General features: G+C 38.2%; 4 protein-coding genes across 4 annotated transcripts; all 4 read right to left on the reverse strand.

The window, feature by feature from the left end:
- Positions 1–5,209: 5,209 nt before the first annotated feature.
- LOC139724043 (uncharacterized) lies at positions 5,210–8,807 on the reverse strand. Its single transcript, XM_071635241.1, has 4 exons — positions 8,535–8,807; positions 6,514–6,810; positions 5,922–6,185; positions 5,210–5,298 (listed from the first exon to the last, which is right to left on the reverse strand). Exons 2-4 carry the CDS (start codon positions 6,767–6,769, stop codon positions 5,210–5,212), a joined length of 609 nt encoding a protein of 202 aa, XP_071491342.1. The 5' UTR covers positions 6,770–6,810; positions 8,535–8,807.
- Positions 8,808–11,693: 2,886 nt separating this feature from the next.
- On the reverse strand, positions 11,694–18,407 carry LOC139724054 (uncharacterized). The gene is made up of 3 exons (XM_071635259.1): positions 18,110–18,407; positions 14,967–15,295; positions 11,694–14,219 (listed from the first exon to the last, which is right to left on the reverse strand). The coding sequence occupies exons 2-3, from the start codon at positions 15,220–15,222 to the stop codon at positions 13,465–13,467; spliced, it is 1,011 nt and encodes a 336-aa protein (XP_071491360.1). The 5' UTR covers positions 15,223–15,295; positions 18,110–18,407; the 3' UTR covers positions 11,694–13,464.
- Positions 18,408–29,164: 10,757 nt separating this feature from the next.
- Positions 29,165–34,792, reverse strand: LOC139724011 (uncharacterized). The gene is made up of 3 exons (XM_071635210.1): positions 34,635–34,792; positions 30,776–31,072; positions 29,165–30,058 (listed from the first exon to the last, which is right to left on the reverse strand). Exons 2-3 carry the CDS (start codon positions 31,029–31,031, stop codon positions 29,166–29,168), a joined length of 1,149 nt encoding a protein of 382 aa, XP_071491311.1. The 5' UTR covers positions 31,032–31,072; positions 34,635–34,792; the 3' UTR covers position 29,165.
- Positions 34,793–53,011: 18,219 nt separating this feature from the next.
- On the reverse strand, positions 53,012–55,827 carry LOC139724012 (uncharacterized). Its single transcript, XM_071635211.1, has 2 exons — positions 55,082–55,827; positions 53,012–54,376 (listed from the first exon to the last, which is right to left on the reverse strand). The coding sequence occupies exons 1-2, from the start codon at positions 55,335–55,337 to the stop codon at positions 53,769–53,771; spliced, it is 864 nt and encodes a 287-aa protein (XP_071491312.1). The 5' UTR covers positions 55,338–55,827; the 3' UTR covers positions 53,012–53,768.
- Positions 55,828–72,089: the final 16,262 nt, after the last annotated feature.

Below are 72,089 nucleotides of genomic sequence, written 5' to 3' on the forward strand. Positions count from 1 at the left end.
CTCTAATTGTGTATTCGTGAACACATGCAGGTGAACTTGGATCAAATTCAAGTTATGAAATGAGAAATATAAGGTCAAAAGACTACGTTTTAACTCCAAGGTTTAATATTTCTCTTATACGTGTCTCAAAAATAATTTTCTGAAATCGTTTCAAGTTGGTGCGACTAATTGCTACAAGATGATTAAAGGTTCAATTTTGTGGGCAGATCGGGTAACGTCCAACTACAAAGTCCTTGGTAACCTCTGAATAGATATACATAAAAATCAATCTACTTGACGTTGATTATATGGGTGCACGTCACGAGACCAACACCCACGAGTCATAAAGCCCACGAGTCATACGGCCCACAAGTCATACAGCCCATGAGTTATACAGCTCACGAGTCATACAGCCAATGAGTTCGACACTAAGCTAACAAGGCCCACGAGACCGACACATTAAGCGTCGTGTTGTAGCTGTCGAACTCGTGGGGTGTTTTTAGTTAGTGTCGGTCTCATGGGCTTTATTTGCCTAGTGTCGAACTCATGGGCTGTATGACTCGTGAGCTGTATGACTCATGGACCTGTCTTTAATGTCGAACTCGTGGGCTGTATGACTCGTGGGTGTCGGTCTAGTGGGATGACCCCGATTATGTACAGTTGCTAGTTGTGATATAATCGGTATGAAACGAAACTGTGACCAGCAACAACTTCATTATGAAGTTGTTGCTGGTCACAGTTAAATTAAGAGTAAAGTTCAAACCTGTATATATTATAATGACTTTTTGATAAAATGCTTTTAAAATGTTTTATAGGGCGCATGAAGATTCATGTGACAAAGTTAAGTAATCGGGGTAGAGACTCTTCCCCTATTACTCACATAATCTTGTGATATACTCTCCTTCTCTCTGTCTTTCCCTCTCTTTATTCTCTTCCTATTTCTATCAATCTCTCATCAGTTGTGTTATATAGGCTACCATTATGGAAACCTAAGACAACTGGAAAAACACTTTTCAAGACAAGTTGATAAGTGCGTGCTGAGCAGTTATCCTATGAAATTTACACTGGAGAATTGTTTTGTACTTTGTTTATGCATAACATTCCTCCCCAATATATATATAATGTATCATATATATATATATATATATATATATACACATATATCCCATCTCTCCCTGTCTACCTATAGATCTCTCTCTGTCTCTCTCTTACTTCGTCTATCTCTCTAGATAATCTTTATGTTTCTCTCCTCTTTTTCAAATCACATGATATGCCTAGTCACACTTTCAACCGTATTCATTGATATCACCGTTATGATCAACTTAAAACAAGTATAAACCTTATAGTGAATTATGCTTTATTAGACTATGTCAGATATTAATGTCAGATTCATTGAGCCTTGATTAAACACTAAATGTACAGTATCATATTTACTTCCACGGTGAACCTTTCAACCAATGACTAACGACTGTCGTTGCGAAAGCAGGCATAGTACAGTAACAATAGCTCTACCAGTGACAGTTACTAAAGCACGCCAGTAGTACTCACCAAAGCTAGGAATTTCGATAACCCGAAGAGCACAGATCAACAATCCAATCTTGCTCTTTGAAATGTTACAAGATGCAATCCTCTCGAGGTGTATATAAGACACAGGGATGATTTTGCTTTCCTGTCATTTAATTGCGATTAAGCACACTGACTACACTCCTCATAATGCAGGACATATTATTCAGAATACTGCACATGTTCAGAAGGCATATCCCATAATGCTCTACAATAATAAAAAATCCCAGCTTCCATCCACTGTATATCACTTGACGAGCGAGAAGTCATGGCGGCAAGAAATCATTAGGAATACCCGTGAACGTGTAGTCTTATCTCTGATGTCAATGAAATTGTGTCGTTGTTAAGATGTTGTGAGCCAGGGACAGAATATTTTCTGCGATGATGCTACACAACATTATTCGGATGACTGACTTTTTAGCATTTTATTGTTAAATCAGGATTGTAGACCCCTCTGCAGGGAATCAAAATAAACTCTCCCACTTGTCTAGCCGTGCCAAAGTTATATCTTGTTGAGGTCGAATCGATAATTTGCGATGAATGTTGACTTATTTTATATATACCAGTGGCCAAAATTGAGGGGTGAATGTCACTACATTCTAAGCTTTAGAAAATGAAATATAGATAATTGACATATCATAGAACATGTAAATGACAAGAATTGTTGTTGGTGGTGTCAGACTTATTCATCACGTGGAAATTAGTTTTGAGAGCATAATTACATTTCGACAAAAAACGAGAAATGAGGATCTGGATCGTGCGGCCATGTCGGTGAGAACGAGCATGACGAGTGACTTTCCTTCACTCCAAAGACATTAAAAGGGAGAAAACATAATTTCATTTGCAACTGATTAACATATTGCCCTTCACATCGACGTTAACCAGTTGCAATAAAAACAACTGGACGAAAGAATTTCATGACTTTGTATAATTTTCGTTTTACATATTTCTTTTGATTGACTGAAACAAATCTTTCTTGGACAAACGTGGGCATTTGCATGAAAAACATGGGCTTCGTTCAACATACTCTTATAATACTGATTCAGATCAATCCATTCAAATTTTGATAAGAATGTTTAGATTGCATTCCCCTTTGACGAATGGCACACCCTGATCTTATAAGGAAAGGACTACCACGAACTTGTTTTGCATTATCATGTATCAGTAGGCCTACACCATCAACATCACATACCATATATCAAAAGAAAATGACATTGTCAACAGAATATCCACTGATAAACACTTGAATAGAGCTCAAATAAATCCATATAAGTGCATGCATGTAGTCTGTAATTTTCAAACAACGCAATATACAAGCAATTCCCTTCCAAAATTTACATGAATAAACATTAATTACTCGTTATTAGAACGAAACTCATTTTACCAAAGATTCTATATATGATACAGATACACGCTAATTCAATTACATTTATTATACAGATGTATTACATAGCCTCAACTCCGACTAAACAATCATAAAACAGTTATGTTGTTACACTTACATTTCTATTTCTTTTTTTTTAAGAGCAAGGTAACATATTATGGTTGTACAGATCAGTGTTGTTGTTTTTTTCAGTAAACATTGCTTCTCGGATTTCTATAATAAATATTGGGAAGACAGTCCATCACAGGATTGTTCCTGATCACAGATAAAATCAATTCATCAGGAAAAAAAACCCGCATGATTTAATTCACCATCATAAGTAGTTCACTGTAATACGAAGTACATGTACTTATATTTCTAAATGCACTTAGATAGAAGATAATTTTGTCTTTGTAACACTTGTATCGACGAACCTTCCAGTTTTCATCCAAAACAAGAAAAGGGAATGCATCAATTTACTTATCTATTTGTATACAGCAATAAAGAGCTAGCCAGTTTAACACTAGGTCCTATAGTTGCTCCTTTTTTGTGTATTATATTATGAATGCACTGAGCATGACCTTATCAATTATGTCAGTAGTGCGAAGTAAATGAAAATGAGCATAAAATAATTGAAAAAACAATGGAAAAATGTAATTATCAGTCCCACCCCTGTTCATGTTACACATCTCATTTGTTGTTGTTTTTAACTGAAATTTCATGTTTCCTTTCTCAAATCATAATCATCTCGATCTACACCCTTATATTGTTTCAGGAAACACATTTCAGCAACTGCTCACTATTCTAGCACCATGAAAAAAAAACATTGCTTGGCAATCCCTTCAACATCAAACATTAAAAATTGATTCATGAAAGTTCCAAAAAAAAAACAAACCCAGAGTGCATGTATAGAAGGTCATAACCCTGATTGCTTCTGTGATCTGACCACCAAACTGACCACCACAAACTCCCTCCCCCCACCTACTCAGGCGGTCAGCCATACACATATGCTTGTTCCATATTCTAGATAGGGAAGGGGTTAGGATTTTGTCCCTCTATCACTAGCTTTTGGAAGGGAAGCCAGCAAAATAACCCCCTTTCGAAGTTTTTCGAAGGGAATCTAGCAAAGCTGCATGACGTATAAGCAGCGCATGTGGCCGAAATGTCCTGCGAAGGAAAGGCCTGCCCGGTATGCTTTGTATCAAAACATGTTGTCAGTACAAATGTATAAGCACATTCGGGAGATCGGGCAAACACCAAGGAGCTCCACTATACCCCTATTTCTGATTTGATTGATTTGATTTGATTTATTCTCTGTATGCCTTTTTCTTAATTACATCAATTTTCTGCAATTTCATTAATACAGTGTACAAATTAGTAGTATGAATATTTCGGGGGTTTGAAACTAATCCTGTTCGGAAACTCTATTTCAGGATTATTCGGGAAAGATTTGAAAATTACCCCTGATTAAAAATATTTCAGGGGAAAATAGTAAAACACCCCCTATTTCAACGATTCCCCCCCCCCCCCCCCGACTTGGGCCCCTGATGTACCCCTTTCGCGAAGAATCGGGAACGCGCATGCGGCACAGATGACCACCTTAGTGTGTGGGTGTTAAGGGGGGGGGGGGGAGTCACCAATACCAGAATCATGGTATAATTACACTTTTCATAAAATAATTCTTCATTCAATACATAATATGTATCAAAGAATTGAAAAGTTTTAGTATATTTATTTGAAAAATGCTTTGTATCCCAAGACATTGGGAGGTTGAATAGGATTCCACAGAACGGACCAGCAAGGCTTATCACAAAGGATTAAATTGTGATGGCTAAGACGCCTGAAATGTGCATACATTATAATGACTGATTATTGTAAGGTCATAAGGCCATGTCAAAAGAGAAAATGCACATAGATTTATTTCACTGATTTCATTCTTAGCCATGTCTTTGTGTTTTTTTTTTTCAGTCACATCAATATCACAGAAACATGCAAATTATACTGAGTCGAGGGGAAGGTGCATTCCCATGTCTTTTGTTAAACATATCAGTACTTAAACAATGATTGACAGATGAGGTCACAACAGCAATATTGGATTGGAGGGATTTTTTGTGGGTGTGTCCAAGTAATCTGAAGAAAAAAAGAAGAAAAATTAGTTTAAGATATATGGAATGTTTCTAGATGTTCGTTCACCGCAAAAGTGATGTTGTGGGTATCATAAATCAACACAAATCAACATGCATTTGTATTTCAGGGAATCTTTAAGGATTTATATGCCACTAATTATAGCTTTTCAGGAAACCCTTAGCATAGTTCATCCACTGTTGTATCGACGAGCGACTCACATTCTTCTGCCAGTAATGACACTGAGTTTTGAAGCTCATATTCAATTTCTGCCACAGAAAGTACACGATTGGTAATAGAATCAAGCAAACAAAAATTACAGTTTTTGCCACGTTGTAAATCAAAGACACAATTCGCTTAATGCAGCTATTCAGTAAGCACATTGCAAGCAGAAATAATATGATGGCTACCACAATTTTGACACCAGTAGAGGCGTTGGCTAGAAATGATCTTAACTTATGAAGCAGTTTCTGCCTCAGAAAGGGCAGAAGTTTTCTCCAAAACAAGTAAACAAGAACTAAAGGTAATACTATGCTGCCAATAACAAATGATGCGATTCCTATGAGAAGACCTGTCAGTGAGTATATTGCAAGCAGAAGAATTAAGATGGCTAAAATGGCTAACACGATCTTCAGTCCATGAGAGAGGTTGGCCAGGAAGGCATGCAGGAAGGATCTTACCTTTTGAAGTACATTTGCAAATTTCTCCCACAGAAAGGAAAAGATTTGTTCCGAAAACAAGCAGACAAGAACTACAGTTATTATGCTGAGAACCAGTATCATAGTTCGTTTAACGAGCTTGTACAGAAAGTACATTGCAAGTAAGAAAAGGAATATGACTATCATCAGCTGGGGAGTTATGTCTAGGTCTTGCATCCACCTAATTTTATCACCTCCAGAGGCGCTGGATATCGGTTTCACTTTGTGAACACAAGTGGCAAAAGTTTCAAGTTGTGTCCAGTCCTCTTCATCCATCTCAAGTTCTTCATCCAGTCGGCCACAGATCATAGCGAGGGAGGAGCTCTTGAAAACCGTCGGCTGCTGGATGCGAAACTTGGCCATCTGAGCCCCCTTGAGTTGAGAGTGTCTGGAATGCTGATCATGTGATTTGAATGGCCACTGGAAATCATGGGCAATCACTACAATGTTGGATTTCCCTGCAAAGATTATGCAGAAACAAAGGGAAAAAGTGGCAAAGCAGAATTCTCCAAAATAATTATGATGTAGCAACTAAAGTGCAAAAGATGATGGTATTGCTTTTATGATAATGATCGAAGCTAACGAAAAGTACAAAGTACAAAGTAGTTTCAGAAAGTATGTAAACATTATGTGAATATTAGCCCAAAAGATTGCAATTGTAGAACATACATTAACATCAGAGACTTGGCTACTTTTAATCTTAGTCTCTTGAATTGTAAGATTAAAAATTATGTCATCATTACGTAAAGTGCAGAATCTAAATGTGAAAAAAAAGGAAAACCCTACCAAATGTCGCAGCTGCATGACGTAAGAATTCATTGTAGAGGGCATCCATAACATCTGTGATGGCAAAGCGGCGATTGTGGATGGAGTGACAGAGAATTACCCCATCGATCTCATCAGCTGGTAGTCGGTAGTTCTTCAAATCATTGTAAGGCAGCTGGATGAACTTCACTTTCACATCAGTGATTTTTTCCAGCTCTGAAAGGAGACCTTTGATGCTAGATTCCCGCGCTGATGTACATACTCCTATTGTCGGCATGATTTCATCTGTTTTGGGTTTTTTTTTTGGCAACTTGACAACTGTGAGGAAATCAAGATCAAGATTTTGCGCATGTATTTATAATTTGGCCTGACAGGACTTTGAAATGGAATTAAAATTTGTTCCATCACATTAAAGCATACTTTAAAACAAAAATCAAAATGTAAGGATGCCAAATATTCTTAGATGGAAATAGAAATGAAAATGATCATTCACACTTAGACTCTTTCCCAAGTTGTTCTCCCAACTGAAATAAAGTATTATCATGTTTTAAATATAATGTAACTGAATTCGCTCACATAATGTCAATAACATTTGGTTTACATTACTTTTTGCACGACTTAGCTATGACGGTATTAACATCTATATCAACTATTCAAAATATGTTTTGCTTTGACATTCTTTAAAATATGTAAATTATAGATTTTGCTTTGGTTTAATTATGATAAATGTAAGGCGCTTTAAAACTTTGCATTAAGCGCTGTCAAAACATCAATTATTATTAATATTATCATTATTATTATTATTATTATTATCATTATCATTATTATCATCATCATCATTATAGATTCATTCATCGCTTAAGACGCTCATCACAGTCACGTATTGAAATTGCCATGTTTGCGATTATCTTTAAAACAAGAAAGGATGTTTTTTTAAAAGATTCTGATAACCCTTTGATTTGATTTATACTAGTATTTAACTTTTGATATGTCTGAAGACATGTTTCTAGGTTTATTCAAAGAGTCAATTGTTTTACTGAAACCTGAATCATAATAAGAATATTTGTGAAACTATGGCAAATAACAAAGAAGAGCAGCGCTGTGATCTTCGTATGCATTGATTGTAAGAAGTACTTTCTTTATCAGTAAGTGTATCATGCGTAATAACTCCAATGGACAAAGAATTAACGTGTGAAGAAGAAACAGTTACATACTTAGCTCTGCGACTTAAGGTACTAGTACATGTACGTGAATTACTGAATCTACTCAAAATAGAAATTTTATACTTTTTGTAATTACGATTAGGCCTACAGTTCTTCTTTACATCATATGTGTACACACCCTGTATAGTTTTATTCACAATCCTGTGAAATCGTGTGTGATAATCTACATGTGTAGCCGGTATACGCATTACGTGGGCCCCCATTTTTTTTTCTATCCTATCATGGAAACCTAAGACAACTAGAAAGATATATTTTCAAGGGAAGTTTGTGTGTTGAGCGTGTATAAATTCTACGTGTGAAATTACATTGGAGATTGTAATGTGGTGTCTTTTTATTTCCCCTCCAAAATTCCCAGGAACTTTCTCTCTCTCTCTCTCTCTCTCTACCCCTGGATATTATTTCTATTTCTCACCTCTTTTTCAACTCACATTATATGCCTAGTCACCCTTTATACCGTACAGTGCACAGTAGAGTGCACCCCCAAAAATGAAATGGTGAAACAATAACCACACACACACACACACAAACACACATTTTAAATGCCATTCCTCCAAATTCAATAGTCAATGTCAAATTCCATGAAGAAATCAAAACAAGGTGCATTATATACCTTGCAACTCCTGCTATATTAGACCACGTCAGATATTTTTGTCACATTCATATACCTCACTCAGATACTAATGTCTATGTATCATATTAATCTATTTACCTTTACCGTGAACCTTTCAACCAGTGCCCAATCACTGTCGTAATTAAGGCAGGTATAGTACAGTAACTCTACACCAATGACAGTTATTAAAGCTTATGAGTAGTACTTACCTAGGATAGGAAGTTTGAAGCGTGTTTCCTAGAGCACTCGGATCAATAGTTCAGTCTTGCTCTTTAAAGTGTCGAGATAGAGTCGTCTCTGATAGGTGATTGCAAGACAAAGGAATAAGTGCCGCGTGCTTTATGTCCCGATCACTTGCGAGTAACCACAGTGACTATCCTACCAGCATCCCACTCCTCATAAAGAACGACCTACGGAATAATGCAAGTGATCATGCAGACAGCATCCCATCATGCTCTCAGGAAAAGTCCCACACTCCATCTTCTTGCATCATTTCTGAGAGCGAAGACATGACAGGAAATCAACATCATGATTTTGCGGGGAATACCCGTGAATGTAGTCCTGTCTTGAGTGTCGATCGTATCGCTGCAGAGATGCTGTGAGCAATTGGCAGACCGTTTGTATGTGTGTGTGTGTGTGTGTGTGTGTGTGTGTGTGTGTGTGTGTGTGTGTGTGTGTGTGATACTTAACATAGCACTCTCGCATCTACTTTATCATTCTTTAGTTTTTAGATCAGGGTGGTAAAACCTCCGGGAAGAAGTGATGCACTCTCCCACTTGTCCACCCGTGCCAAGGTTATACATTTATTTTGTTATGAGAATTTTAAGGACTTGATGTATATTCGCTATGAATCTTGACTTATGGTCTTATGGTAAACTATTGAGGGATGAAGGTCAGCCCATTTATACAAGTTGTAGGAAAATGAAATGTGGAAGAGATGTTGCAACATCATAAGCCTACATTGTAATGACAAGAGTTGTTGCTAGGGATGTCAAACTTGTTCATCACGTGAAAAATAGTTCTGAGAGCATAATCGCATTTGAGATGAGAATCGGGGTCTAAAATCTTCGTCCGGCCAGATCAGTAAGAATCAGTAAGTGACTTTTTTTTCTATTTTTTACTCTTAGGACGGCAAAGGGAAAAGGACATGGTTTTCTTTTGATAAATTTGTTTTTAGGGACAAATTACCAATTCTTGCACAATCACTGAGATTTGGATGAAAAATAGAAGTTTCTCTCCAGCATGGGCATCTCGTTAATCACACAGGGCAACCGGTCTAACTTGCATATTATACAAGTGAATGGGGACATTAAAGGATGGGAAGCAACACAGAAATAATTATACGGAAGCGAAAGTTTAATGCTGAAATTAAAAAACATATTGCGGTTATGATAGTAGGCATACAAAGGGCTATATTGCTCTGAATTTGCAATACGAACTCATTGTTTCATGCTATTTGCTTTTGTTTAGTGACGACAAAATAGAGAAATGAGAGAGTGGGAGAGTGACAGGAGACAGAAAATAATAGTATCTCACATAATACTATAGCCTTGCTTTTTACCGGACCATTCTTTTCTATACTTACTTTTCGGTTAACTATACTATACTATATATACTACTATACTATACTTTTCAGTTTTCTATACTTCTTTTCAGTTTCAAAACATGCATTAATTGGTGTTTGTAGCTATTCTACTTAAATGTGCACACCACATCTTCTTATATACTCTACGCTTCACATTGCGATATTTTTTTTCAATAATATTCATTATGATCAAACAATATGAGTTGTTCAATGAAAGCTTTGTATTTTGTTTCACTCTTTGTTTGATGGAAATGAAATTGAATTGAACTGAATTGGATTTCCTAAACATCAGTAGATTAGAGCAAGGAATATTTTTACTGTACAAGAATTTTGTATATCTTCAAGACTTACAACATTCTTAATCAATGATAAGCTAACGTGAAATGAGATATATTTTCACAATAATTTTCAAAATTAACAAAAGTTAGCCCATTGTACCAGTATTATCAGAATGATTTCCTACTTAATATGAGTGGAGAACTGAGCTGATTGGCTTTATTTGTACTATTGATAGACAGTAATTAACAATGATTTTCTGATACAATGTAAAACAACAGTCTTTATGCTCTCTACTATTTGTGCACCAGAGCTATTATTGGATTAATTTCCTACTAGAATGAAAACGAATACTGCCTTCATGATATGACTTATTATGTATGAACACAAGAGTTGTCGGCTACTTATGTTGTTCCTACGCAATTCAAGATTGTTCATGGTCACTTACATTATTTTCGTCCCTCTCAATTAGACCTACATGTGTACATTTCCAATTTTCTAAAACAAAAAAAAGGGCTAATGTTTGCCGGCAGTCAAAACAATTTGCAATAAAATTTAGATCTTATTTTTACAATTTGACGTAAATATCAGTTCATTGCACTCCTTGTCTTTAGATGTGTTGGGCTTCTTATGATTTTTCCATCTCGTACACATTAAGGATGGCGATCATGTCCGCAAAAAAAGAAAAAAAAAATCTCCAAAGGCGTTATACAGCAAGTTGTCATATTCCTCGCCATGTTCCACTGTGACACTCATTAAAAAAACAAAACAAAACAAAACAACAACCAAATAAAGAGCAGGCGTCCATTTTCAGCTCAAAGTATACAATGTACTCCCGGATTCAGTCGTAATAATGAACTCGCAATTGGGGACTAAACCCTATACTTGTCAGCAGGAGTACCCACTGTGGAAGTGACCTTGTTTTTCTGTGATGCCTCACATAAACTTTGACTGGCCATACTCTGGTTATCATTCTCATGTTCTGTCAAGAACTTCCTTTATATACAGAGACAGAGATGCAAAAATAACATAGAACAAAAAAAAATGCAAATTTTTCGAAAAAATTTAGCGTGTCCCATGTGTCATAATATGCATTGCCCCAACTCAATTCATGTCGATCTTTTGGGCTCCACAAAATGTTTCCAGCTTAACTCTCTTCAATTGTTCTCGAAAGCATAGAAAATTTTTACCAATCAAATACAATGATGATATTGTCAGTATTTAGTAAAATTTCTCTTACATTCCATGACTAATCGGTTCTATCAAGCTTGCAACACCAAATCTTGAATGAACACCTTCCAAATGTAGTATGTACACGGTAGAGTGATATGTTCATGTTTGCATTGTTATTGTCGTTGTTGTTGCGGTAGTAGTTGTGGTAGTTTTATTGTTGTTGTGGTTGCTACAAGTATGACACCTCATGGGTTTTGGTTTCAAAAAGCTCCAATCTAAAACGTGATGGTCCTCACAGCAAGTAAGCTACACGCCGACAGATACAGATATACACTAAGTAACTATGGCAGATTGAGAATATTCTCACCCCAGACAACTGTAGGCCTATACAGACTAACACGCGTTATACAAGCTGGAAAACAAAAACCCTATATATAACGTGCAATTGCAATTGACCATCACTACCTCTGGATTTGTACAAAGCAACAATCTAGAATATTGACATGATTTTGACAGAATATGAAACGGACATATGGATATGAAAACATAAGAGAGCTTTACTTTCGATAGTAATTACGAAGGGGGAATGATAATGTAGGTCTTTAGATGCCACAAATATTACTAATGAGTTAACAGTTAAAGGTTAAACACGACCAAATTGACGAACATCTAATTGACTGTCATTCACAGTATAAACATTAACAAATTACGACTTTTGGAAGCATATCTCCCTACAAAAAGAAGGACGCACAATCCTTTTCAAAACGCAGGTTGTTTATCGTTCTTACAAAATTATTCAACTGATATCTACGAACTGAAATGTATGAAAACAGCGAACTTAATTAATTCAGTCTATTGCTTTCTTGAAGAATAATAAATTTCGCAGTTATTTGTCTTTACCCTCTTCTTCCCCTGCTTCTCCTTTTCCCTCTTCCTCAGCTCCCTTCCTTCTCCTTCTCCTTCTTCTTCTTGCCCCTCCTCCTCTTTCTTAATCTCCTCCTTCTTCTTTATCTTCCCCTTCTTCTCCTCCTCCTCCCCGTCCCTCTTCTACTCTTCTTCTTCATCGTCTTCATCATTATCGTCTTCTTTTTGTCCTCTTTTCCCTTCATTTGGTATGATTCGACAGGCAAAGGCGCGTTCCATAGACAGGTCCATCACCTTGGACAAAGCACAAGAGGTCAATGACCTTCACCGGCTTTCCAAAGTGAGTGTTGGAGTGAACACCTTCAGAAGCAGTGACTTACAAAGGAAAGTCTCAATGCAGTTCCTGTTGAAATCCTTATACATACATTGTACTTGCTGTCGACTATCACTGTCGTATTGTGAAAAGTCGTTGTAAAACTTTTGATGACATGTTAGGGAAAAAAGAGCCGGCTCCATAAGCATCCAAATCAATGTGTTTTTCACAAAATTGCAACAAGTTAAGTCCTCAAAAAACAAGCAAACAAAAAACAACTTCAACATGCGTCATAATGGAAGAGTTGAATGATTATCAAAACGCATGAGGAAAGCTAACACTAATTGTCCTTTCTTCATGGTAATCATCACTAAAAACCATGATGACGCGTTATGAAATCTGCACTCGTCTTGTTTCGTTTTGATCAACGAGAAATGGGGAAAATAACATTATAATCAGATACAGCAATATCTGAAGTCCATTTAAAGCTAGGAGCCAAATGCCTTCAAACGTTCCTGCTAGTGTATATATGTAAAACTTTTTTCAGTATCATTAACATAATGGAACACTTTTCTTTTACTCAATTGTCGATTTACCTTTCAGTGTTATAAATGTCATTATCATCCTTGGTGTTATAGTAATCATTAATTATTACGTTTCACTCATAACAAATGTTTCATGTTATGATCAGAATCAAATAACACGCTACAGCTCGTGGACTCTCGTTTTAACGAACACGGATAGAACGGAATTTCGAATACAACAATGTAAAGTTCAGTTCCTTAAGATGTTGATTAGATATCCTTAAACGTTTTATTTGTTCGCATATAACGAAATTTTGATACAACGAAAGTGCCGGTCCCGCAAGGACTTCGTTATATAATGGGAGTTTTCGGTACTTGGTAAAGGTCGAGCTGGTGACGACGCTCTAGGGATTTTGTCTTCCCCCAGACAAGGAGCTAAGACTGACGACCCAGAATCGATAGTGAATTTGCCACAGCGGGTAAGATGACCAGTCACGGGGACCGAGTATATCTCCGAAATTCTTACGCTCCTTGTGGGCTGATCGCTGAATTATGGCAATCTGACAGGTCAAAGCAAGCAGTGGCAGTGTATATACAATGAGGACGACGATTAGCAAGCAGACCTGAAGATACGTCAGCTCAGGTTTGAGAACAACAATCACCAGGTAATCACCTTGGACTAGAACGATTACTCTCGATACAACCAGGAAAATGTTCTCTTGGCCTTTTACACCATTATTCCGGATTTCAACACACTGCCACGAGACGAAGAGCAAATAGAGACCTGTAAAAAAGCAATCCAGAAATAAAGGCAGATATGGGAACACCCAAATCTGAATTGTCCACACAAGGAATATTTGGAACCATTTGCCTAGAACTACAGCAATATCGTCGCTGCCAGGTGACTTTTCTCTGGGACGGACTTTCAAGCCAAACTCTATCAGCATGTCCTGGTCTTCCTTGTCCATGTGCAGCCCTGTCGAGTCAAGCTTGCCGCACACCAAGGTGAGCGAGGAGCACTCGAATGCTGTTGGCTGTGTGACCCGGAAGCTGTTCATGAGTGCCTTCTTCTGGGCTGAGTGATCGCCTTTCCCACGAGTTTCTTTTGATGTGAGTGGCCATGCGAAATCATGGCCAATCACAGCCACATTCTGCTTGCCTGTCGAAATGAGAAAAAACAGACATTATGAGTCAAAATATGAGTATCAAAACTTCAAGAAACTTTTTCAATAGATACTGTCTATGCCTCAGTGAAACCAATGCATGTGTACATTAAAACGACTTTTAAGCCTCTGTAGATCCGTTTGGTTAAAAATGTGGGAGTGTGTTAGACATAGTTTGACAAAATTTCGCACATAGAGGAACGGTGGCTTCAGGAGTGATGATGATGTCGAATGTAAATGTATGTATTCAATTGCACTCATTATTTTGTATTCTTGGTATTTGTTAAGGGAAAACAAAACGTTTGAATTGATTTTGAATTGAAGATACCACACTGTAATCTTCCAAACAGAACATCTCTACAGCGTTATGAGTGTCCCTATACACAGTCTTGCCAAAGGACGAAGATTTTGATTTGCTGTGTAGGTACATCGACTATTGATATAGGGAAAAATATCTTTTATCGTGTTATCTATTATCTTATGTCATTTGCAATAAATAAAGTAATTCAAATCAATGGTTTGCGTGTTGAGGTTTTGTTTGTTTGTTTGTTTTGTTTTGGTTTGGTTTTTCAAGTAAGAGATTCTAAGCCAGAGTTGCGTATGGATTTTTTGTGCTAGTACCCATCATATATCAATTTGAATAGGACAAGAATGATTAATCGGTGGTCACGTACCGATTGCACACACACACACACACACACATGACATAGATGCATTATACCCATACATGTACAAGTATTCACCTAAGACATCTCTGGCATGAGGCAAAAACTTGTTATAGTGTGCGTCAAGCACATCTGTGATGGAAAAGCGTCGGTTGTGTATCGAATGGCAAAGAATAATGCCATCAACACTTCCAGCGGTCAACCGGAAATTGTCCAAATCGTTGTACGGGAGCTTGATGAACTTGACTTCGACTCCCTTCAGCTTCCTGAGCAGCGACAGAACGGATCCGACGTTGGCCTCAAGAGCTGAAGAGCACACCCCGATGACAGGCATAATGGGGAATTGTCTGTACAAGTAGTACTTCCGAAAGCAAGGTTGAGCAGGTCACGAAGCAGAGTATTTGTAACTGCAGGACAAGACATGTATTTGAGCATTATTACATGTCCTTATTACTGGCTGGAAAATGCATTAGAATACAGTACTAGTAATTTATAGCATCTCTCATCCTAACTATCATCCGACTTTCCTTCTCTTTTTTTTTTTATTTAGGCCTATAGTAATAAAGTATCTAAGGCCGTGCATTTCGTGTATTGGAACTTTTAATCCCTTTTCACACACACACCTTCGTTTTTTTTTTTTAAATGTTACTATAAACAATAGGCCCGTGATAAATTATACTGAAAATGCATGATTTTCCGAAAAATCCCGTCCTAATTTCCACCGGGAAAGGGGGATGCTTTTGGAACCCTTTGTATTATCCTTGAATGTAATAACAACGCTAAATGTAATATCGACCCTAAATGTATTACTCCTTAACCTTAAATGTAATCATTTTTACCCTTAACGTAATAACCGCGGAGAAAACCCTATAATGTCAACCCTAAATGTAAATACAACCCTAAATGTGATACATGTCAACCCTAAATGTAACATCCACCCTAAATATAATACATCTTAACTCTAAATGTAATATCTACCCTAAATGTACTAACAACCCTAACTTTAATGTAATGTACATTTAACGCTAAATGTAATAACCGTAAAATAACAATAACAAAACTGTAAACAATCATGAACACGGAATGATGGTTGAAATGCAAAATGTCTGTGTGAGTGTATAATAAAGGTAAGAGAATTAAAAACTATGTCACATGGACCTAATTAACTTTGAGTATATCTAATCAAAGGAAAAAATGAGACTTTGTGTGATTTTTCCTGGGTAAACAACAAAACCAAATCTAAGCAACTATTGTTGGTCTTAAAAGATGCAGACTGGATGTGCCGCATACATGAAATCAAGGGGGGGGGGGGGGGTAAAGAAGAAGGAAACTATAGCAGACAGCATTAAGAAAACATTATATTACACAAGTTTAACTACAACAGAAATAGTGGGACATGAGTAGCCGAAAATGCTACGGGCCAGTCACGAAGAGGCAATTTGCGTATATGAGTGAATCAACTATAGTGATATATTCTCATATGGTAACACACGGCGCGGTGATACAGGGCATTTACGTAGGGCCTACAGTTCGCCATTGACGCGCCCGATTATATGAAAACAACGAATGCTGTTATTTTTGCACAACTACAGGATGCTATGCAGCTCAGGTACGTCATTGAGTTTACTCCCAGGTCGGGTACCATTGTACTCAGACTGTATAGGACGGCTAAATGAGTCAGATGATATTTGGAAATAACCTATTAGAGGAATGTTTTTATTGTCTGTCATTTCTATGCTAATATTTGATTTTTTTTTATACTTTGTTCAAGTAGAATTTGATCTAAATACGATGCGTGTTTCCCACGGATGTATCCCACTCCTTATTCACGTAGAAGTGAATTATAATTTAGCAATAATGGTGAACGTGTAGGTAAAATAGTTTCATTGAAATTTCATTGATAATATTCGAACAAAAAGTTCAAGATAGTACTATCTTGAATTCGCTTTGCAGGAGCGTCTAAAATTAAACTGAGAAGTTTACCTTTTGTATAATTGCGTGCCCAGACAAATCATGTGACATTATTGAGAAACATTTAGTGATAAGAAGTATCACGTGACATTTAGGGGGATATTACATTTAGGGTCGTTATTAGGGTTAAAATGGATTACATTTTGGGTTAAAAATTATTAAATCATGGTCGGTATATTACATTTAGGGTTGACATGTACACTTTTTACATTTAAAGGCATAATTTACCACTTGCAGATGAAACAAAAACCCAGCTTTAGTGCTTTAAAATAGTTCTAACATGTGAGTTAGGGATAAAAACAACCACTGAAAAATTTGAATCAGTATTATTGATGTTAAGTATTGTTAAATACACAAAATGTGAACAATAGTTATAATAAAAATGTTCCCAGACTAAACCGTCTACAGTTACAGTTTATTACAACAACAAATATACTGATATCTCCTAATAATTTAGGCTTTATTGCAAAAATTTTATATGGTAGGATGTTTTGTGACACAACAGACCTATACATATGCAGCAAATGTGATATCTTGAAAAACTGGACCTTTAATAGGGCAGAATTATATCTTTTAGGGTTGACATGCATTACATTTAGGGTTGTCTCCGGTTGATACGTGTAGGTTTAAAATGTATTACATTTAGCTTAAAAATGTATCATATTTTTAAGTTAAAGCCACAAGGATTGTTATTACATTTAGGGTTAAGGTATATTATATGTAGGGTCGATATTACATATAGCGTTGCTATTACATTAAGGGGTGATACACCTCCCCCCCCCCCCCCCCTCCCATTAGAAGCAGCAGAAATTATCAACGGGGTCTCATAAACCATTCAATGGGGTGCAGCTCCTGGCCTTAACGAAAAATCAAAGGTTGATCAGACAATTGAAATGTGAGTACAGAGAAAATTTGCTTAATGCCACAACGGTCATCCTGCATGCAAGCATAAATTACTGTAATTCCGAAAACTTCACGCACGTAACATAATTCTACGTGTAAAAGGATTGATTTTTTTTTTTTTTTTTTGGGGGGGGGGGGGGGGGAGCAAGGGGCAATGTGCCTTTAGGCGAGAGTTATATGTACAACTACATTGTATACAGTCATCATGTCTGGTGATATTAGTCATTTCTACCATACCCTGGACATGGTACACGACAGTGATGAAAATTTGTATCTTGAAAATACATTGTATATTCAATGCATCATGTGCTAACGAAACACGACGAAGATTATTGTAATATTCTTACCTCCTACAGGGTCAAAGGTGAGCGCCAGCAAGCCCTCTCCAACTCTCAAAATCACAATCTTCCTTGTCTGGGGGTTCTATACAATATTGTACGCATAGAAACTTGTCGAAGCAATCTCCTAGTGAGATATCCGCAAGCGTAGCATCAAAATCTTCCATCCTTCACTGCACGTCTGTGACAGTGCGCCAAGAAAACGCGACGCGCACTAGCCGGGGAATCCCCGCCGTTGCCAATTCGGTTTAGACTTAGCAGTCAGTCGCTTCATGGTTACCTTTTATGTGATTGACTGCGTTGTTGTAGAAGCCATTGATCTTATGGCTATATGATTTCATGACATGAAACATGGTACATGACATGGTACATGATTTCTGCTTTTAACCCGAATACGAAGAAGTAGGAAACAGGGAAATAGATCGCATGTTGGCAGTGATTTCATTGTTTAGAAGGTCCAATGATCATGAACTTTGTATTTTTTTTTTTACTAAAGAGTGTAGGAGAAAAAGCAGTTCTCATCTTTTAACCGATTTTTCTCTCCTCTTATCATCATCAAATACTAAAGGTCAGGTTCTGACAACAAGCCGTTACTGATGTGTACTCATCAGCTTCAAGTGATTGGATATTGGCCAGACGTCAGAGGAACCGACTTGTGTGATTCGGCAAACGCAAAGTTTAAAGTGTGATACACATAATCTCCATAATATAATATTGTAATGTATTACAACTCTTAATATATTATTGTGTGTGTGTGTGTGTGTGTGTGTGTGTGTGTTTCACATACATACATAATACAGAGAGAGGGGAAAAAAAACAATGGTGAATGAAACTCCGCGTTTTAATAATTAAGACAGATAAACGAAAGTTATGCAACAATACACACATTCAGTCATAAACTTATTAACCCGGCTTCCCCCCACCCCCTTGCTTTATCGTTTCTTCTTGGTCGTATAGATTTATTGAAAGTAACAAGAGCGCAACTACATAAGTAGGACCTAATTGCATATATCCACCCTTGGCCTCTTTCGTGCAGATTTAGAACACATTCAACTTGTACAAAGTGCCTCAAGCATGCACACACACACACATGCACACAACATAAAGACATTCGCAGTCGCTATGCAACAGGCAGGAACATCCGTTTATTATAGCACAAAGCCGAGATCAAGGTCCATTTAGTATGTAAATTTACATAGTATCATGATGTATTCAGAGTTTCAACTGGAACAACTGCGGTGTAGACAAACATACGGACAAGAAGCTATAGAGTTATAGTAATACCACACAGTCATGATGACGATCAGACTATAGGTGTCTAAGGGGCTGTTATAATGAACTACTAGTTGTGTGATTTTCAAGGAATAGCGGGCCAAACAGTGCCAATTCAAGCGACGTTCTAGATATTTTTTTTTTCGTGCATGCTAAATGGCTGTTGATTAGTAGGCTGTTTTCCAAGATTTTCATATCTGATTGTGTTTAATCAATCAAAATATAGCACATCCTCACTCATTTTAGTTCCTCTTCGTTGTCTTTAATCATAACGAAGCTTATTAGATGAGAGAAAAAAATAATGGAGGGATTAAGGTTATTGTCAATTACCACAGTAAGAGAAGGTACAATATTTAGTAGCCCGTGTGCCTGATAAAACTCTACATCGTATACAATTCGAGCAGGAAGTATACAAAATCAAGAATTCGGCTGTCTATTCTGAATTTTGCAAAGATGCTTACTGCAGGCTGATCGACCAAACTATACGTACACTGTTGACCCTTTTCTTGATAACACTTTTATCAACTTGGGGAAGGACAGGGACATTTGATAATAATGATAATGATAATGATAATGATAATGATAATAACAATAATAACAACAACAATCTACAATTACTATTACAATTGCATTACTATGTAAGAAATATTACATTACTGACATTGTAAATTACAGTGCTTGCGTAATCATTATGATAATATTATTTACATCTCTATCTTGATTTGATTTCTGTTTGTTGTCCAAAATTACTCAACAGGCTGTAGCGCAACGTAAATTTCAAAATAATGCAAACTTGCTTAAAATTTCGAACTCGAACATTTTGGTATTCTTACAAATGGCATATGGCTATACTCAGTTTGTGAAAAAGTTCATGAAATTCAACATATGAAGACTATTATTTTCATAACAACATTTTTTACAACAACTATAATCACAACGTTTTAGAAAATTCAATTGAGAATTACGTGGCATGAAAAAGTAGTTTGAAAGAAGACGCTTATCATCTACGTTGGAATGAACGCTCTTACAATAATTTCAAGTCCTTCGAAAATCCAGAGAATAAACAAAACACAAGATCTGAACGATTCCAGAATTAGGGTGAAAACGTTGCGAACGGTCCACTTTATACAGGTAGTGTAGAATACATCCTCAGAAACAAAGGAGACAAAATCAAGGAAATTCCCAAAGATCCATGAGATACCATTATAACACATCCCTTTTACGGATACAATCATCCACGTCAGGACAAGCTGTACAAAGCCCAGTGTTTCCTCCATGGAGTCAAAGGATGAAAAAATGGTGGCCAACGCCCTTCCACAAATCCCGGCGGAGATGCCAGCAGACATTTTCCTGATGCCTTGCCTCATCGGAGGATCTAGGAACCCCTGGATGAGCTGCCAGTCGCTTTCTTCCATCTCCATCACGGTATCCAGCCTGCCGCACATCGTCGTCAGAGTGGAACACTTGCCGACGGAAGGGTGCCTCTTGTGAAGGCCATCGATGTATGCTTGCTTGGTGTCGACATGATCTGCTTCAGGAGATACTTCTTGACGGAAGGGAGATTGGCCTGGCTTCAGCGGCCAGGCTAAGTCATAAATGACAACAGCTATGTTTTCCTTGCCTATATAGTATGGCATTTTCGAAAGAGAAAACAGCAAACAAAATTAGATTTCACACAAATTAATGTCATATGATTTCCTTGAATATGCATTTCAAACAGCCTTTATGAATACCGCTTTTTAGTACGATCACATTCCGTATGATATGTTCAAATTTTGCTACGCTTAGAACAATATTTCTATTATGATAGTATTCAGATACTGTAATGATGTGTGCCTATAATTGCATATAATAGTAAATAAATGTAAGATGAAATATTTTCCAGTTACAATCTTTGATTCTTATACATGTACTACATAGTGCTTTGCAGTCGAGTGTCGCCTCAACCCCTCCCCCCAACAAAAAAACCACACACACACACACACACACACGCAAGGAAGACAGCCTACTACAAAGTCATGAAGTATACAATAAGAGAAAGGTATATACACTGCATGCAAGTTTTGCAAATCATATGATTTAATTACCAATGACCCTCTCTGCACGCGGTAAAAACTTCTCGAACAGAACATTCAGTCTATCACTTCCATCATCTTGGCCATCTACTATAGAGTGGCACACGACCAACTGATCGATACTATCACGTGACAGGTTGACCGTGTCCAAATTGTCCAATGAGAGAAGAGTATGCTTGATTGTGGCGCCACCTGTACATTCTTCAAGCTTTGTCAGGAAGGTGGCGATGTTGGACTCTGGAGAAGTAGAGCACACTCTGATGGTTGGCATGATGGGAATTTTGTGTCAATATTATCTGCAAAAAAAAAAAAAAAAATACCAGGGGAGTCACCGTATAATTATAATTACTGCCTACCTCATCCCACACCCTCATTCGACTATCATACTACACTCTCTATTTGGCTATACTGCTATCAAAATATGACTGTCCAAACAGTGAGGTGGAAACTGGTATAAAAAATGTCTTCACCCAGATGTACTGTAATTGTATAATGTCTAGTTAAACTGTTTAGAATTAGTCTGACAGAGTTATAAGGACAACGGTAAAAATTTGATCGGAATCGGATAAAAGTTGGGGAAAGTGGGGAAGGTATAAACTTGTTAAGTTTCGATAATGTTGCAAAACAGCTCTCGAACAGTTGATATTAATATGCAAATGACTGGTCTGATGATGTCATCAGCAATCAATTTCAAATTCAATCAATTAGGCGATCAATCAGCATATGACGAAAGTTTAATATCCTGCTACAGAAAGGTAAAGCACAAGACATATGTATTATTCCTGGCCGAATAATCTCAAGACTATGATTAGTCAGACGAATTAAGATTTGAGACTGGCAGTCACTGATTGGGACATTGAAATTACACCCCACCCAAAAATTACACATAAAAAAAATCTTGACATTTGAATATTTTTGTGTAAAAAACTACATGGAAAGTTGTAAGGTGATGACATCACCTTACAACTTGACAATGAGCTCACTCATTTTCATTTTCAAATTGACTGTTCAAGAACTGTTAAATGAAAACTATAGCGAACTTCACCATGCATCTGACAACTTCTTTGGTCTTTATCCGATATTGATCATTTTACCGTTGTTCTGATGAAATTGTATCTTTTTTTTCTTTGTTGATTGTTTATCGGATTTGTTTCTCCATTTCTCATCCAAAATACAAAGAACAGTACATAAATCACCACATGAATCAAAGAAAGATTACAAAATGGATGGATTGTAGATTCATTATTATAACAATTCTGTTCTTCCATGGGGTCCAATTAGCTTTGAACATGGCGTGTCCACAATCCCCCTTTGATTAATTATACCATATAACATGCTCTCGAAGGTTTCAATGAAGTCCATGTTAGAATATACATGACATGCGGTGGTGATGTGTTGGGCGTCAACGAAGGCCACTGTCAGTGGCATATTGTGTCTGAGGGACGGATGTATGGTTACAGTTCGTTATTACGAAGATTCGTTATTCGGCCCGTTAACGATCGCCCCGTCACTATACAGGCATACTAACCTGGAAACATCAAACTGCATATTACTTGAATGTAAGACCATTCTGAAGCAAATAATTTTCACACAACAATAGATATGACCGTATATAATGTACTCTTATTTTAATCCCACAAGGATTGGAACAACCATCCCCCAGCATTCCCACTGATTCCCACTGATCAGTTACTAGCCATCCCCTTTGAACCCTATGACAACCCTAACCCTAAGTCCTTGGAGAAAACAATAACTGTCTTCAGAAGCACACTTACTTACTTAAAATGTCCGACAACTGTCAAGCCAAGCTCCTACTGTGGCTTTCTTTATTAGCAGTCAGTCAGTTGTTTCAATCATGATCTTCATTGTTCATAGTCTTCTTTCTAACTGCCAGTAATCAGATTTTAGTTGTCACTATTATTTGGACTCTAGACCCGTGAATGTTTATTATATGCAAATACCATTGACCTCTAACATTGGCTCTATCAGCTGCGTAAATGTATAGTGTGGTTAAAGTGATATGATATTACTGAGAATGAAAAAACAAACAAAAGACGACTACTTTAAGTACACTATGATTATGCACACTGTTGTGTATTAATGATAACCTTTGAAGTTAGAGGGACTGATTTCTTTCCATGTGCAAGTATACATCTAGCTAGATACAGTACATGTACCAATAAGTGGATCCGATAGGAATGATATGGTGACGTAATTGGATACGTCTTTGTAAGCCGACTTGTTACCATTTCTACGCACGTCTAATCATGATTCTCCAAGTTTACTGAATGATTGAAAGAAAGTTTAAGTGTTGATAAAAACCTCAACAACAACAAAAAACAAAACACACGCCAAACCAAAAAAAAAAAAAAAATCTACGCAAATAGGCAAAATAGAGTTATTATGAAGGCGAGAAATTTTGTGTTACGGTTTTCTTTATTGAACACCGAAAAATTATGCGAAGCCACATAGTGTCATAAGAAAGCTGTATGTATTTCATTTTGTTTGAATAGATTGCGTATACTCCAAAGTCCCAATAGTACGTGCAGTGTAACAAACGAACAGACAAACAAAAACAAAACACACAGTAACCTCTGTGCGTTCGTCCTTTTCGCATAGGTCTGATCAGTATGAAAAAAAAAAATTCAAAGGCAGCGCATTTCTACTCCAGCAAAGAACGCTCTTAAAATGTAATTTGGATTATACAACTGTACTTCACACGACCATTACAACCACATTGTATGCATTTTAATGTTTGCGTTGAATATGAACAGCTTACATAAATTATTATGTAATGTGCACTTCACGTCTTGTGAAGAGACCCATACCATTCCAGGACACTGCTGCCGTACATTTCCGAAGGAAGGTTTTGAGGCGATCACTCCTATTATTATACATAATCATTTCAAAAATCAGATAACGTCTGCTGCTGTAATTGTGAAAATCGATAACTATCTCTTATTCCAGTGGCGAAACAAATAGTAACAGAAGTTAGAGCTAGTAAATCTGCGGAGGTGTATAATCACGCAGAATGAATATTCTTCCAAGAAAGAATGCAGGAAACTGCATTAGCACTGTACAAATACATCGACCACACGTACATTGTCCGTAGCAGTAATAACGGTTTAGAGACAGAGTGACAATTTCATATTACATTGTATCTTAAGAATTTCTTTAAGGGGGAAAATACAGTCTAAAATAACTTAGTCTGATAAAAAAGAGTAAAATCTTAAGAGAGTTTAACGGTAAAAAATTGACTGAAATCGGATGAAAAATAAGGAATTTATGAAATTTGGAGGTTTTGCTAATTTCTGTAAAACAGTTCTGGTAAAGTGGATATCAATATGCAAATGAGTGAGCTGACATAACCTCACAATTTTCCATTGATCGTGTACAAAAAAAAAATGAATAACATTCAATGTTTCTGTCATTGAAGTCTGAAACATGATGTTATTCCTGTTTGAATAACTACAAAATAGTGATCAGTTAGATATATCGAGATTTTAGCCACGGGCATAATTGCGATTGAATGAAAAACTGGAAATTTCACAATTTTATGTACAAACTATATGGCAAGTTGTGAGGGTATGACATGCTCACTTTGACATTTGCATATTCATGTTGACCGTTCACGAACTGTTTCCTCAAAAATTAGCGAAACTTCAAAATATCATATCTTCCTTATTTTTCATCCGATTTTGATCAAAATTTTACCGTTGAACTTGTGATACTTGTACTGGATTTCCCTTTAAAGAACTCAGTACATGTATGAAGATATACTTGTATTCTTACAGATAAAATGGAAATGACTCTAAAATGAAATGTACAAAGATATGAAATGATAACAAACCTTATGTACACTGAGAAAGGTTTCAGAAGTATGTAAAGCACCACGCATCATTAGATATCCATTGTATAGATGATATAGCTTCAATGTAATTTAGACCACCATAAACCTACTTTGTAATGAAGCTTTCATCCTTGCTAGAAGTTCAGATATACTTCTAGAGAATTCAAATCCAATTCCATTCAAATTCTGACTGGGAAAAAAAAAGTCAGAAATTTATAGCAATTATTACACTACTTGCAAAACTCCCAGAAAGCACGACATTCTCTATAACCACTGTGCAAAAAAAAAAATATATATATATATATATATCGAACTTATACTTTTAGACACTTTTTCTGCATACACCACTATTTGGCCTACATGTAAAAAGCACTGTTTGCGTTTAGTGGGGATGAAAATATCCGTTGTAAAATATCATTCTAACGTTACGACATTCAAAAGCTAAACATATCACTCATGATTAATTTATATCAATTGATTATCAAACATTTCTGAGCATGGTTCAATGAAAGTATTATTCTGGTAATAGTGAAATGCCTCATCACTTAGGCCTACGTATATCTTGTTTGACAAAGAAATATTTGTATGTATATCATACAAACATAAAAGAAAACAAATAAAATTTGAGAATATGTACTAAAGTGTCTTACCCACATTATTGCAATTTGATTAGTCAAGATGTATATCCAAGAGTAAAAATGATTATTAGTTACTATACTTTGTATGTTAAGATTTTAATGCATTTGATTTATTGTTTTCCACTGTCTCGACACACTGGGGTCACTTCACACATGAATGCCTTTACTGTAAAGGTCATGTCCACACTTTCTGTACGTCTAAATGTGTATTGTAGTCAAATTTACGTTGTATTCTTCTCCGAAATGGTTTGATTGTTACGAATTAAGTATTCTCATATTTAAGTCTTAATGCTCAGATCCTGAGCTCAAATTTGACGGCTGTGTCACTTCATTGGAGCAATTAGCTTAGTAATCATCATTATTGGCGAAATCATACCATTTGTACCCACACAAGATAGACAATAGATTCTCTACTTTTTGTGGTAAACACTACTATTCTGATAAGTGTCTAAATAAACATTACATATAACTTATTTACTAATTAAAACACTCGTCAGATTTTTCATCTCACTGTTGTATTGTAGTTTTGGAAAAAGCAGATCACTGATACTCGACGATGTACAATTCATTGCCGTTAACATATCTTACTGCAGCCACATTATGTTGTGACATTGTTAGAAGATAGTTTTGATAAGATTAATGAATAAACCATGTCAGCCAGCATTCAGCGTTCTTATATTTGGGAAAGTGTGCACAAGGATACATTGAAAAATGTGTGTTTGTATATCTCTAGGGATGGTTTTGAACAGTCTGATACAAATTAGGCATAGACTGAGTTACTTAAGTTTGTTGTATTACAATGCAACCATGCATACATTGTAATAGGCGGGTCACTTAGTTCATGTTCCCTCTGGCGTATTTGATGGCTCAGTATGCAAACTTGCGTACTTAATTCTGTAAGGTATAAAACAGTGGCGTACCGTGGGTCAAGACATGGGGGGGGGGGCACCTCGTGGAAAAGTAATTTTGAGGGGTGCGTGCATTGTCAGTCTGTAAACTTAATGTGGACTGCAATACATAACGGAATGTGATACATTCCACAGCGCAGTCATTAAGTTTTCCTTACATGACATGGATTATGGAATGACGGTGTGAAACGACAAATCATTGGCAGTAACATCAGGAGAATGGCATAACGATTAAATGCGAGCGAGCGAAGCGAGCGAGCTTGAAAATTTTGACATCTTACAGTCCCCAAACTGCCGTTTGTAGCTTTATTTTTTCGCTTTGGAAATTAAGGGGGAGCACCGGGCGGCAACTGCTGATAATTACTGGGAGCAACATCAGGACAATGGCATAACGATTAAATGCGAGCGAGCTTGAAAATTTTGACATTTTACAATCCCCAAACTGCCATTTGTATAGCTATATTTTTTCGCTTTGGAAATTAAGGGGGGGGGGCGCACCGGGCGCAACTGCTGGCAATTACTGGCAGCAACATCAGGATATAACTATAATGGCATAACGATTAAATGCGAGCGAGCGAAGCGAGCGAGCTTGAACATTTTGACATTTTACAGTCCAAAAACTGCTGTTTGTGGCTATATTTTTCCGCTTTGGAAATTAAAAGGGGGAGGGGGCACCCCCCTGGATCCGCCACTGGTAGTCAAGGGTGTCGGTTTATGTTCATGATTGGGGGAGGTATGACCAGCGAGGGGGCGTCGAAGTGACCAAACGGTGGAAAGATGTCCAAAATCTGCACTTTAGAGCATCCCCTAATTGTTTGTGTGTTTGTGTGTGTGTGTTTTATATAGGCAGTGGCGTATCTAGGGGGGGGGGGCAAGGGGGCACGTGCCCCGGGCGCCACTCCTTGGGGGCGCAAAAAACGAAAAAACGAAAAAGAAAAAAAAAACGAAGAAGAAGATGAAGAAGAGGAAGAAAAGAAAATAAAACTCACCCGGACGGGCAGACGGGGGAGGCACAATTGGGGGGGGGGGGGGGGGGGGGGGGGGGGGGCAGAAAACCAAATCAAACAAGATGAAAACAAAACATGATAATGACGCGGACAAAATGACAATGTTTATTGTGTTCACACAGGAATTTCATGTTTTTGTAAGCTGAAATACAAAAATTTATTTTTTTTAAATTTATATAAAAAGAGAAGATAAGAACAAAACGTGATGATGAGGTGGACAAATTTAATGACAAAGTCTATAGTGTTCACCCATGTCATTTTATATTTAGCAGGCAAAATGTTACACGGAGCAGCGGCTGCAATTTCTTTCGTTCTGAAGCGATCGCCGATTGGATCAAAAGATACGGGGGGGGGGGCGCAAAAAAATCACATCAAATAAGATAAGAACAAAACGTAATGATGACGCGGAAATATACAAATTTCGGCTCACTCGCGCGTACTAATTTAGAGTATTTTTTTCAAGTCTTCAGTTTGTTGGTATAAATCGTTATCTATAAGGCCGTCACTATATCTTGATTAGAATTGTAAGATTTAATAAGCAAAAAATGACAAGAATTCCATGTTTTGTAAAATGAAATACAACAATTTTCGGCTCGCTCGCTGCGCTCGCTCGCCAGAATTTATCAAAATTTAGTACATTTAAATCACCCTCAAAAGACCCCTTTTAAGTGCTTTAAAAAGCATATCATGTGGACTTTTTTTCAAAGTCCCTACCGGGATGGGGTTTGGGTTGAACACTTTGCTTTTTCAGAAATTAGGGGCGCAATTTTCGCGCTTGCCCCGGGCGCCGTTTTCCCTAGATACGTCACTGTATATAGGCCTATCAACATGGAAAAGTTAGCAAATAACCCAGGTCAAGTTTTAATATTGGCAATGCAAGGCACTTTAATATAGATTAGTATGTAAAGCAACACTGCAAAATCAATGATCTAGCTTTGATATAACGAAGCGTAAGGTACAAAGGTACACATTCTACATCACATTGCGCAACATTGCAGCGACTCTTTTTGCCGTTCGGATGTTCTGAGTATATACACTGCGCACATCCTGCTTATATTCAGAATGCCATCCAGAATCACGCTGAATCACAATCTTTTGTCGGCTCCGGGCTTTTTGAACAATGTTTCACACTATATACCTCTTTAAATATGGTTGAAACGAATCTTAGAAAAACATCTTATTTCTTGTTCACCCTTTCATGTCGATTTCAAAAGCAGATTACTAACCCTTGAATTACCTTTTTTTTTTAAACCAGCGGATTGTGGGAGGGGGGGCGTGCCCAACCCTAACCCCCCCCCCCCCACCCACCCCGTAGTTACGCCATTGAAGGTACAGACGTATATTCTGTAGAACTACTGCTGCGGAGGGATCTCAAAAAGTTAAAGAGGGAGACGGAAACATGCCGCCAAAAGCGTAGAGGGGCGAGCCACCACTTACACGTGTACCAATGGTTCTCACGGTTGCTACTCGTATACACTACAAAATGTACTTGCATGATGAGGTACGACCGCTCAGGCACCACGACGACAACCTCAATCACAATCGTCACCGTGACTTTACCAGCAGTATCAAGCCAATCTGTGGCTAGAAGTACAATCATTAATATAGAAAGAGTGAACGATGAAGCAGAAGCGAAAAAGATGTCCCTGCGATGTGAAGCTTGGTTCTCGTTGCTAAACAAGGGGACAGGTTTAACACTGTCCACAAACTCGCTTCCACCCAGCTCACGGCGACCATTTGTACACACGGCATGCATGATGATCCAGGACACATGAGGCACTAATAAAGCCACTAACAACATGGTCATCAAGACTTTACCAGCAGTATCAAGCCAATCTGTGGCTAGAAGTACAATCATTAATACGAAAAGGATGAGAGATAAAACTAAAGCGAAAAGGATGAGAGGTGAAACTAAAGCGAAAAGGATGGCTCTGCGATCTGCAGGTTGCCTCTCTTTGCTAAACAAGGGGACAGATTTAACACTGTCCACAAACTCCTGCAACATCTGCAAATCATCTTCGTCCATCTCCACTCTTTCGTCCAGCCTGCCGCAAATCAAGGCGAGCCCGGAGCACTGGAAAGTAGTCGGCTGTTTCACTCTAAAGCTGGCCATGTGTGTTTCTTTCACTCTAGCGTGGCCTTTCCCTGACTGAACATCCCCAAACGGCCATTTGAAATCATGTCCGATGACGGCCACGTTGTCTCTCCCTGTGTATCAAGTAAACAACGACAATGCTTTCTGGTCATGATGGTATACATACGTGCATATACACACATAGTCATTATAATACGAGTCAATGTATTTTTGATGGAATGATGACTCTATTTCCTCACTTAGTACGTCTCCCGCTGACCTGAACACAAATTCTCTTCATGTTCTTTTGTGACATGAAAGCAACGAAACGACTTCTATCCTTCGCATTTGCGTATTTTCTGCTTTGCAATAATAACAATGGTGAATTTTAGTAGAGGAATTGGAGAAATTACAACAAAAAATGCAGGGGGTTGACAATATTTTCGTCCAAAAACAAACAAACAAACAATTAGAGCATTGGGGTTCGCCAATTTGCATACAGGGTTGCGACAAATATTTTGGTGAAAACATGCCTTACCTTCTGATTTTCTGTAAGAGTTAAGTGTAACTTTATTTCACATTTTCCCCTGATTTTTCTCAACTTCATCATGACATAGAATTATTGTACCTTAAAATAAGAAGAGATCTACATAACATTCTAATAACACATTATTATACCCACCAGGTCACACGAAAGGCATGCATGCGCCTACAAAAAGTGTATATATATATATATATATATATATATATCATACGTTGCTTTTTTCATTCTGCATTTTTTCTCTATTTTTTTTTTTTTGTATTTCAATCAGATTTCTTTTCTAATGAGTGTGAATGTTTCAGAACGTTACCAAAAACTCTCCTCGCATTGGGCAGAAATTCATCGTAAAGGGCGTCCATAACATCGGTGATGCCAAAACGGCGATTGTGTATGGAGTGACAGAGAATAATGCCATCCATGGTCCTTGAATCCAGTGGGTAGCTTCCTACAGCATTGTACGGTAGTTGGACGAATTTGATGTTGGCATTGCTCGTTTCTCTAAGACGTGTTAGGAAAGCTTGGATGTTGGCCTGCATGGCAGACGTGCAAACTCCGATCGTTGGCATGGTGACGGTCTGTGCTCAGAGGGTCAATGATTCCAAATAGTCTGCATGCAGGATAAATAACGGAAAGGTGTTAATTCCGCAAATACCAATGGGTTGTCAGCAGTACACCCGGGATCACCAGTGTTTAGGTCTAAGAACTGGATACCTGCTCCTGCCTGGCCGGTGCTGCGTTTGGATTTCCTAGACAGCACCCCCATTTATGGCATCTCAAAAACACTTGGCATCAATAACCTCTCTTCACTCCAGATTACCAACACTCTCTCTACATCCCCTACCCCCCCCCTTCCAGACCTTCCCAACTACCCATGCAGATCCTGTCTCCTCTGCCACGCAAATCCTCTTAATCCACCTTTCCCCCTCCCTACCACCTACTCCCATAGCTCTGATCCACCTCCTCACCGATCGTCCAGCACACCCCTGCACCCCACTTCCACAGTATACACCTCTGCTCTCCACCCCTTTTTCTCACACTCCTCTCTCAACTCAGCATACCTATCCAACTTTCTTTCCCTTGCCTCATCCATTCTCGTTTCCCATGGCACAGTCAGCTCCACCATTGCTATCCTGTGCACAGACCTAGCCACCAACACTATGTCTGGCCGCAGGGCAGTCACCACCGCCTCCTCTGGCACTGTACGGTTTCCCTCCCCCGCTGCTAAAATCCCTCAAACATCATCCCCTTGACCCTTCCTCCTCGCACTGCATCTCACCCCCTCCTTCATAAACCGGATTTCCCTCACCCTCGAAGGTCCACTCCTTCTACACCTGGTTGTGCCTCCATGTACAGGCCTGTAATAACCCTCCACATGCTGGTTGCAAACCCTCCATACAATGTCCTCCAAAACGCCCCACCTATCAAGATTTACTGGAGAAGGCAAAACATCAAAGGTGGAACTGATCATGAAGCTCACAGCTCCAGAGGACATTGACCTGGTGGTCATTCCACGACACCAGTTCCACTGCTCCACCCCTTCCCATCGAGTCCACGCCCCCCCCCCCCCCCCCACCCCGTACTCCCTGCTGTACAGCCTTGGTAAAGTGGCACTCCTCTTCCTCTTCCTTCTCCTTGACCGCTTCCACTGCCAAATCCCTCCTACCCTTCCTGCCTTGCTGGTACCATCTCACACGCTGATGAAACCCGACCCCGTTCCGCCCCACCTGAACCGCACCCTGCATTTCCTTCCACTTTGCCATTGCCACTGCCTCATCTGCAGCCTCCTCCGCCCTCCACTTCCTCCCCGTGCAGATCGGTGGCCTAACTCCTGCTATTGTCTGGTCCTTTGACTCCCTCATCATCACTAGCTTATAGGGACTGTACAGTACTGGTTGAGGTAGGGATTCATGTTTTAAACATTCCTAAGTGAGATAATGAAAAGCATGTAATTTTAAGAAGAATTCAACGTTTATTTGATGAAAATTGGTTTTCAAATGGCTGAGATATCCAAAAAAGTGATAATAATAAAAGGCGACATGCCCCAACTTTACTAGTATCTCCTTGTTTCACCTCGTTTTTGGATATCTCAACCATTTCAAAACCGATTTTCATCGAATAAACTTTTGATACCCTTTTGAACTGCATGCTCTTTGACATCTCATAGAGTGGTTTCTGAATATCTCACAAAACGTTTAATCTTCACCTCGACCAGAACTGTACACACCCTTTAACCTTCCCAGCTTTAAACTCCTCAACCATTGATGTCATATAGGTAATTGCAGCTTGCTTGATCTGCTAAAGAATGCCAGATCTGTAAAAAGAGTAAAAGTCTAGCCATCATAATCCCATATATAGGCACACTCATTCTATCGAGTATGATTTAGCAAATTCTATAATAATGACATCTGAAAACCAAATTTATCAGTCATATACCAACGAAACCATCTGCAATATTCCATGGCTTCACTTTGTAAATATGAAGGTTACATGGGTTGTTTCAAGAAAGCCATAATCAGACTAAGGGCAAGAATGGGGACACACGAATGGACAGTCCTATGTTGTCTTAAATCGAATGCTAGAACGACATAAAGACCTACACAGACAAAGGCATCTATACAAGCAAGCGTAATGGGACGTTATAATGGCAATTCCGAGTTTAGAAACGTGTTTTTACTAGTAAATCATCATAACTTCATTTCAAGTCAAAATCACGCTACATGTTCATTATTCACAAGTTTATGATATGGTAAATAATGAAAACAATTCTTCTTCTTCTTCTTCTTCTTCTTCTCGAGTCACTACGCAGAATGGAACATTAGATTCGTCCAGTCCAATGTTGGATGCACTGCCTGGCACAGGGCGTTAGAGCTGCCAGATCCTCCTTTGTGCAAGGCTCTGGTAGAAGTGGACAGACAAGGAGATGTTGCATATTCTGCTCCTCTCCGCACAGGCAGGTGGTGTCATACATATTAGAGTTGTTACTTAGGATTGGTTAGTAAAGTTACAAAAAAGGGACATGAAAAAAAAAATACGGAAGGAACCCACTTTACCCATTCAAGTGAATTTTGCCGTCTTCAGTCTCACATGCAAACTTCAAATTATGGTTTGAAATCCATCAAAATCAAGGAAAATGAAAAATAAGATCTAATGAATATGACAGTCTATAACGATTTCTGAACATCCATGGTATCAGTTGATACTTAAATCAAGGTTTACCATACAAATAATAATAATTAATAATAATAATTGCATTTATATGGCGCTTCATACTGACGTTTCTAAGCGCACTTTGCTACTCATACAAATAAACTAGAAAACACAATAACATTAACAAAATTAACGTTAACAGTAACAAAAGAAGAAGAAAGAAAAGAAAAGAAAAATACATGTGATACAATGGTACAATAATTGATAACTGTGTGCGCCTCCAGAAAAAAAAAAATTACAGCTGATTAAACAGGTGAGTTTTAAGAAGAATTTTAAATGATTCGACAGATGAGGCATTCTGAATATAAAGAGGAAGTTTATTCCAAAGAGTGGGAGCAATGGAAGAGAAGGCTCGGTCACCATAACGGGTTTTTGTACGTGGGCCATGAAGTAATTGGAGAGAGGAAGATGAACGGAGGGGTCTGGCAGAAGAGGAGGAGCGGAGAGAGACTAGGTTTTGAAGATATACATTTTCTTTTTAATTGATGTCAAGTCCTCCTAATTATAAGTTTGTGCATTGAGTCATTTTCGAGGATTGAAAAGAAGTGTTATTTCAGTACTAAATGGGAAAAATGCATTTTAGCCATCATGTATTGTTTAAACCTTGACATGTTACCCTATGACCCCAAAAGTTCCGAAGAGAATTGCTGTCAAGTAGAACATGCTAAATATGTAGACCTACTAAGTTCATGAAACATAAACAGTGGTCCTGATAAAAGGTGAGCCCCTTTATATTTCCTCTAAATTGTTTCTTATTATCTTGGAAAAAAAACCTGAATCCTTATCTCAAGCAAAATTGTATGATTAAAATTGATAAGGTTTGATATTAGTAAGAAATCGAACCAAAGATGAATATTCTATTCCTGGCAAATATGCCTCGGGGACACATGATGGAAAAAAATGCAACTTGAATGATGCATGTTGACCTATCGAAAAAATGACGAAGAATGATGATAGCTTACCTCCTATACAGGGTCAAAGGTGAGCGCCAGCAAGCCTCTTCAACTCTCAAAATCCCAATCTTCTTAGTGTGGGGGCTCTACACGATATTCTAGACGTGGAAATCTGTCGAGGCAATCTCCTAGTGAGATATCTGCAAACATTGCATCAAAATCTTCCATCCCTACACTGTGCACGTCTACAGTGGCTGGATAACCGGACGTGTACGAGCCGGGGAATCCCCGCCGTTGCCAATTTAGTTTAGACTATAGCATTCAGTCGTTTAATAGTTTGTTTTTGTGTGATTGACTGCGTTGTCGTGGAATCCATTTCAGGAATGACCGAGGTACATGATTTCTGCTTTGAACCCGAACATTAAGAGCTTGGAAATTGGGACATAGATGACATGTTGGCAGTGCTATTTAGAAGGTACTATGTTATTTGACAGAGGGGTCAGTTTTTCATCAACTTTATATTCTCATTAAAGAGTGCTTTAATTAAAGAGTGCTAGGAATTTATATACTTCATGTATGCATTTAAATTTGTTATTGATGGGGAAAGCATGTAGTTTCTCTTCTAGCATATGCATTTTTCTCTCTTTTTTTTTTGCTATCTTTCTTTTTTTTTCCTTTCTTTTCAACATTTCTTTAACTGTTCTTTCTTTCTTTCTTTTCTTTTTCTTTTCTCCCTCCCCCTTCCCCTACCTTCTTTTTTGTATCATTAGATATTACAAGGAAGAATTTTGTATTCCATGTGCAATATACATATTCAATAGTACTCAGCGACACTGAGTCAGTTGGAGCTGTTTGGTTTCTACCGTAGTCACTTTCTTTAATCTTTTCTTAGGCGTCTGTAGATTTGACTCATGAATTGTGTTTAGGGATTTATATGTATCATAAGATGCCATTTAAATTTGTCATATGTATTATAATATGTTACTTAATTTGTTATTGATGGGGAAACAATAGGGTACATGTAGTCTCTCTACCAGCATATGCATTTTTTTCTCTTTCTCTTTTCTTCTTTTTCTTGCTTTCTCTCTCTTTTTTTTCTTTCTTCCTCTTCTTTTCTTTCCCCCTCATTCCCCTTTCACCCTTACTTCTCGCCTCGTATCACTTGATATAATGAAGACGTTTGGTCATATTTATTTATTTTTACCACTCGATTTGTTTTAACCTCAAGTGCATTAAGCACACTTACACAAGACCATGGTAAACTGTTTGAGTAGATGCGGATTGTCTCGCCTGGAGTGTGCCGGGCGTTGATCGTGCTAACTACACGAATTTGCATGATTCGGTTGGCATGGTCACTGCCTGGCTTGCACCTGGTGGGACATTCCGCATCTGAAGTTACATGAAGTTACATGAAGGTATGCTACTCCTGAACACTGCATTCCAGCTTGTGTCCTTAACTAGGGCGCTATCGACAGGTTGTCTTTGTGTCTTTCCCAGTGCAGTCTTTGTATATGTATTTCTTTCTTGTAATTTAATTTAAACACAGTGCAGTGCATAAATGATGTCCTTTTTCTCTTCCCTATATCAGACTTTTCCTTTCTTTTTACCACTTCTAGTTGGGTGTCTCCCTTTTTTCTTTCTCCCTCACTCTCTTATTTCTTTCTCTCTCTGTCTTTTTATCTCTTATTAGTCTCTCTTCCTTGTTATTCTGTGTTATGATTGTGAGGATATTTTAATTGTGTTTTAATCTATGTGGATTGTATATTATGTGCAACTGCTAAGTTATATTGTTGTAGTTATATTTTCATGTCTGAATTATGTATACAGTGCACTTTGTATAATTTGTATTGTATTTTTTCACCTGGAAAATGATTATCTTTTTTGTTGGAAGAAAGACTAACAAAAATATCTGTATCTGTATCTGTATCTGTTTATCGTTGCTTCTTGGTGGCGCCAGTGCAACCACATGCAAGTAGGACCTAGTAGCATACAATGTACTGTACCATCGGCATCCACCCATTGTTCTCTTTTGTGTGGACTAAGAACACATTCAAATACACTGTCGTATACAGAGCCTCAAGCATTCACACACATAAGCACACACCAGAGACATACAGACAGGAACAACCGTTCATTATAACAACAAGCCGCGTTCATGGTTCATCAACTTCATTAGTATGTAAATATATATGGTATCATGCTGATGTATTCAGAGTTAGGACGGAAACAACTATGGTGTAGACAAACATAAGGACAAGACCTACAGAAATATATGGCACACACGAGGACTATAAGACTGTGGGGCTGTCGTAATTAACTAGTGTGATCTTTAAAGGACAAGTCCACCTTCATATAAATGTGGATTGAGTGAATGCAGCAATATTTGTAGACATAGGCGTAGCCAGGATCTTTTAGAGGGGGGTGTTTAAGATTAGATCTATTCTTTATTTTAACTGAAAATAATTGATTGACAGGAGAAGCGGGAACGCTTTGGAAGTATGGTGGAGAGAGGGGGTGGGAAGCGGGAAGAAGCTCAAAGGAGTTTTGCCGATAAACATGAAAAATGGTAATGATAACGATAATGATAATAATGACAATAACAATTATGATAATAATGTGAATTCAATCAATTCATCGTTTATTGTCCATATGAAAATTTGTTCTCTTTACATGTAACTCAATGGAAATTACATATTCAGAAGATACAGAGACATGTAGACATAAAAATAAAACATGCAAATATATGAAAGTGACATTAACAGGAAACAAGGAAAAGGAAATGTCAGATTTAATTATTTCATATCTATCTCAACTATTTCTGTCATTCTGTTTAGTATTATTATTATCATTATTATTATCATCATAATCATTTTTATTACAATTATTATTATTATTATCAATCATTATCGTTATTATTATTGTATTGTATTGTGTTCGTAGTGATCTCATCTGAAATTTCATTAACTTTACTTCTCTTTTTTCACGGTATAGAAGTGTGATTTCGTCACCAAAATTCACTATAAGCCTATAAGATAATTCCATCACCTAAGCTATAATCAGCCGCAAGCTATCAGCCGAATATGACTGTTTGGGCACTTCGCTTGCCGTCCGTAACCATTCTGCGAGTGAGCGACCGACAAGAAACTTTATTTTCTTTAAAACGTAGATTCGTCATCAAAATACAATAATTGATTTTTATTAAGTACATCTTCATGCCGCATTCGAATATAGTTACCCAAGTATTATGATATTCAGGCATGGCAGATCACGCTACTGAAAACCATCTTGTTCCTAGATTTTACGAGCGATGAAAAATTGGAATTTTGTATACTGAGAACAGGGGGGCATTTCATGAAGGAATTTGTCCGATAAAATATCTGACAAGTCAATTATATCCGACAAGTTTTGAGAAATTCTTAAGTCTGATTGGCTGATTTCTCTGAACCTGTCGGATATAATTGACTTGTCGGACATTTTATCCGACAAGTTCCTTCATGAAACGCCCCAGGTTGTAGTGTATTGTTTCTCCATTCTCATGATGGTATATATTTTATCGGCATCTTCCGTTCTCATAGTGGGTATGATAGGAATAGGCTATTGGTCACAGGCCATTATCCACTGAAATTCATCTATTTTAGGTCAACCTCCGCCCGATTCCTTGCAGTTATATTATATACTAAAATTATTTATAAGTAAAAGAATAATATGACATTAGATAGAGACACAAGATACAAACCAATTCCCTTTTATAAGAATAGTAACTATCAATATAACCTGCATTGCTTAAGATATTTAAAATGCGAGTGAGCGAAGGTAGCGAACGCTTCCGGGTATTTCTCTTCCACTTTCTTTTTGTTTGCTCTTCTTTCCTTTCTCTTTCCTTTTCTTTTCCTTTCTTTTCCTTTCCTACTTTCGTAAATGTTTTGTTGGGTTTTTTGACCAGCCAATTTGAGGGGACATGTGCCCCCCATGCCCCTTCCCGTAGTTATGCCAATGCGACTCATTGGCAATATGAACTAGAAGGGCCGTCGAAGGCGGCAAACCCACGCCTCTACAGTGCCAGAGCCCTGTTGTTATGAAGGAAATTTATCTTGATTCTTTTTCTTAAGAGTTACATTGAATTTTGCTTTAACTTATAGATGTAATGTGTTGTACCCCAGGAAGTCACTGGGTTAAACATGGTTGGAGTGGTTGAAAGAGCCAAATTAAATGCAACTGATTGACAAAATCGCCCTTCTCAACATGTATAAACACCGATTACTCAGTGTGTTTTGAGTAAGCCATGATATAAAAAAAAAACATCATGGGCTTTACATACTCGGATGGGAATCGAACAAACGACCTCCTGATTACTAGACAGGCGTCATATCCACTAGACTACCGAGCTTTCGCCCGATAGCCAGTGTTGGTCCGAATCCCTTAATAGCAGCGAGTACTGCATATTTTTATTCAAATTAATAACACAACGCAAGGATCATTAATTTAAAAAGAGCCAAATTAATTCAGACATAGCAGAATAATACAATAAGGCAACAGCTTGCCCAGGTAACCCACAATGCGTGTTTTTTTGCCCGTACCTTTCTTGCGGAGGCCACGTCCGCCACGTTTTTTCTGAAAACGGAGGGAGTGGCAACCGCCGGAAGGGAGTACGTCAACGCACGTCGGCCGTACGGTTGCGCAAGGTGTAAGTACGTGGCCCGCACGCTGTTAACGTGCAAAAACGTGGGCAAAATTTGAGATCCGTACGTGGGGAGTACCGATTCCGTACGGATTTTGGAACACGCAGACACGTCTTGGCACTTTAGGTGAATGAGGATCTTTCGCTTCGATTGATCGAGCTGAGTGAGGCGCGTGCTCTCTACGGTCAACTCACTGACACCGGGCGTCTTTTATATATTTTCGTAAAAGACGCACGGTGTCAATTCGTTGTGCGCTCGTTGGCTGTAGAGAGCACGCGCATCATCCATACGGGGAGTGAATCCGTGGCTCAAACACAGCCCGGACGCAGCAGAAGTTTCTCAAATTGCTACGTCGTATCTGTGGGCTCCCAAATCCGTATGCTTTTGCCAACGGACGTTGAACAAGTGTGTGTGTGTGTGTGTGTGTGTGCAACGGCGTAAATCCGTGCTGAGGAGTGGGGGGGGGGGGGGATGTTCGGCGATAGTCACCATCACCACGATTACAAGCCCATAACCGGACGGGTGCAGCCAGTGACGTACCGTGGCGGGTTGGTCAAGACAGGGGAGGGGGGGGGGGGCACCTCTTGGAAAAGTAATTTTGAGGGTGTGTATGCATGCTTGTGCGTGCGTGCGTGTGTATGTGTGTGTGTGAGTATGTGCGTGTGCTGTCAGTCTGGAAACTGTAATTGGGACTGCAATACATAACGGAATGTGATACATTCCACTGCGCAGTCATTTTTTTCCTTATGGATTATGGAATGACGGTGTGAAACGACAAATTACTGGCAGCAACATCAAAAGAATTGCATAACAATTAAAATGAATGCGAGCGAGCGGAGCGAGCGAGCTTGAAAATGTTGACATTTTACAGTCCCCAAACTGCCGCTTGTAGCTATATTTTTTCGCTTTGGAAATTAAGGAGGCACAACGGGCGCAACTGCTGGCATATTATTGGCAGCGACATCAGGAGAATGACATAACGATTATATGCGAGCGAGCGAAGCGAGCGAGCTTGAAAATTTTAACATTTTTACAGTCCCAAAACTGCCGGTTGTAGCTATATTTTTTCGCTTTGGAAATTAAGGGGGCACAACTGGCAGCAACATCAGGAGAATTGCATAACAATTAAAATGAATGCGAGCGAGCGGAGCGAGCGAGCTTGAAATTTTGACATTTTACAGTCCCCAAACTGCCGCTTGTAGCTATATTTTTTCGCTTTGGAAATTAAGTGGGCACAACGGGCGCAACTGCTGGCATATTATTCGCAGCGACATCAGGAGAATGACATAACGATTATATGCGAGCGAGCGAAGCGAGCGAGCTTGAAAATTTTAACATTTTACAGTCCCAAAACTGCCGGTTGTAGCTATATTTTTTCGCTTTGGAAATTAAGGGGGCGCAACGGGCGCAACTGCTGGCAATTTACACAGGCAGCAACATCGGGGGAATGGCATCACGATTAATGCGAGCGAGCGGAGCGAGCGAGCATGAAAATTTTGACATTTTACTGTCCCAAAACTGCCGTTTGTGTAGCTATATTTTTTCGCTCTGGAAATTAGGAGGCGCACCGGACGCAACTGCTGGCAATTACTGGCAGCGACATCAGGAGAATGGCATAACGATTATTATGCGAGCGAGCGAAGCGAGAGAGCTTGAAAATTTTGACATTTTACAGTCCCAAAACTGCCGGTTGTAGCTATATTTTTTCGCTTTGGAAATTAAGGGGGGGCACCGGGTGCAACTGCTGGCAATTACTGGCAGCAACATTAGGAGAATAATTTAAAGACTAAAGAATATGCGAGCGAGCGCAGCGAGTGAGCCTCCAAATTTGGACATTTTACAGTCCCAAAACTGCCGTTTGTGTAGCTGTATTTTTCACTTTGGAAATTAAGGGGGGGGGGGGCGCACCGGGCGCAACTGCTGGCAATTACTGGTACCAACATCAGCAGAATGGCATAGCGATTAAATGCGAGTGAGCTTGAAAATTTTGATATTTTACAGTCCCAAAACTGCCGTTTGTAGCTATACTTTTTTGGCTTTGGAAATTAAGGGGGGATGCAACGGGCGCAACTGCTGTCAATAACTGGCTGTGACATCAGGAGAATAGCATAACAACTAAATGTGAGCGAGCGGAGCGAGTGAGCTTGAAAATTTTGACATTTTTCAGTCTCAAAACTGCCGTTATACTTTATAATAAGGGGGGCGCACCGGGCGCAACTGCTGGCAATTACTGGCAGCAACATCAGAAGAATGGCATAGCGATTAAATGCGATCGAGCGGACCGAGTGAGCTTGAAAATTTTGACATTTTGCAGTCCAAAAACTGCCTTTTGTAGCTATATTTTACGCTTTGGAAATTGAGAGGGGGGAGCGGATCCGCCACTGGTAGTCAATGGTGTCGGTTTATGTTCATGATTTGGGGAGGTATGACCAGCGAGGGGACGTCGAAGTGACCAAATGGGGGAAGGATATCCAAAATTTGCACTTTAGAACATCCTCTAATATTATTGTTTGTGTTTGTGTGTGTGTGTTTTATATGCATGAAAAAGTTAGGAAATAGCCCAGGTCAAGTCTTGTTATTGGCAATGCAAGGCATTTTGATATAGACTAGTATGTAAAGCAACGCTGCAAAAATGATCTCATGTGTGGCAGACCATTCAAAGTGAACTCAATTTTCTCTATCCTTTCTAAAGTTTTCAATTTTATATTCTATTGAGAAATTCTATGGTCATCCATTTTACATTTCGAACGAAAAAAATTGACCCGTAAATAACGAAAATACAGGAATAAGAAGGAGAGCATTGCTAGTTTGCCGGTGCTGACAATGTGCTATTTGGCAGTGAGTTACAACGGGGAGGTGAGACTACCTCCCTGGTTACAATCAGCCTGCTGACTGGATCATTGAGAAAGCAGCTGTCGTATTACGTAAGAGCATGATAAGGATATCTGCCTGTGGCAGACCATTCAAAGTGAACTCAATTTTCTCTATCCTTTCTAAAGTTTTCAATTTTATATTCTATTGAGAAATTCTATGGTCATCCATTTTACATTTCGAACGAAAAAAATCGACCCGTAAATAACGAAAATACAGGAATAAGAAGGAGAGCATTGCCAGTTTGCCGGTGCTGACAATGTGCTATTTGGCAGTGAGTTACAACGGGGAGGTGAGACTACCTCCCTGGTTACAATCAGCCTGCTGACTGGAGAAAGAGAGAGAGAGGGAGAGAGAGAGAGAGAGAGAGAGAGAGGGGGGGGGGGGGGAGAGCGAGGGGGAGAGAGGGAGGGAGAGGGGGGAGAGATGGGGGAGGGAGAAGGGGAGAGCAAAATGGAATGACAATAGTTCCGGTCACTACAGTACAGGCATGCTCTGTCTGCATACGCTGAATGTCTACACTCACACACACACACGTACACACACACACGCACCATGGAGCTACATGGCCCATGCCAAAACCAAAACAATCTCCTCCTCTCGCGGTGCCCCCCCCCCCCCCCCCCTCCTGTGGCGCTGTGGCGATGACTGATGCTTAGATTAGGCCAGGGTCAAGAAACAGGTGTTTTATATCTTTGACTTTAAGTCATTGATTGCCAAGACATGCACTGGCATTATTTACTGGGGTGTAGCCTCTTCAAACGAGAGATTTATGTAGCTTTGATATATACGAAGCGTAAGGTACAAAGGTGTATATCTACATCACATTGCGCAACATTGCAGCGACTCTTTTTGCCGTTCGGATGTTCTGAGTACACTGCGCACATCCTGCTTATATTCAGAATGCCAACCAGGAATCATGCTGAATCGCAATATTTTGTCGGCTCCAGACTTTTTGCACAATGTTTCACGTTATGTACCTCTTTAATTATGGTTAAAAGAAATCTTAGAAAAATATCTTATTTCTTGATCCCCCTTTCATGTCGATTTCGAAAGCAGTTTAGTAACCCTTGAATTACCATTTTGGTAAGTTTTTTATTCTTTTTTACGAGCGGATGCGGGGGGGGGGGAAGCTTGGCGCCCCCCCCCCCCCCACACACACACACACTTAACAGGGATCGAATGTACCACTGTTTTGCATGAAATATAAAGTATGAGGGAAGTGGCAGCAAAAATATGAAGACTTTTTGTTTTTGTTTGTTTTTTTTTCTTTTGCTTGTCAGCCGACTTTTGGCGGAAAATCAGACCTTGAAAGAACGAGGAATTTTTGTTGTTGTTTCTCTTATCTTTTGATTTTTCTTTCTTCTTGACTGACAGGTGATTTTGACCCCCCCCCCCCTTTAAAAACGCAGCATAGCCCTGAATAATGCCCAAATATATTCAATGAAATGGTAATATGGATTTCCATTTCTTTGTATGTAATAATGTACCGGTATTATCTTCCTGTAGGTATTGTATTTTTCTATTTTCTTGATTTAAGTCAATAAAGCAATCATTCCAGAGGCATCGTTCTGTAATGATGGTGGGTGGGGGAGGGACTTAGAGTTGGAATATCTGTGCGAGGGAGCGGAGCGACCGAATGGGGGGGGGGAGGGTGTGGGAGGGGGATACCCCCCTCTCAGACGAGGAAGATCTTGCATTTTCAGACCTGAAATTAAGCGATCTGGTGCACACTTTTGGTGAAATTTTGGATTTACATGTTTACAATGTATAGGCCTATACTATTTGACATTGTTAACGTCTGGGTCATACCTTATGTCGATATTACTGTCTTTGCGAGCGAGCGAAGCGAGCGAGCGCTTGAGAAAATTATGTATACATTATCCTACAAGACTATTCAGCTCTGTTACCTGTCTGGAGGCGGGCGTACGAACGTCATGCAATAATTATGCCAAAATTGATGCAATCACATTTCTGCTTCCTCCAGTTTTTCCCTCAAATTTCAGGGGGGGGGGGAATGATTGTACAGGCCATCCCCCCTCCTCCATTTCGGGGGGGGGGGATATATCCCCCCATCCCCCGGGATTTACGCCCATGATGTGTGTGTGTGTGGGGGGGGGGGGGAGCAATGCACGGTGCAATGTGCGTCCCTCAAGAACATACATGCATCCCCCAGTAATATTGGAGGTGTTCAAAAAGGGGCATTAAATGCAAATGATTTGATATTAAATGATTTTAGACATTAAGTGTAAAATCTTAGTCGATACCTAGTTGAATCATTACAAAAAATCTTTCATTGCAACAACTTCCCATTTTCATCTTGCACAGATGCACTGCATTTGCGAATAAAATATTCCCACACCAGACACTACAGAGCAGAACTAACTTAGGTCTGCTGATACTGGCACGTCATGACAGGGCTATTAGGAGTGTCGATCGTGGAAAAATTAGGAACTTTTAGTTTTGTGCGCCTCCGCCCAAAAAAAAAAAAAAGGAAGAAAAGAAAAAAACCCGGATATGAATGGGTCTTATAATTATATTATCAAAACTCATTCAAATTATTGCATATCATTTTATCTTCAAAATTTGTGGTCAAATCATGAGACAGAGTACTAGTAGCTTAACTTTGGAGGAATAAAAATTATTCACTTTCCGGAAATGGAAGTGGCAGCTAAAGGCTTTTGTTTTTATATTAGTGTTAATAGTCTGGATCCCCCCCCCCCCCCACACACACACAAATTAGCTTAAATTAACTTCAATTATTAAGAACAAAAAATCAAAATTTGAGGCACTGCATTGTGTAGCGTTTTTTCTCACTTTATTTTGGGAAAATAAGGAAGTTGATAATCTGGTAAAAAGCCAAAAGGTTCAGCTCCCCTCCCCTCCGCCGGCGAAATTGTGCTCGTATAACCAATGTTACTACTAATAATAAATGTATGAAGCATCAGTATAGTTAAGACTTAAGACCCCAATTTCACGAATTACTTTTACAAAAGATAATGGAGAGGGGAAGACCGGATAGATCGCCGTTTTTGGTGTAAACGCCTGCCATGCATATGGAAAAGGGCGCAAAACAGCATTGGATAAGTAACCGACGCATTTTGTGTATAAACAAATTGGAGAACCTGACCCAGACCACACCCGTGTAGCCAGGGGGACGATGGGTGTGGTCGCCCCCAAAACGCAAAAAAAAAAAGAAAAAGAAAAATAAAAAACATGAAGAAAAAGGGAGGAAAAGAAAGAAGAGAAGAAGTAGAAACGTCGATGCTTCGATAATACACAAAGCGCGTCACAGAATCGGTATAGCATGCATTGCACACACATAATATTATGCATCATACACAATTTACGGTACCGCGTACGGTATAATACCGGTAAACGGTGAACATTATGCGCAATGTATCTTCGCGATTCGGCCAGAAAGCAAAGCAGGGAAGAGAGAGAGAGAGAGAAAGAAAATGAACACAAAAGAAAGGAAAGGCGGATTCAAAACGGAAATAAAAGCGGTAAAGACAGCTTTTGTTTCATTTTTTAACATCTAAACATTGTTGAAGAGGGGTGTTGAACAGCTCAAACACCTCCCTTTTGCCCAAGGGAGGTGTTTGAACACCTCAAACACCCCCATTTTGGCAAAGGGGGGTGTTTGAACACCCAAAACACCCCCCTCGCTACGCCCTTGTTTGTAGAGCACATCAGTGAAAGTTTGGGGAAAATCAGACAAACCATCTAAAAGTTATGAATTTTTTAAGTATCTGCACAGTCACTGCCGTATGAGAAAACTAATACATTGCATGATGTCACATATGCGTACAATGATATAAAGAATATAAAGAGAATTCATAAAAGTGTACTTTTTGGAAAATGTGCACATTTCCGCGATTTGTCACCGACGAATTTTAAGGGTAATAATGTTTACCCTGCCTTCTGGAAGAGGGAAGTAAAGCGTTCTTTTATTTAGTGAGAAAAGTAAAAATATACTCTTGAATTTTCCTTATTCTTTCTTTATATCGTTGTATACACGATATGTGACATCTCAAGGTGGAGTAGTCTTCTCATCCAGCAGAAACTAAGCAGAAACTTAAAAAACTGAACGGATTGTCCGATTTTCCTCAAACTATTGCTGATGTGTATTGCTCCGTTCACTTAGTCCACATGTCTCTGAAGGTATATGGACAGCTTTATGTACATTTAATTTTATACGGCCATATATCCTGACGACAATGAAGCCTGCCTGATTTTTGCCCTAGTGCAAAGCAGCATAATAATGAACGCAAGCTTTATCTACAATATTATTGCAATTAGGGCCTACATTAATATGTAAGAAATATGACATTAATCACATACATCACATACACATGTAATACATTACATTGCATGCATAATCGTGATAATATTACATCTTTATCTTGATTTGGTTTCTTTTTGCCTTCCAAAAAGCGTCAAGAGCTGTAAGCAACGTCAATTTCAAAATAATGTAAACTTACTTAAAATTTCGAAATCGAACTATCGGGTATTTTTGCAAATATATAGCATGTGGCTCTACTCAGTTTGTGACAAAAAAAAAACTTTGTGCAGTGGTGAACTATTGCATCACACATATCGAGAATTTACTAGAGATGGCAGGAAAAGAAAGTCTTGAAAGAAGACGCCTATCATCTAAGTCGGAGTGATAATTTCAAGTCCTTCGAAAATCCAGAGAATAAACAAAAAGAGGAGCTATCGATAAAGATTTTGATTCATCCAGGTAGTATGCTAAAAGCGTACACAAGTAAGTCCAGTCGAACAGATTTAGTTTAGTATGCTAAAAGCGTACACAAGTAAGTCCAGTCGAACAGATTTAGTTTGCACGCTTTTAGAACAGAAGATCTGAACAATTCCAAAATCAGGGTAAAAACCTTGCGAATGGTCCGCGTTATACAGGTAATGAAGAATACATCCTCAGGAAGAGAGGTGACAAAACCCAACAAAGTCACACAGTGTTTCCTGACGGAAGCGGGACTGGCCTGGTTTTAGCGGCCAGTATAAAAGTCATAAATGACAAGAGCTATGTTTTCCTTCCCTATATATAGAACAGCATTTTCAAAAGAAAAAACAAGAAACAAAATTAGATTCCACACGAATTAATGTCATAATTATGATTTTAGTGAATGTGTTTTTCAAATGAAGATGAATAAACTGTATGTAAAGGCAAGGAAGAGACTTTTCAAGTTTTGTCAGGAAGGTGGCGATGTTGGACTCTTGAGAAGTAGAGCACACTCTGACGGTTGGCATGATGGGAATTTTGTGTCAAAATTATCAGCAAAAATACCAAGGGACTCACCGACGTATATCATATCTGATATCAAATATTGTGACATTTGAATATCTTGTGTAAAAACTACATGGCAATTTGTGAGGTGACCACATTGTCAGCTCACTCATTTGCATTCTCAAAGTTACTGTTCAAGAACTGTTACATGAAAACCAGCGAACTTAACCATCTGACAACTTCTTTGGTCTTTGTCCGATTGTGACCATTTTACCGTTGTTCTAATAAAATTGTATTTTGTTCTTTGTCGATTGTTTATTGCTTTTGTTCTGTTTCATTTATCCTCCGTTTCACATTTAAAATACACAGAATACATAAATCATCACGTGAATCAATGAAAAATTACAAAATGGATGGATTGTAGATTTAATATCATAGCAATTCTGTTCTTCCATGGGGTCCAATTAAAGATGTCATGCCAATACAATTTCTTATTCATTCTATACCAAGAAATGGAAAATATATTTCAGCCATATAAATATAAAACCTGCATGTCTTGAAACCACCCATAAATAAAAAGAACAAGTGTTCACTCCGATATATACTTTGGTATGGGAACGTGTATTTTTATTTGTATTAGTTGAAAATTTTCCAGAACTTCACGCATAACATACATGAAAAATTTGCGAGGGTATGCCATCAACTCGCTTATTTGAATATTTGTAAGGACTTGTCAAGAAATTTTTTCCCAAAAAAAAGGTGAAATTTCAAAATGTTCAAAATTTCAAAATACCTTCCTTATTTCTTTGCTTATTTCTGACATTTTTGTATCATTCTGTAAGAAAGAGTTTTCTCTTTCTTTTGAAGATTATTTTGGGGGTGGATTTCCTCTTTAAGTTTGAACATGGCATTTCCATAGTCTTCCTTTAATTCATCATGCTATACAATGTTGCTCTCTGAGGTCTCGACGAAGCATTGTTGCAATACAGTAAGTATGTTGGGCGTCAACGAAGGCCACTATCAGTGGCATGTTGTGTCTGAGGGACGGATGTATGGTTACAGTTCGTTATTACGAAGGTCCGTTATTCCGGAGGTTCGTTATGAAAAGGAAATAGGTTTGTCGCTCTAAAGGTTTATTAGCAGGCAATACGCCCCGTCTTCACATTTTAGGATTAGCGAAGCTCATTTTCATTTTCGGATTAGCGATCCTTTGGAATAACAAATCTTATTTCTTGTTGGAATCAACGAACCTTCGGAATATAAACTTTTTTATAATTTTTCTTTTTTTCATTTTCCTACTTACGAACCTTCGGAATAATGAACTTCAGGTTTAACACCACAAGAATGTTTGGACTAAAGAACCTCTAGGTAAACGGAACATGTGTGTTTCGGAAAAATAAACCTTCGTAATAACGGATATCACGTAGACGAAATGCTATACCCGAATTAGGTGTTAAGGGAAATGGAATTAAAAACTGAGTGGGCTGATTTAGTACTCTTCGCCCATCCATCCCCATAAGAAAGAACAAACAAACGACACAATATCGAATAAGTGGTTTCATGACATTTGCTTGTGCGACAACCTCTCCCATGAAATATCTACACGCTAAGTCAGACATATTCTGCCCACAAATATAACCATAACCCTAATCCTAATCCTCACAGCAAAGACAATGTACACTTCAAACCCTATGACAACCCTCACCCTCATCCCGAAGTCGTTGTAGAAAAGACCTTGGAGAAAAGAACTGCGGCCAGAAGCACACTTACTCACTTAAAATGTCTGACAACTGTCAAGCCAAACTCCTACTGTAATCTAATCTTAATTAGAAGTCAGTCAGTTGTTTCAATCATGTTCTTCATTGTTCATATTCTTCTTTCTAACTATCAGTAAACACACTTTATTTGCCACGTATTACACGTATTTGGACTCTAGACCAGTGAATGTTTATTATATGCAAATACCATTGACCTCTAACATATTGCTCAGTTATATCAGCTGCGTACGTATACTGTGGTTGAAGTGATTACTGATATGATATTACTGAGAAAGAAAGACGACTATTCCAAGTACACTACATGTACACTGTTGTGTATACTGATTACCTTTGAAGTTAAAGAGACTGATTTCCTTCCATGTGCAAGTACAATGGTCTGTATACATCTAGCTTCACAAAGTACAGCATTGTACCAATAATTGGGTCAGACAGGCTTGATATGGTGATATAATTGGATACGTCTAAGCCTTGACTTGTTACCATTTCTACTCATTCATACTCATGATATTCTTCAAGGTTACTGAATGACTGAAAGAAAGTTTAAGTGTTGATAAAAACCGCAAAACAACGACAAACAATCTACATATCCCACGCATAGGCAAAAAAGGGGTATAGTGCAGACGAGAAATCTTGTGTTAAAGTTTCTTTATTGAACACCGAACAGATTTGCCGAACAAGATATACCAAGCCACATAGTGTCATAAGAAAGCTTTATATGTAGTTCATTTTGTTTGAATAGATTGCATCTTTCTGAAGTGCCTATAAATATTACGTGCAGTGTAACAAACAAACAGACAAAAATTGTCTCACAATCAAACAAAAACAAAACACACAGTAACCTCAGTGAATTCGTCCCTTTCGTATAGGTCCGATCAGCATGAAATACAATGTATTTTCAAAGCTAGCGCATTTCTACTTTTGCGAAGAATGTGGATTGTATTTTACATGACCATTACAACCACATTATTTTTTACACAATTTAATGTTTGCGGTGAGTGTGAAGAGCATACATATTTTATACTCGTATATATGCACTTCACGCCTTGTGAATAGACCCATGCCATTCCAGGACACTGCTGCTGTATATCTCCGAAGGAAACTGGGTTTTGAGGCGAAACATCACTCGTATTAAATATACATAATTATTTCAGAAATCAGACAACGGCTCTCCTGTTATTGTGAAAATCGACAAATAATCTTTACTTAGTCTATTCAAGTGGCGAAACAAATATTAACTGAAGTTAGAGCCAGTATATATTGATCTGCAAAGAAGATGTATCATGCAAAATGAATATACTTCCAAAAAGGTACGCCAGAAATTGCTTTAACACTGCACAAAAACTATCGACCGCAAGTACACTTTGTCCGTAAGCAGTAATAATGGTATAGAAAGACAAATTGACAATTTCATATCAATATTTTAAGAGCCTCTGAAGAACTCTAGTACATGTATGAAAGTTTGCTTGTATTATTACAGAGAAAATGAAAATGACTTTAAAATGAAATGTACAAAGATATGAAATGCTAACAAACCTTAAGCACACTGAGAAAGGTTTCACAAGTAGGCCTATGTAAAGCACCACGCATCATTAGGCATCCATTGTACATAGATAATATAGTTTCAATGCAATTTAGACCACCATAAACCTACTTTGTCATGAAGCTTTCATCTTTGCTAGAAGTTCAGATATACTTTTAGACAATGAGAAGTTTTCCATTCAAATTCTGACTGGGAAAAACACGAATACATCGTTAATGTATAGTAATTATTACATTACTTGCAGAACTCCAAGAAAGCACGACTTCCCTATAAATACTGTGCGAAAAAATATCGAACTTATACTTTTAGACACTTTTTCTGTTAACATCACTATTTGGCCTACATGTAAAAAGCAACAATATGGGCAGTTGTGATGGTGGAGGGTGACAAAGTTTTGAATACAGCTGCATGAGTATCTTCAACTCATTTTCAGTCCCTTTTCCAAGTACGAACAAAATGGTTGTAAGTGACAGTACATATCTGGTTGCAAATTGATATATTTAGTCTTATTCCTTATTTTCTCATGTTTATGAACAGTTCTGGTCGGTACGATGTAGACCTATTGTGTTATGTTAATGTTATTTTTTGTGATTGTTGCCTTGTATGTATGTGTTTACAGGGCCCCCTGGAAAACAGTACTTGATTACTGACGGGGCCACCCTGTATAAATAAAACGAAATAATAATAATAATAATGATAAAAATAATATCACCATGTTTATCTCCTGTTGTACTTATTTTTCTATCACCATTTGCAGTCATTTCAAAAGCATGATTTTTATTTCCAGCGGCTGTGTAGCAAGCTGAGGGTCTCATTTAAGGTGATTCTGTTGTTTTGTAACACTTGCCAATTTGTGAGTTCAAATTATACTATAATTTTTTTTCCTGGTTCTTTGTCAACAATTTCACTGTATTCCCATCTGCACACTTGCACCTGCAAACTTTAGTTCCTAAAATCGATATTTGATGACTAATAGCAAACACTGCACTGAAACACATATCTATTCATCCGTCAGCATCTTGTGTCTTCTGTTCCTTTAGAAATACCCAACAGTCTTACAACATTCCCTTTCAGGTAATAGTAACCAATGCCGGGAGCAATGACAGCCACAAGAAAGATGTACACTGAATTCTGCATAAAACAGACCTTCCTACTGGCTCCAATTTGGAACTTAGTGAAATACCTTATCACTTAAGCCTACGTTTATTTTGTTTGACAAAAGAGAGATGTATATCATGCAGGCAAACATAAAAAAGATAATTATAAAATGTGAAAATATATGTACAATAGTATCTTATCCACATTATTGCAATTTGTGTATCCAAGAGCAAAAGTGAATACACATGTATAAGCTAGTACTTTAAATGTTAAGTCTAGATTTTAATGCGTTTGATATACAGTGGAAACTCGATATAACGAGATGGTCGGGACCGAGTCATTTTCCTCGTTATAGCCGATATCTCGTTATATCAGTAGGCATAAAAAAGGCATAAAATAAAGACATTAGTTTGCACATGTGGGACTACCCATCATATTTCAATCAATACTGATAACTTGATATTGTGTGTGAGGGAATTACTCACCTTTATGGGTAAGAAGGTGTTTTTCGCCAAGAAAATCCAATATCAAGAATGTGTTTCTTATTAATTGTAGATGTTTGAATTTGTAAATTTATATAGCTTGCGATTGTATCAAGATCGTCTGTGGATTGGTATGTGGTTATCGTATGGGTGTGTGTTGTGTGGAAAGCTTGAATATGGTCTGCACAATGCTGTGTGTGTATGTGACACATTCTGTATGTACATTATGACTGCCTGTGTGTGACGACGGGGAATTCCCTAAGTAGAAGGCCAATCACAGCATCAGATTGTCTCACACCTGCTAAACGTCATGATGATGTCATGTATACATATGGCCGTCCCACCACATTTTCTGCATGTATCAGTGTGCGTGCACACACACACTCCACACGTACAACATGCAGTTCTAGCTGGAGTGCACTGAAGAAAATGATTATGTGTATACAAGACAGTTTTTGGCGCATCAAGCTTTACAATCTCGGAAGATGATAGCACAGGCGAAGTAAAGCTTTACCGAAGGCATTTTGCTTTACCTCACTATAGCAGGTTTGATTCACTATGTTTTTCTTTGTTTGGAAGTCACAAAATTTATCTCGTTATAGCAGTTATTTCGTTATAGCCGATCTCGCTATAAGAGTAGCATTTTACATAGACTTGTGTGGAAGGAAATTTGGGACCGAGAAAATTTCCTCGCTATAACCAATATCTTGTTATAGCAGTGTTCGTTATACCGAGTTTCCCCTGTATTGTTTTCCATCGTCTCGACTAAATGGTTTCTATTACTTCATGAAAATGAATGTCTTTATTGTAAAGGTTATTGTCCACAACATTTGTACGAAGATAAATAATATGTATGTCCTGAAGAGTATAGTCAAATTTAAGTTATATTCTTCTACGAAATGTTTTGATTGTTCCTAACTAATTCTCATGCTAGGACTGTGAGTCTCAGTGCTTCGATCTTGAGCATGCACAATTTTGAGGGCTGTGTCACTTCACTTGTTAATCATCAACATTTTACCATGTATACTCACAGCAGGTAGATGCCAGATTCTCTACTTTTTATGGTAATCGCCATTATTTTGATAAATTTACAACGTATATAACATTGCAAATAACTTAGTTAGTAATAAAAAGCACTTGTCATATTTGGCATCTCACTATTGTATTGTAGTTTTGGAAAAGGCGGATCACTGATAATCGACAACAATGTATATGTACAATTCTTTGCTGTTCACATACAGCCGCAACAAATTCAATGTTGTGACATTGTTTAGAAGTAAGTTTAAATGCATAATGAACAATCCATGTCAGCATTCAGCGTATCATATTTGGGAAAGCATGCACGAGGACACATTGAAAATGTGTGTTTATCTCTAGGGCTACTTTTGAACAGTCTGATACAAATTGGGCATGCATTGAGAAAGTTACTTTTCGTCTGCACGTACCATGCGTTATACATGGTTGCCATGGTTTATGTTCCCAGTTACTGATAACTCAGAGTGTAGACTTACACCTTTCCGAAGGGTAAATTTTCTTGAGACCCACGGTTGCAGAGAGATTTCAAGCAGTGAAAGAGGGAAGCAAAAACATATATCCAAAAGAACAGGGTGGCGAGCCACCATTTACACATGTACCAATGGTTCTCGCTTCCACCCTGCTCACGGCGACCATTTGTACACACGGCGTGCATGATGATCCAGGACACATGAGGCACTAATAAAGCCACTAACAACATGGTCATCAAGACTTTACCAGCAGTATCAAGCCAATCTGTGGCTAGAAGTACAATCATTAATACGAAAAGGATGAGAGATAGAACTAAAGCGAAAAGGATGGCTCTGCGATCTGCAGGTTGCATCTCGTTGCCAAACAAGGGGACTGGTTTGACATTGACCACAAACTGCTGCAGCATCTGCCAATCATCCTCGTCCATCTCCACTCTTTCGTCAAGCCTGCCGCAAATCAACGCGAACCCGGAGCACTGGAAAGTAGTCGGCTGTTTCACTCTAAAGCTGGTCATGTTCTTTTCTTTCTCTCTAGCGTGGCCTTCCACTGACTCGCCTTCTCCTAACGGCCATTTGAAATCATGTCCGATGACGGCCACGTTGTCTTTCCCTGTGTATCACGTAAACAACGACAATGTTCTCTTGTCGGGTCTAGGGCTCTGGTCATGTACACTGTATACATATACACACATAATCATAAAATACGAGTCAATGTATTTTAGATGAAATAATGACGCTATTTCCTCACTTGATAAGTCTCCAGTTACCCTGAACACAAATTCTCTACATGTCCTTTTGTGGCATGAAAGCAAAGAGAACAACTTCTACCCTTCGCATTTGCGTATTTCTGCTTTGTAATAATAACAATGGTGAATTTTAGTAGAAGAATCGGAGAAATTATAAACAAAATGTAGGGGTTTGATAATAATTATTTTCACCCCCCCCCCCCCCCGCCAAAAAAAAAAGAAAACCCCAAAACAATATGAACATGGGATTTGCACATTTGCATATAGGGCTATATATTTTAGTGAAACATGCCTTACTTGTACGTTATGAGTTTTTGTAAGAGTTAGACGTAACTTTATTTTACTATTTTTTTCCCCTCAACTTTATCATGCATAGAATTATTGCACCTAAAAATAAGTACAGATCTACACATATTATACCCGCCAGGTCACATGAAAGGCATGCATGCGCCAACAAAAAGAATATATACATAAATGTTTATATACACTGTATATATTATACGGGGTATTTTTTATTCTGCATTTTTTCCTCTATTGTTTTGAACATCAATAAATTTTCTGAAAGTTACCAAAAACTCTCGCGGCTCTGGGCAGAAACTCATCGTAAAGGGCGTCCATAACATCGGTGATGGCAAAACGGCGATTGTGTATGGAGTGACAGAGAATAATGCCATCCACTTTCACTGAGCCCAGTGGGAAGCTTCCTACATCATTGTACGGTAATTCGACGAATTTGATGTTGGCATTGCTAGTTTCTCTAAGACGCGTTAGGAGAGCTCCGATGTTGGTCTCCATAGCAGACGTGCAAACTCCGATCGTTATCATGGTGACGGTGTCTGCTCACAAGTTCGATGATTCTGAGGAATATGGGACATGTACGAATCAATAGATACGTGAATGTCTTTATCCTGTCTTAAGCACAAGTACAAACAATGTGTAAACTTGAAGTAAAATGGATTCGATTTTGCTCCTTTATCAATAATACACCTACAGCCCCCTTTACAGGTGCAACTTTGCACCTTTAAGACCCAGGGTCACAAATGAGAGCACATTTAAAGGTGCAACTGTGCACTTTTCCTGCCTGAAAGGAACAAAGTTGCACCCGTATGGTGCACCCAGTGTGACATTGGTCTGCACTTTGAGGGTGCAAAGCTGAACCTATAATTTCTCTTGGTGTGTAAGTAGTGTGTTCTATCACCATAACAATGATCGGTCTGAAAGCACGAATAGGAGCACGTACCGTTCCACTGTCAAAATGTATGGACATTCGTAGTCCAGTCTAAATGATGGACACACCTTCTACAGGTGATACGCACATATGCCTCACTGCTTCTTTGTTTGTTTTTCATTTCAGACTCTCTAACGAAATATTCAACAAAGACAGAAACGTTTACAGTGTACTTTCATAATTCTTTCATTTATCCTTCTTCTCACATCACTAATTTTCTTCGTAACTGTTGATGCATTAAAAAGTTTGGTTTTTCTTCCAGTTGTGGACGACAGGTTTCCATGGCAAAACATTGAGTATTTCAATCATACACAGACCAAACATTACTCCCAAGCCATATCATTTCCTTATGCGAAAACAAACAAACAAAACAAAGCACACACACACAAACAAATAGGAAAAAGAAAAACAAGAAAGAAATTGTTTCACTTCCGATTAAACAAACAAAAGTAAGAAATTAATGGATATTAAATGACAAATTAAATAGGGGCCTACACGTACATCCCTATATATGGCGAAAGAGATCGTTCTGTCTCTATGGATACGCTCTGTTTTCTCATTCTTGTGGTTCCTGATCCGAGTCCCATACTAAAACTGTACATAGAAACGGCCATGCCCATAGCCAAGGCACTTTTACATTGTCTGGTTCTTTGGAGATTACGCCGACCGTGTGCTAGCTTGCTCAAAAGCATGAAAGTGCTTCCTTATTGACCACATGACTAACGTACAATTAAAGGCATAATTTACCATTTGCAGATGAAACAAAAACCAAGCATTAGTGCTTTAAAATACTTCTAAAATGAGAGTTAGGGATAGAAACAACCACTGTAAAAATTTGAATCTGTATAATCGATGTTAAATATTGTTAAATACACAAAATGTGAACAATAGGTATATATAACAAAAATGTTTCCAGACTAAACTGTATACAGTTATGGTTTATTGAGAAACACACTGATATCTCCTTATATTTCAGGCTTTATTGCAAAAATGTTATATGGTATGATGTTTTGTGATACAACCGACCTACACATATGCATCAAATGTGATATCTTAAAAAAAAATTTAAATCACTGCTCCCAAACGTAAACAGAACCTTTAAGTGACTCCAAAAACAAGAGCAGGAGCGGTAGAGGCAGTTTGTCTTCACAGAAATTCAAAATTTGTAGTTTTCAAGACAAATATCAGTGGCAGATCCAGGCGGGGGCTCACCGCCCTCCCCCCTTTATTTTGTAAGGGTGCCCCTCGATCCTTTACGAAATTCCTGGATCTACTCCTGAATATTCTTCCCCTTAATAATTGAATAAAAGTGCGACAACATACATTGTATCTTTAAAGATGAAAATAATATTTTACATTTTACACATATGAAACTGGAAAGTATTGTAATCATAGGAAGCATTAGGTGTATATGTTTGCCCCACACCCAGAAAGACGGATTCTTCTAGACTCATCACACACACACACACACACACACACAAATAAACGTGACAGAATCAAGTACCGTGGTACTCACCAATGAACACCTGCAATATAATTGGACAGAGGAAATGTGAGTTAAGAAACAAAGGTTGAGTGTCATTGTTATTTGTGTTAGAACAAAGAGTGAAATGATTATAATCAATTTTTGTCCTTTGTTTATCACTTATTATGAGTCAACAAAATTTTACAGCCTCATATAGTCAGATTTATGACTGACTCTTCAGTGGCCGCCAATAAAGCTTAGAATGTTAGAGTTTGAGTAAATCTTGATGACGTTATTTCTGATTTTTTTATGTAGATTAAAATGAATTGAACAAGTCTCATCGAATCTTTTTCTAATATAAGACATGAAGTGAATATTTAAGGATGCCTATTCATTAACCAGGGGCCCGTTTCACAAAACTTGTCACCAGTGACAAGTTGTCATAGATGTGACAAGCTACTGAAATCTTTGCATCTGATTGGCTGAGAGAAAATTTGTCATAGAATTGTGGCAGTTGTCACTGATGACAAGTTCTATGAAAGAGTCATCAGATGACCATTTCGACAAAGGACCCGATGGGATAAAGTTGAGTGCCTTCGCGCAATATTCATGACCACTCCTGTAGTCTATATACTTGAAAAAAAAAAGTATTCCTGATGCTTTTCATAATTTCACAATCATCTCTAGGTCCTATATAAATCGATAGGGCCATGTATAGATTTATGGAATTCATTGTGTCCTTGAGTAGATAAACCAAAACTCTGAAAAACCCAAACCAAATTGCTCTGAACAAGGTAGATGACATGGTATAGTTTCTTATTCCAGTAATAGCAATGCAATCCATTACCGTACCACTGGTTTGACAACTTTACCTACAAGGTGTAGATTTTCTTTCTTCTTTTGATCATCATTCATCATGCATTCTAATGTGGTGATGACGTCGCCATGCTCATTCATCGTAATTTCTAACAAATTTTGGAAACAATCTTATTCCTAAGCCCAATCACTAGTAGATTCTAAAACTCGATTTATACGTACGTTGTATTTATAGATGTTCGAGTGCTGAAGTCAGAAAAACATCCAGAAGTCTAACTCAATATTCATATATAAATGTATATATATATATATATATATATATATATATATACTGACATTGGGCAATGACAGTGCCGTACTTGCTTCGCGTATAGTGATCATCAAAAGTTCCCGGCCCCCAACAGTGATAGAGTAAAACGACGTCAATATTCAACCCAGTGACAGGTTTAGACAAATATTAGACCGAAAGGTCCGTCTGTCCGGAGGAGTCTTCTACATTTTTGACGTTATCGTTCTCCTCCGTAGAGAAGGGAATTTCGTGAAGCCAGACGCAGTCTCCGTGGAACATATCCCCGACGACCATACAGATGCAGATCGATCTTTCGGTCAAGACAGATACTGTAGTATATACACCTGACCAAGCACACAGCTGAGAGAATGTCTGCCAGCAGTGGCTACCTATGTTGCACTATAGACACAGCACATGTATGCATACACACACACACACACACACACACTGCGTATGCATGCATGCAAATGTACTATACATGTACATAACTGTGAGTAAAAAAAAAAAAATCGACTCTCGCGAAAGTCGCATTTTCTTTTTTCTTTTTCAGTCCCTAGAGCTTCGGCTCGTGCAAGGTTTGCTGTACCCAGGTATATGCAACATTTGCCATAGCCTGTAGCTTGTCACTACAATGTATTTTCATACTCATTGTTGCCTCTCTGTACTACTCCCTTTGAGGAATATTTCATTTCAATGTTGTCATGGGAACTATTATCATGTTTTCGTTGTTTGTTTGTTTTTTTGTGTTTGTGTTTGTGATGTAATGTAAAGGCAGCTCACCACAAGCTTTGCTTTTTTGAGGTTCTGCCTTCCTGTACAATAATTTCGTGCATGTGATTTCCTACATGAAAAAAAGATGGAAAATAAATGTTATATACAAACTTGAACTTGAACTTGAACCAGGCCTACGAAAACATTATCATTTACAGATATTAGAGCAAGACAATACCACTGTTAGTGTTTTCATGAAACTTTCAATTCTCAAACTGCTATTCCTAAGCTTGAGGCTTAGTACTTGAACAGCGCGTCTGGTGTACGTACATGTAGTTAGGTTCTGTTGACTGTTAGATACATAATTAAATATCTTCCTGCCGCCAGCTAGCAGAAAAAGAAATATCACTAGGCTTATTGTCACTCTAGCAATTTCTAAAGGATTTAGGAAATACGAATCATGGCCGGTCCTACTGCACTTTTTTCAGTTCAGTTACGTAATACCAAGGAGGTATCACACATCCTCTTGATTTTATACAAAGGACGCTAGGGCCCTACATTGTGCTTTGCACTTTGATACCAAGAGAGTTCTTTACTCTGATTATGTATGCGCGTTTCGTGTGCGATTAGCGAAAAAAAAAACACCGCTGTGCGACTTCTTGTAGTCAGAGAAGTGTATACTCACGATGTCAAGACGATACAAACTGTACTTTCAGACGCAGGCTGATAGCTGGCTGAGCAATGTGCAAGAACACGACCACAACGGGAGCTTTTCCCGTGATCCTGAAACCAATAGTTATTGGGTTTTACAGGACCAGCAATATCCTGTAACGTTATAAGAGCAGCGTACAGTATGTGCCTCTCATTCGTGCTCTTTCACCAACATAGAATTTCAGACGTGTCAATCCAGTCGATAAATGTGTACGTTGGCGCTATGGCGTATACTAGTAGATCAGCACCTGGGAATCCCCGCCGAGCAAGGGTTCGTAGTCTTGCTCAATCCTGAGCCTAACTTTAGTTTGTTTGTTGGGGGACAGGCGATAGCATCCGGTCACGTTAGTTTTCGATGTTGGATGTCCGGCCTGACATGCTGCACTGCCAAATTCTCTGATAAGATGTAGCTATGTATAGAGCGGTAGTGCAAAAGAGAGAGAGAGAAAAAAAAATAACCCACACTCGCGCACAGAGAACGACGCAATTAATGACTATCATTTTCGAACTTGTTACACGAACATGTATAGTTGCTGGTGTGTAGTTTCCATCAATTTGGCCCTATATTATGTTCTGGCTTGACTTCAGTCCCAAAATAGCGGAGTTCCCCCCCCCCCTACCAACAACCCCCCCCCCCCCCCCCCCGTTTGTCTGTCACTCGTTGACCGTACACTACAAGAAGTCATAGGGTCAAATAACTATATCATGTCTTGTCAGTTTCACAAAGCTTTTAAATTTAAAAGAAAGTTTCTCCAGACCCCAGCTGGAAGGCCTTTGGAGAGAAAATATTCCTCAACAACTTTAGCTTGCCAGTCATTATTATTTTGGTATTTCCGCTGTTTCATTGCTGAGTTGGCCTTGATTGAAATCGGGTTTTTTTTTCAGTTTCCCTTTCAAAAGGTTAGTTATAACAATCATGAAAAGGGTCTGGATGAAAGACCTGTTTGGTTGCTTCACAACCGCAAACACACACACACACACACACACACACACACACACACACACACACACACAGATGTATTTTCTCATCGCATAAAAAGAAGTCTAAAGACCCGTTACGAGATTCCATTTGTCATCTGAAAAGTGCAAGGTTTCCGTCAGTTGTCTCTCTCATCAGGATTACCTGATCATTAACCATTCTTGCATAATGCCATGATTTCATCATCTCTTGGCTCTTTGGCTTCAAAAGTTTAAAGGTTTAAAAGTTGAAATTAAGCATTCATGGTGTAAAAAGAATCAATGTGACAGAATTTAATACAATACTTCTATTTACCACCTACTGTAAACTAGAATCGTGAGAATGGTGAAATTTGTAAGAAATGCAACTTATGAAACATTAGAAGTTTTCACATCAGCCCGATAAAAATCCAAGCTCGAGATATTTTTCGCAGAAAATAGTCAGAAAATAGCGCGCTATTTCGAAACATCGGGCTGATGTGAAAACGCCTATAGATATATCAGCATACAGCTCTGTATTTGAAATCAAAAGCAGTATACAAAATAAGCTCTGCAGAAAAAAAATAAAAGTTTCGTTTATTATAGATCTCTCCTGATCACTCCTCTTGATGCCTACCGGTCAGTGGGGCTTATATATATATATATATATATATATATATATATATATATTATGTTATATATAATTTCCCTCAAATCCCTCGTAATGATGAGAAATGTTGAAAAATCAAAGAATCTCATACTTTCATAAACTCAACATTTCTTTGCATGATAATACTAAGTAAAAAGGCAATGGATAATTTTCATAGAGATAGAGTTAACTTATATCTGGATAATCTACGGTTTGTTTTGACCATCGGGACGCCTGGGTAGACCGATACTGTCTGTATAGTCCTTGAACTGTGAAAAAAAAATAATGATTTCACTTTACATATATATTTCCATAATTATGTATGTAAATTAGGTCGTAATGATCATGCATCCTCCAATCATTCACATCTTGTTATCAATTTTTACATAGAATGTTGCCACCGGGATAAAAATTTTATCTGGAATAAGATATCTACATGTTTTTCTTGTTTTTCACAAATTAATTTGCATAAATTATCCAAATTAGGGGTTATTTGTATAGATACAGTGTCACTTTGGATGAAAAACAAAATCCAAATATCACGTGGAACATGTGTGCCAAGTAGAACAGTAGTAATGTATATAAAATGTAGCGATTATGCCTTTTTACGCTCTTAGCAAGCCTACTAGCTTGAAGTTTACTGAGATAGATGCCTATACTGGAATGACGCAATATAGATATCAACCACTCAGAGTAACGCTTACATATATAGGCAAACAGAATCACATGCCATGAACAGAAGAACGTGAACAAATTTTCTTTATTTGACATAATATGTACACACACTCGCCATGATTGCCATTAATGTACTTTATTCATTCTTTGATTTTCTCTAGATATATACCATTCCGAAATACTTTAAGTAACAAACAAAGAAACAAACAATAACAAAGAAATGGAGATATCGATTGCCACACAGTTGATTGGGCTACGTACACTTCTCCCCAATCACTATTAGTGTAAAAGCTACGTGGATCTTCAGCCTTTAAAGGAGACCTCCGGATGATTTTCAGATTTTTACATTTGAACAACTATAAATTAGTTATACTGAGGACAGAGTTTCAGAATTTTTGATAATTGGGATGAAGAATAAGAATATTTTCAAAATTTAGAACAAATTGCAATGAACAAGGATGATGACATGGCAGAGTCACCATAAGAATGCATGAGTTGCGGCTCAAGGAAGCAGAACAAGAGAAGAAGGCATGCATAGATTATTCACAGGTGAACTTGCTAGCAAGCGGTATTGTAATGGAATTACACTGCTACATTTCTGAAATATGTGAACCTCCTATGTCATCATCCTTGTTCAGTGTAATTTGTTTAAGGTTTTTCAAAGTATTGTTTCTCTGCTCAAGAACCACAATAAATTCTACAAATCTATATATGGAGTTGTCGATTTATGTACTACATGATATGAAATTATGAAAATCGTCTGGAATGTCCCTTTAATTTGAAGTTCAATGATCTCGACCACTCGTCTTTATCCACCACAAAGGCAGTTATGCGAATATTATATTGTTATCCAAATAACAAACATTACCTTTTGACTCACCAGGCGGAATCATAGCAAAAAGAAAAGTACTTTAAAGGGATTATATAGATTTGGTTGAAACCTAACTTAGGGTTTCTATCACTTTTTAGTGAGAAAAGCCTCTCATGAAATATGAAAGAACAGGTAATTCAAAGACGGATTCAACGTTTATTTGATGAAAATTTGGTTTAGAAGTGGCTAAAATGTCCAAAACAACATTTCCTAATAAATGACGGGACCCACGTTTTATCAAGATTACTTTGTTTTTTAATGACTCATACATTCCAAAACTGATTTTCATCTCATAAACTTTGAATTCCTTTTCGACTAGTATGCTCTATATTATTCCATTCGTGGTTCTTGATATCTCGTAAAAACTTGAAAGCTCAATTTTATCTTCACCAATACTATACATTGTGACCACTGACTTTGATTCCCCTCCCCCACTCCCCCACCCCCCCCCCCCCCCCCCGCCCGACATTTTATTCAAAGAACAGTGACCTTTCACTCTCACCTTTAGATCAAGGTGCGGTGACATCTGATCTTATGAAAATGAATTTACAGCCAGACTGCTGAATTGCAGATTTTTATCTTCTTTTTTTTTTTACATTTCCTTTGGGCTATACCATACATAATCATGCAATCATATTTCGATTGCAGCATGAAACTATGCAATCATTATGATAAAAAAAGATGGAATGACACACAATGAACAAAATTTCCACATAAATCAATTAGACTTGTACATATCAAGACAGCTGCTACACAGGCAAGTTAAGCATATTTCACAATCATGCTTATATCTATGCAATTTATGCACAAAAACGTGTATATAAAAATATATCAAATATTTGAAATTTGCAAATCATGCTTTATATATAGTGAGAAGAAAAGAGGGACCCAAGTGGTGACTACAAGTGAGATATATTATGGAGACGAAGAGAGAAAGGGTAAGAGGAAGACAGATACCAGGAGAGATAGAAAGAGATAGAAGAGAAATCATACGAAAAACCATATGAACTACATAAGAAACCTTCGTGGAATCCGCGAGCATGTGGACAGACATGATTATGAAGTTTTCATCCATGTCTTCATGACAACTCGACTGGACACGCAGAAATCAGTTCTGACTGGTTTGGCCAAAGTTAACAGCACAGATTTCAGAGACTTCAGAATATGGCTGCACGGTCAGTGACTCTATAGAAGAATAGGGTTCATATCGTAGCTTAATTTTGCGAGATCTCCATTGGCTTCCTATTATAAGGGAGGTGGAAGAGATTTCCACCTCCCCGCTATCATTGAGAGGATTAACTTCAAGCATGTTGTTCTTGTGTTTAAAGCGCTTACAGGCAAATCTCCATCCTACATTTCAGAGCTCCTAATGAGGCATTAACCAGCTCGTAGCCTGAGATCACCGAGGCAAGATCAAGACCAAAGGAATTTCTCTTCCTCACAGCTTAGGGAGACAGAACATTCTATATAACATATCTAAACCCAAGCTTTGGAATGCCCTCCCTCGATTGAGCGAGGGGGGGGGGGGGGCAGATTCTTTAGCATATTTCATGACTTATGCCCCAGTCACACAGTGCTTTGCGATGGGTTACGTCCGCCGCGGATAGATACGAATGAGTGAACGCAGGGGGACGCAGCGTGGACGCAGGCATCCGCAGGGACGTATGTAGACGTAACTGTCCGTAACTCATCCGTAAAGAAACGCAAAATGACGGCGCCAAGCCTGCGAAATTTTGAAATGTTCAAAATTTCGCAGAAGGATTCTGCGGATGCAGACTTTCGCAAGTAACCGTAACCAAACGTAATTATCCGTAACTGAACGTAACTATCCGTAGCCTGGACGCAGACCATCCGCCAAAAATTTTACCTCCCGTCCGTTTGCGTTCGTTTACGTCCGCCGTAAGTATCCGAAAGTAATCGCAAGTTAACGTATATCAACACTTTCGTCCGCTTACGTATATTTGTGGACAGTTACGGATGCTGCGGAAGATTACGTCCTTCGACGTTTTCCGTTTTCCACTCGCATTGGAACACAGAGACTCGTGGGAAGCCACACAACTCGTGTTGCCAAGCTGCAGCGCATTTACCTGAAGGAATGCTACAATACAGTCGGAGCAGTGGAGAGGCAGAACCGCATGGTCAAATTATGACATTTCTACCACAAATGGTCATTTTAGGTGGCACCCATATACTCATGACATCGGTTGACCCTTGGTGCTGAACTTTTTTTTCTTGCACTCTTTGAATGTATATTTTTCGAAAAGGCAATATTTTGATTACGGGAAGGGGTGACAGCATTTCATTCACTTTTCTGGCCGGGAAAGGTGTGTGACAGCGATAACTATATAAAATTCTCTATGTCAATGGTATGTCAAAATTCTCTATGTAGGGGATGGAGTGAGAGCATTTCATTCACTTTTCTGGCCGGGAAAGGTGAGTGACAGCGATAACTATATAAAATTCTCTATGTCCATGTCAAACTTCTCTATGTCAATGATATGTCAAATTCTTCAAACATCCTCTCTTTCTTATTATTTGCGGATGATAATAATGTGTTTTATCTGATTCTGATTCTGATCGATTATTGAAACTTTAAACTGTGAATTAACGAAGTTACTCCATTGGATAAGAGCGAACAAACTGTCAATAAATTTGCAAAAAACTGCAAGAAAAAATGCATGCTGTTCAGTAATTCGCTAGAAAATCTACCGAGAAACGTTTTCCTGGAAGACACGGTCATAGACGAAGTCTCTTCTATCAAATTTCTAGGTTTGATTCTGGACAATAAACTTACCTGCATGGGGTTTGCATATTGATTCTGTTTGTCGTGTTATTTCAAGGAATATAGGTATTATAAACAAAGTTAAATTTCATCTTCCCAAAAATTTACATTTTATGTTATATTCTGCTTTGATACTACCTTACTTAAACTATGGTATACTCGCATGGGGAAACACTTTTTCTAAATATACAGAAAGAATACTATTATTACAAAAAAAAAGCTCTTCGTATCATTTGTCACGAATCGTGGAGAAGTCATACTTATAATTTATTTCACGAAAATAATATTTTGAAAATTTGACCTTTGTTTGCAATTAGGACAATTCATGTATAAACTCACCAACCATTCTCTCCCCCTTGTGTTTGATTCCATGTTCTTAAAGAATGAAACTGTTCATGCATATCCAACCCGTCAATCCCATGAATATCATTTGCCTTTGACTAGGACGGTTTTTGCAAAATCTTTATTCTCCTTTTCTGGACCAAGATTCTGGAATTCTTTTGATAATAATGTAAAAGAAGCTTTAATTCTTAATACATTTTCTTTAAAGTTAAAGAATTATTCAAAAACTTCGTATGCAGCAAAATGAATAATTCTTTTTTTTTTTTTTACTTTTGATTTTCAAAATCGTCTGTGCGTCGGTAACCTCACTACTCTTTGTTTATCAGCGAGCCTGTGCCTCCAGTGCCCTGGTTATGACCCACCATTTCCCTCTCCTCCCCCCCCCCCCCCCCCGTCCACCTCGGACTTCCTACCTCCCTTACTATCTTTCTATCCTCTCATCAATCTTTCCTTACAAGAGAGCCTCTTTGTGTTTGTTAATGTGAGTTGATATGTGTGCATGTATGTGTGTATTACTCTGTCTGTCTTTTTTTTTACTACCGTTAAGGGAAATTGTTGTTGTTGTTGTTGTTTGCTATCATATATTTTTTTCTGTATGAGGGGACTGCATTCTACAAGCCCTGTTTTTTAGCAGTCCCCTCCACTTCCAGCAATATTGTTTATGCATTCACCACAGTGACGTAACAGTTATTTGTATCTCTGTTGATAATTTACCTGTATATCTTTTACAATGTTATTCTGTTCATCGCATTGTGGTACTGATTTCATGACATCTGTGTATTTGAGTGTTTCATTGTATTTCTAATTATTTTGTTTGATGGAAATGAAATAAATCAACTTGAAAAAATGAGAACGAATTTGGTATTTCTCTATAGTATTACCCACTTTACGCTCCATGGAATGTGTCTTACATTTTTTGTATATATATTGTGCTTGGGTGTGGGAGGGGTGTTTGAATGTCATGCCTGTGACAGAAAAGTATAGCGAAGTTCGTTAACCCTCTCCCTGCCACATTTATTCCTTGTCCATAGGTTTAATGTGAAATTTGTCCACATTTGACTTATTGGCACAGAAAGAATTAATCAGGGCCCCGTTTCATAAAACTTGCGATCAGTGACAAGTTGTCATAGTTGTTATAAGCTACTGAAATCCTTGCATCTGATTGGCTGAGAGCAAATTTGTCACAGAAATGTGGCAGTTGTCACTGATAACAAGTCTTATGAAACGGGGCCCTGATGTATAAGAACTATATAGAAATCAATACAGGGGACTTCCATCTGGAACAGAGTTTTACTTCGATCGTATCGATGGCGGCCCAAACAGGTAAAGAAGTCACATGTATTACGAAACCTCATCTGCTCATTTACCAAAAGCAGCGAACGGGAGGGGGGGGGGGGGGGGGGGGGCAGACTCCTTGGAGAAGGTAATGCACTGGTAATCATGATGATAATGATTATGATAATGAAGCAGGCGCTGTAATGAGATGCATTCCTTGTATTTCTTTTGTTTTCTCTAATGCAGGATCAACGTTCAGTATCAACAGTCTCTTGATTGGTGGGCTATCTGTTTTATGTTTGGCGTTGGCGCTCGCTGTGGCATACCGCCGAGGAAAAGCACAAAACTGATGATATCCGAGACAGAGATATAATCATGTGTAAAATGAGTACTAGGTACTACCGTATGCATGCATGATAATGTTCTCGTGTAGTGGAAATTATATCGACTTGATTTTTGTTAAGACCAACTCAGTTCGGGACCGAATGAAATTGAGAGTCAAAAACTTTAATGGTGTAGCTGCCTGTTGAAGGCTACGTATCTACAATAAGCATCCATGTATGTCAGTCAGTGTTCATGGTTAATTCAGGATATGTATGTGTTTGAATACTTGAAACACATACAGCTGTATCTTTTTTATCATATTTCAGCATCCAACACCAGTGCGAGCAAAGTGTATTTTTTCAGTCTACAGTGTTTACAATTTTTTTGTGGTAACAAGTCCTGATGGTTTGTTAATTGTACTTAAAATACATTTAACGTGAGACAACGTGAGACAGAGATTGTGCAAAACAACACAGTAGGCTTATATCCTGTAATAAAGTACTATAGTATATAGAAATATCTTGCGTCTTTCAGTCTTTTCCTAAAGAATCGAGCTGAACTAAGTTAGGGTATCAGCTGACGTTCCAGGAGTATTAAGGTGAAAGAGGCAATGTGGGGGGGGGGGGGGAGGATATACACACTCTCAAAATAGTTGGGCAAAAAATGCCCAACTTTTAACCAACACTGGGCAACATACTGTCCACACAACTATTGGTTAAAATCTGCCCAACTGATGTCGCGTAATGAGCTTGCTATGTGGTTGGGCAAATTAAATTGCCTATCAGCTGTTAACCAATCAGACTTTACCCAACTTTGCAATTTCCCAACCGTCGGTTATATTTTGAGTTGGGTAATCATTTGTCCAACCAATTTTACCCAATTAGATATTGTTGACAAAATTAATTTTGCGTTGAATTATTTGATGCATGGGTGTTTACCAGAACATGTGTATGTCAAAGACATTGTTCAGACTTTTTTACTTGTCCATGAAGATTTACGAACTTAGAAAGAACGTAACAAAATTACCCAATAAGACTGGTAAGAAATACCCAGGCTTAATGTGCAAAATAATGTTGGTAAATTATATAAGGCGAATTTCTACCCAAGTATCAGTTGCCCAACAAAAATTACCCAACACGCAAAGGGAATGCCTCACTTACACAACAGCGGGGCAAAAAGTACCCAACTCTCCATTACGAATTCTGTTGGTTGATATACGCCCAATACTTAAGTAAGAATAATTGCCCAATGTTGGTTTAATCACCTAAAAGCTCAATTGGGCGATAATTGCCCAGAATGATGTTTTTTTTTTCTTTACCAACCAACAATTACCCAACTAAATTCACCCAATATTTTAGGAGTGCAATATGAGGATGAAAGCAACAATAATGTGGTGTCATTCATTCCTGTGGACAGAATGTCAACGGCCAAACTTTAAAGGGATGTTATATTGGTTGAGATGAGGATTCGGCTTTTAACTTTAAGTGACATACTTAATGAAACCACTCTATGAAATGTTAAAGAGCGTACCATTCAAAAAGGAACTTATAGTTTCTTTGAGGAAAATTCGATTTTTAAACGGCTGAAATTCCGAAAGCAAAGTAAAATAAGACGATCCTGATAAAACTCGGGTCCATCTTCTATTGGTATCAATTCGTTTAGGTATCCCAGTCATTTCAAACAAATTTTCATCAAATAAACTTGACTTCCTTTCAGAATTATATGCTCTTGCATTTATCATAGCAGGTTTCTTACTATCTCACAAAGAAAAGTTGAAAACTTTAAGTCCCATCTCAACCAGAACTGTACTATCCCTTCAAGCTGAAAAGAAAAATTAAGGGAATTGACAACATATTTTGAGGAAAGCTTGTAATGACAAAGAATTTTCAGTGGATGCATATTGCTGGAAAGCAAAGTAACGGAAAAGAAAAGACGGAAGAAACAGTACTGCTAGATATGTCGGATCTGTATACCTTCGAGTCAATATTTGAGGAACAAATCGCGTAACACATTATAGGCCTACTCTTAATTAAAACAAAAAAAAATCTAAAAGAGAAATTAAAGGCACAGCGTGGAAACGCAAAACCGACGGTGAGGAGTTTGATTGCAAAAATGACTAAGCGCCAGTTTAAGCATCTTAAAGTTTGATAAGTTCATCATCATTCAGATGAAGCAAAATACAGTCTTTCTAGTGATACCTTACTTGGTGCATAAGGAGGATCTTTCTTGGAATCATGACTATAAAATCCAATTTTTCAAGTTATTTTCTGTACTTCTACCAGGATTAATCCCAATACCCAAAATTGACAAGACTGGAATTAACTTATTCTGCTATCGAAATCTTCGAGCGCATACATTATATGAAACAGGAAAAGACATGTTGGTATAAGCATCGGAGCTTAGGGAAGACATTCGATTTCGTTTTATCAGTCTTGCAAAGGCGGTAAAAATGCGCCCCCCCAAAAAAAAGTATCTAATCGCAGCGTTCTACTAAAGTTTACATTTTGTGGAGGACGGTGAAAGGTTATCAATTGATTGCATTTTCTTTAGCACTCTGTAGTTGATCCAAGTGCAACATGATGTTGTTTCCTTGTGGTATCATTATTTCACTTTGTCAGTGTTTGTGGGCCCCCTTTAAGGGGATCGTATATAGTTTTGGTTGAGACCTAATTTCAGGTTTCTAACATTTTTTGGGTGAGATAATGAGAAACCTCTTATGAAATATGAAAGAGCATGTAATTTCATGAGGAAATCAACGTTTATTTGATGAAAATTGGTTTAGAAATGGCTGAGATATCCAAAACAGAGTAAGTGTGGGACCCACACTTTATTACGATCGCTTTGTTTTACTTTTTTTGGATGTTTCAGTAATTCCAAACCCAATTTTCATCAAATAAACTTTGAATTCCTCTTAAAATGGTATGCTCTGTACTATTTCATAAGTGTTTTCTTGGTACCTCGCAAAAAGTTAAAAGCCCAATTCTCATCTCCACCGATACTGTACCATCCCTTTAAGCAGCCTTAATTCTTTTTTTTTTCAACTTCATTTGGTGTGAAATGTCAATCTTAAATCTTAGAATGAATATGGTTAAGGTAAGCTGCAGCTAAAAAATGGTCATTCTATGTGTGCTTTTTTTTTTTTTAAGTTTGCGTTACTTCTACAGTGTAAGTATAAATGACAGTGGCACAAAAGGTGGCTATCATAAAACCGGGTCGATCAATACGATCGATCAACCACCACTTTGTGTTTTGTAGAGGCGACCATGTGTGAAAAGAAGTCGAGATAATTACTCCTGACCTCGAGTGGTCAGACCTCAATGCTGAGTCTCTAGTCAAGACATGATGTTGACATGGTAGTCACCAACCCATACAACCTACTCAGGTGACAGAGAGTGTATATGATAAGTTTGCAACACCACATGACTTTGAAAACACCAGAATGGCCTTCCACCGTGGTCGATATTTTGCGTAGTAGAGTTCTTAGCTCAGTCCCATGCGCTTGAATTCAAAAAGAATGTCAAAGGTATTCCACCCAGAGGAACGGGTTGGCATTCTCAAATGTGTCCACGTTCTCGCTTTTGAATCGATGTGGAGTTAGCTCCCTCAGGCGTATTTTATTCTCTACTTCACTTTATAATCTTTTCTTCTCCTCTCTTTGCGCGACGTAAATCAAAGCTCAGCAAACAAAGTCTGTAAAAAATATAATAGATAGAATCAGACGAAATCCATTTGAGGTCCGCCAAATTACATTTTATTACAAGTCTGGATGATGTTTAGTGTATATTTCAGAAAATTATCAACATGACCGCAGTGGTCTTTTGTTCAATGTGTGTACTCAACCCGCAAGCTGTTTCACATCTCGCACAATAGAAAGATCGATTATTGATTAAATACATAGAACATGATGAAAGAACACGGGACGCGCCTTTTTTGTAACTACGTGACGGAACGTTGGTCTCAAGCGTAATAGACACCACACCGATGAAACATTGACTGGTTGTGTGGAATAAAGGACTCCAGATAGAATCATTCAATTCTTTGAGGAACTTTTTGGATGGCCCTGAAGAGGCACAAGGGAATTTTCCTTTTTAAGAGACGCTATTATCATTTTACGGTGAATATTGTTTCGCGTTATACTCGGTGATACAATAGATGACCGACCACAACCCCTGTGTCGACAATGTAAATGGTCAATCTTTTACATCTGGATAGAGAATATATGAGGTGTACAACAACGATGAGACGAAAGAAACTTGTTCACTAACATCGTAGTTGCCATAAACTGCTGGAGTCATCCGCTCAGCTCTACGGAGATGTATTTGAAAGGGAACAAGTTATGGATACACGTTCGCCGCATCTTAGCTGCTTTTCCTTGTCGATGCTGGTAAGCTTAAACATAAACATGTTGACTGATGTGTCAATTCCTCGAATCACTTCCTTTTTCAAATTGCACTCATACGCAAGAACGAGTTCCTTCAGCGTCTGTCTTGCCACTGGGAGGCC

The sequence above is a fragment of the Diadema antillarum genome, unplaced genomic scaffold (genome assembly GCF_040938485.1).
Source record: "Diadema antillarum isolate AM-2024a unplaced genomic scaffold, OU_Dant_1.0 scf00000205, whole genome shotgun sequence".
Taxonomy (NCBI): domain Eukaryota; kingdom Metazoa; phylum Echinodermata; class Echinoidea; order Diadematoida; family Diadematidae; genus Diadema; species Diadema antillarum.

What these genes read in the sequence shown, in the direction of transcription:
- LOC139724054 (XM_071635259.1), bottom strand. Translation starts at nt 15,222, where the DNA reads ATGCCTGTCATCGGGGTGTGCTCTTCAGCTCTTGAGGCCAACGTCGGA. An exon ending in TCATGCCAGAGATGTCTTAG is followed by an intron (nt 14,220 to 14,966) that starts GTGAATACTTGT and finishes TCATTTCGACAG; the next exon opens with GCAAGCAGAATGTGGCTGTG.
- LOC139724012 (XM_071635211.1), bottom strand. Translation starts at nt 55,337, where the DNA reads ATGATAACGATCGGAGTTTGCACGTCTGCTATGGAGACCAACATCGGA. An exon ending in CAGAGCCGCGAGAGTTTTTG is followed by an intron (nt 54,377 to 55,081) that starts GTAACTTTCAGA and finishes CGTGATACACAG; the next exon opens with GGAAAGACAACGTGGCCGTC.
- LOC139724043 (XM_071635241.1), bottom strand. Translation starts at nt 6,769, where the DNA reads ATGCCGACAATAGGAGTATGTACATCAGCGCGGGAATCTAGCATCAAA. An exon ending in TCATGCAGCTGCGACATTTG is followed by an intron (nt 6,186 to 6,513) that starts GTAGGGTTTTCC and finishes TAATCTTTGCAG; the next exon opens with GGAAATCCAACATTGTAGTG. An exon ending in GATATCCAGCGCCTCTGGAG is followed by an intron (nt 5,299 to 5,921) that starts GTGATAAAATTA and finishes TTTCTGTGGCAG; the next exon opens with AAATTGAATATGAGCTTCAA.
- LOC139724011 (XM_071635210.1), bottom strand. Translation starts at nt 31,031, where the DNA reads ATGCCAACGATCGGAGTTTGCACGTCTGCCATGCAGGCCAACATCCAA. An exon ending in CAATGCGAGGAGAGTTTTTG is followed by an intron (nt 30,059 to 30,775) that starts GTAACGTTCTGA and finishes CTTGATACACAG; the next exon opens with GGAGAGACAACGTGGCCGTC.